Source organism: Microcaecilia unicolor, chromosome 8 (genome assembly GCF_901765095.1).
Source record: "Microcaecilia unicolor chromosome 8, aMicUni1.1, whole genome shotgun sequence".
NCBI classification, from domain to species: domain Eukaryota; kingdom Metazoa; phylum Chordata; class Amphibia; order Gymnophiona; family Siphonopidae; genus Microcaecilia; species Microcaecilia unicolor.
This window is the reverse complement of record NC_044038.1, coordinates 78,451,893-78,523,981: the sequence shown is the minus strand read 5'-3', so window position 1 is coordinate 78,523,981 and position 72,089 is coordinate 78,451,893. Positions and strand designations below refer to the sequence as shown.

The 72,089-nt window shown below is 44.2% G+C and overlaps 2 protein-coding genes and 1 pseudogene across 2 annotated transcripts; 2 read left to right on the top strand and 1 right to left on the bottom strand.

Annotated features, from left to right (window-relative positions):
- Positions 1-15,276: 15,276 nt before the first annotated feature.
- Positions 15,277-16,200, top strand: LOC115476787 (chemokine-like receptor 1). The gene has a single exon (XM_030213366.1). It carries the CDS (start codon positions 15,277-15,279, stop codon positions 16,198-16,200), a length of 924 nt encoding a protein of 307 aa, XP_030069226.1.
- A 23,715-nt stretch (positions 16,201-39,915) lies between these two features.
- Positions 39,916-41,385, bottom strand: LOC115476786 (chemokine-like receptor 1). Its single transcript, XM_030213365.1, has 2 exons — positions 41,330-41,385; positions 39,916-40,970 (listed from the first exon to the last, which is right to left on the bottom strand). The coding sequence occupies exon 2, from the start codon at positions 40,951-40,953 to the stop codon at positions 39,916-39,918; it is 1,038 nt and encodes a 345-aa protein (XP_030069225.1). The 5' UTR covers positions 40,954-40,970; positions 41,330-41,385.
- A 994-nt stretch (positions 41,386-42,379) lies between these two features.
- On the top strand, positions 42,380-51,712 carry LOC115476638 (annotated as a pseudogene).
- The last annotated feature ends 20,377 nt before the right edge of the window (positions 51,713-72,089 follow it).

Here is a 72,089-nt window from a genome sequence, read left to right as displayed (position 1 = left end):
TGTAGACCTCTATCATAGCCCTCCTCAACCATCTCTTTTCTAAGCTGAAGAGTCCTAATCTCTTAAGCCTTTCCTTATATGAGAGGAGTTCCATCCCCTTAATCATTTTGGTCACCTTTGTTTGAACCTTTTCTAATTCTGCTGTCTTTTTTTAGATATGGCAACCAGAATTGCACACAATATTCAAGGTGTGGTCACATCATGGAGCAATATAGTGGCATTATAATATTCTTTGTCTTATTTTATATCCCTTTCCTAATAATTGCTAGCATTTTGTTTGCTTTCTTGGCTGCTGCCACACACGGGGTAGAAGATTTCAGCGTATTATCCAAGATGACACCTAGATTTTTTTCTTGGGTATTCACTACTAGGGTTTAACCTAGTATCAAATAACTATGACTTGGATTATTCTTCCCAATGTGCATAACTTTTGCACTTGTCCACATTAAATCTCATCTGCTATTTGGATACCCAGTCTTCCAACTTCCTGCAATTTTTCACAATCTGTATATGTTTTAACAACTTTGAATAGTTTGTGTCATCTGCAAATGTAATCACCCACTTGTCGTTCCCATTTCCAGATAACTAATAAATATATTAAATAGCACTGGTCCCAGTACAGATCCCTGGAGCACTTCACCATTCATCATCCTCCATTGATAGAATTGGCCATTTAACCCTACCCTCTGTTTTCTATCCATCAACCAATTCCTAATCCACAATAGAGCATTGCCTCATATGTCATGGGTTTTTAATTTTCTCAGGAGCCTCGCATGAGGGACTGTGTCAAATGTGTTCTGAAAATCTAGATACACTACATCAACCGGCTCACCTTTATTCACTTGTTCATGCATTCAAAGAAATGAAGCAAATTGGTGAGGCAAGACTTCCCTTGGATAAACTCATGTTGATTCTGTCCCATTAAACTATGTTTGCTATGTGTTCGATGGTTTTATTCTTTATAATAGTTTCCACTATTTTGCTTGGCACTGAAGTCAGGTTTACTGGTCTGTAATTTGCTGGATCACCCTGGATCCCTTTTAAAAAATAGGCGTTAAATAGGCCACCCTCTAATCTTCAGGTACTATGGATGATTTTAATGACAGGTTACAGATCACTAACAGCAGATCTGAAATTTCATATTTCAGTTCTTTCAGTATTCCAGGTGAATACCATCTAGTCCAGATAATTTACTACTCTTTAATTTGTTGATTTGGCTCAGTACCTCTTCCAGGTTCACCAAGATTTCTTTCAGTTCCTCCATATAATCACCCTTCAAAACCATCTCTGGTACAGGTATATCGCTTACATCTTCTTCAGTAAAGACCAAGGCAAAGAATTAATTCAGCATTTCTGCTATGGCCTTGTCCTTCCTGATTACCCCTTTTATGCCTTGATGATCTAATGGTCCCATGGTCTTCCTCACAGGCTTTCTGCTAGTGCTTATGTTGCTTCTTGTTTTCTTCATTTGGATTTTTTCCCATATTCTGAAATATGTTCTTTTGGCTCTAATAGCCTCTTTTATTTCTCCCTTTAACCAAGCTGGCTGCCCTTTGCTCTTTTTTCCACCTTTATTATACATAGAATACACCTGGTCTGGGCTTCCAAAATGGTATTTTTAAACAACGTTCATGCGTGATTTAAAGTCCTAACCATTGCAGTGGAGCCTTTTAGCTTTCTTTTAACCATTTTCCTTATTTTATCAGTTACCCTTTTGAAAATTACAGTAGATTTCCTTAGTGACTGTCAAATTTGATCATGTTATTATCACTGTTTTCCAGCGAACCGGACCCAACACCTTTACCTCTTGTACTAAGTACTGCATTCCATTAAGGACTAGATCTAAAATAGCTCCCCCTCGTGTTGGTTCCTGGACCACTTGCTCCAAAAACAGTCATGTATTATATCTAGGAATTTTACCTCCCTAGCACTCCCTGATGTGGCATTTAACAAGTCTATATTGGAGAAACTGAAATCACAACCTAAATTCAATTATATTCTACTAGTATATCTGTAATGAAGGGACTGATTAATTAGTTTTTTAATTATGTGGGGGAAAAAAGACCTCAGTGAAAAAAAGAACACACCTCAATGACCACAAGGCAAGACCTTCAAAAGAGGTGGTTCATACTAATCATCAGTTATAAAAAACAAACAAACTCCACATTCAATTATGACTACTGAAAAACAACAGTCAATGAAAATACCCCAAACAGTACAGAATCTAAAGAACAGTTCTCAAACAGAAGAAGGTCCATTCATTTCAATATGAACCAATAATCAGCTTCATGAATACTTATCTTTAAAGTTCAACCATGTTCCCGACAGGGGTTCCCTGTTTCACTTAACCAGGTGCTTCAGTAGAAAAGATCCACCAGTGATGAAGAACACTGGACTGGAGCATCGAAAAAACCACTCTGAACTAAAATATCTTCTGTGAAGCCTCTGCAAAATGGCTGCGGGAAACACAAAAATGCCGTAATTTAAAATATTGGCTTATCTACATCATAACTAACATGATGAAAAGGTCACCCTAATGCATATGTACAAATGGAGAACATAGTGCCCCCTATATTATCTTATAAAAATGCCTTCCATTCTATGGCTACATTTAATTCCCCAGTTATAATTGACCATAGGGAAAATATCCAACTCTGCTCAAGTTAATGTGGCAGACATTGGATGTCTCCCTGGCACTCAGTAAGAATTAATTGTTCCAAAACTACACATTGTAAACTGGAAAACACATGTTGTTTTTCAACACAATGAGCAACTAATGGTTCCATCATTTTCTTTGAATGGATACAATGGCTACGTTCAATGAGACGTGTCTTTAGTTGTCTGGGGGCCCCTTTTACTAAGTCGCATAAGCGTCTATGCACACCAAAATGGATTTACAGCATGACTACCACGTGGCTGTTGCGGTAATTTCATTTTGGTGCACGTCCAATACACTCATCTGAAAAATATTTTTTATTTTCAGATGCGCGTAACGGACGCGCGCTAAGTGACATTTGACACGCGTAGGTCATTACCGCCCAGATTCTTTACTGCTAGGTCAATGGCTGGCAGTAAGGTCTGAGACTCAAAATGGATGCACAGCAATTTTGATTTTGCCGCACATCCATTTTCGACAAAAAAGGCCTTTTTTACAGGCACGTTGAAAAATGGATTGGCACACGCCCAAAACCCGCGCCTACACTACTGCAAGCCATTTTTCAGCGCCTTTGTAAAAGGACCCCTAGATGTTTGTCCCACGTAATACAAATTACAAGGACACCTATGAACGTAGATCGAGCATGGTATCGGAAGATTGGAGGATGGGGTTTGTGACAAAGCAAGCCCCAGAGATCACCCCATGAAGCAGTTGAGCCCAGAACTACGGATCCCAGAAGTCTTTGAAAAAGGAGAGAGGAGAGTAGCCCTGAAAAGAGGGAATGGTTTCCCAGCCCCAGCAGGAGGAGCCAGGGCTTGAGGCAGAGTGAGCCTGTTACTGTCTTCTCCACTAGGGGGAGAGGCAAGGTTGAAGCTCAGTTTCCCTGGCTTCGTCATCAGTATATAATTCCCCCCAGCTGTGGGAAGGGGGAAGCTGAGTTCCTGGAGGCTCTCAGTCCCTAGGAGAGAGGGGATACGAGGAGAGAGGGAGATTCCATGGAGTATGTGGAGGAAGGAAGGAACCTGCCACTAGAGCTGCCCAAGGGAGAGGAATCAGCTACCATGGAGTGGGAGGATTCAAAGGTTGCCCTGCCCAGTCCATGAAGGCAGTGGAGGAGGCCACAGCCCAAATAGACTACATTGCAATAGTTAAATTTTAAATGAATCAGAGATTGCACAAGTAGCCTAAATACATGGTTTTTAAAATGTATCCTATTCTTAGCTTCCTTAGTAGTGAAAAAGAGGTTCTTATTGCTTTATCTACATGATGTTTCATAGACAACTGGATATCCACATTCACGCCTAATATTCTCACTGTCAATTCCAATTTAAAATCAATAAAATTAATAGAGAATGACTGAATATCCCTATTTCCTCATAATTTCCTAATAAAAGAAATTTCTTCTTCTCCCTGTCCAATTTCAATTTATGAGATATTATCCAATCATCCATTACATCCAAACATTCTTTCATTTTCAATAACAATAAGCTATGATCATTAGGCTTTGGCAATATTATTGTGATGTCATTGGTATAGATATGTCCAATTCAGGGGGTTGGAGTAGATCTTTATGGCAGAGGCAACAATACTTAGCTATTAAACAACCCAGCACTGACAAACACTCAACTGGATACTTCTTTAAACATGCTTTTTGTATCACACTTTTATGTAGCAAACCACATAAGCCATCAGTGATGACTCATGACTCACCTTAATCTTCATTGGCTCGAACTACTTGGGTATGACCTAAGCTTTATTCTTCATTCTTCAACATCAATTTATCTTCCTAAAATGTATCAAAATTTCACTTATCTAAGAGATGTGAACCAACCGACATGGGCCATGTTTTGTTTCTGCATCAGAGGAGGTCCTGTATGTAACTCAGTGTTCACAGTCTGAGATTTTTACAGAAGAGTTGACCTTTCTGATCGATGAGTCATCTCACCCAGAGAGTTCTGGCTGAGGTGCCTTAAGTGATAGATACTATTTAGCCTGCTGGAGAAAGTGATGAGATCTACCAGGCCATGAAACAGCATATCTGGACAGGATGGTCAGGAGCTTAGCCTAGAATGGGTGGCAGAGCTGGTGGTTGGGAGGCGGGACTAGTGCTGGGCAGACTTATATGGTCTGTGCCAGAGCCGGTGGTGGGAGGCAGGGATAGTGCTGGGCAGAATTATACGGTCTGTGCCAGAGCTGGTAGTGGGAAGCGGGACTGGTAGTTGGGAGGCGAGGATAGTGCTGGGCAGACTTATACAGTCTGTGCCAGAGCTGGTGGTGGGAGGCGGGGTTGGGGGTTGGGAGGCGGGGATAGGGCTGGCCAGACTTATACGGTCTGTGCCCTGAAGAGGACAGTACAAATAAAAAAGTAGCACATATGAATTTATCTTTGCTTCGGTCTTCACCGAGGAGGATTTGGGGGGGACACTGGTGCCGGAAAGAATATTTGAAGCGGGGGAGTCGGAGAAACTAAACAAATTCTCTGTAACCTTGGAGGATGTAATGGGTCAGTTCAGCAAGCTGAAGAGTAGTAAATCACCGGGACCTGATGGTATTCATCCCAGAGTATTAATAGAACTAAAAAATGAACTTGCGGAGCTACTGTTAGAAATATGCAATCTGTCCCTAAAATCGAGTGTAGTACCGGAAGACTGGAGGGTAGCCAATGTTACTCCGATTTTTAAGAAGGGTTCCAGAGGAGATCCGGGAAATTATAGACCGGTGAGTCTGACGTCGGTGCCGGGCAAGATGGTGGAGGCTATTATTAAGAATAAAATTGCAGAGCATATACAAAAACATGGACTGATGAGACAAAGTCAGCACGGATTTAGTGAAGGGAAGTCTTGCCTCACCAATCTAATGCATTTTTTTGAGGGGGTAAGCAAACATGTGGACAATGGGGAGCCGGTTGATATTGTATATCTGGATTTTCAGAAGGCGTTTGACAAAGTGCCGCACGAAAGACTCCTGAAGAAATTGCAGAGTCATGGAATCGGAGGTAGGGTATTATTATGGATTAAGAACTGGTTGAAAGATAGGAAGCAGAGAGTAGGATTGCGTGGCCAGTATTCTCAGTGGAGGAGGGTAGTTAGTGGGGTCCCGCAGGGGTCTGTGCTGGGTCCGTTGCTTTTTAATGTATTTATAAATGACCTAGAGATGGGAATAACTAGTGAGGTAATTAAATTCGTCGATGACACAAAATTATTCAGGGTCGTCAAGTCGCAGGAGGAATGTGAACGATTACAGGAGGACCTTGCGAGACTGGGAGAATGGGCGTGCAAGTGGCAGATGAAGTTCAATGTTGACAAGTGCAAAGTGATGCATGTGGGTAAGAGGAACCCGAATTATAGCTACGTCTTGCAAGGTTCCACGTTAGGAGTTACGGATCAAGAAAGGGATCTGGGTGTCGTCGTCGATGATACGCTGAAACCTTCTGCTCAGTGTGCTGCTGCGGCTAGGAAAGCGAATAGAATGTTGGGTGTTATTAGGAAGGGTATGGAGTCCAGGTGTGCGGATGTTATAATGCCGTTGTATCGCTCCATGGTGCGACCGCACCTGGAGTATTGTGTTCAGTACTGGTCTCCGTATCTCAAAAAAGATATAGTAGAATTGGAAAAGGTACAGCGAAGGGCGACGAAAATGATAGTGGGGATGGGACGACTTTCCTATGAAGAGAGGCTGAGAAGGCTAGGGCTTTTCAGCTTGGAGAAGAGACGGCTGAGGGGAGATATGATAGAAGTGTATGAAATAATGAGTGGAATGGATCGGGTGGATGTGAAGCGACTGTTCACGCTATCCAAAAATACTAGGACTAGAGGGCATGAGTTGAAGCTACAGTGTGGTAAATTTAAAACGAATCGGAGAAAATTTTTCTTCACCCAACGTGTAATTAGACTCTGGAATTCGTTGCCGGAGAACGTGGTACGGGCGGTTAGCTTGACGGAGTTTAAAAAGGGGTTAGATAGATTCCTAAAGGACAAGTCCATAGACCGCTATTAAATGGACTTGGAAAAATTCCGCATTTTTAGGTATAACTTGTCTGGAATGTTTTTACGTTTGGGGAGCGTGCCAGGTGCCCTTGACCTGGATTGGCCACTGTCGGTGACAGGATGCTGGGCTAGATGGACCTTTGGTCTTTCCCAGTATGGCACTACTTATGTACTTATGTACTTATCTTCTTGGGCAGACTGGATGGACTATGCAGGTCTTTTTCTGCCGTCATCTACTATGTTACTATGTTACTATCCTGCTTATAATCGAAAGAGAAAAACGCCTATATTGTGACCCAAATCGGGAGATAGACGTTTATCTCCCAAAAACGAATAAAGCGGTATAATCAAAAGCCGAATTTGGACATTTTCAACTGCACTCCGTCGCGGATGCGGACAACGTTGATGGGGCGTGTCGAAGTCGTGGTGAAGGCAGAACTGGGGCGTGGTTATCTGCCAATCAGAGATGGGCGCCTTTCGCCGATAATGGAAAAAAAATATGCGTTTTTAGCGAGAATTTAGGGCACTTTTCCTGGACCCTGTTTTTCCACGAATAAGGCCCCAAAAAGTGCCCTAAATGACCAGATGACCACTGGAGGGAATCGGGGATGACCTCCCCTGACTCCCCCAGTGGTCACAAACCCCCTCCCACCACAAAATATGCCGTTTCACAACTTTTTATTTTCACCCTCAAATGTCATACCCACCTCCCTGGCAGCAGTATGCAGGTCACTGGAGCAGTGGACTTCAGGCAGGTGGACCCAGGCTCATCCCCCCCCCCCACCTGTTACACTTGTGCTGGTAAATGGGAGCCCTCCAAACCGCCCCCCAAACCCACTGTACCCACGTGTAGGTGCCCCCCTTCACCCCTTAGGGCTATAGTAATGGTGTAGACTTGTGGGCAGTGGGTTTTGAGGGGGATTTGGGGGGCTCAACACCCAAGGGAAGGGTGCTATGCACCTGGGAGCTGTTTTACCTTTTTTTTTTTTTTTGTAAAAGTGCCCCCTAGGGTGCCCGGTTGGTGTCCTGGCATGTGAGGTGGACCGGTGCAGTACGAATCCTGGCCCCTCCCACGAATAAATGTCTTGGAGTTATTCGTTTTTGAGCTGGGCGTTTTCGGTTTCCATTATCGCTGAAAAACAAAAACGTCCAGCTCAAAAAAAGATAAACGTCCATGTTTTTTCGAAAATACGATTCGGTCCGCCCCTTCACGGACCCGTTCTCGGAGATAAACGCCCATGGAGATAGGCGTTTCTGTTCAATTATGCCCCTCTATGAGATGTTGCCACCAGTGATTATTTATTTATTTATTGCATTTGTATCCCACATTTTCCCACCTATTTGCAGGCTCAATGTGGCTTATATAGTTTTGTTAACTTACGTGGAGGGGCATAATCGAACGTCGCCGGCCAAATAGATCGCCGGCCATCTTTTTTGTCGATAATATGGTTTAGCCCGGCCAAATGCCGTGGAGTTCGCCGGGTTTGAGATGGCTGGGTTTGTTTTTCAGCGATAATGGAAAGTTATGTCGGCCATCTCAAACCCCAGCCAAATTCAAGGCATTTGGCCGTGGGAGGAGCCAGCATTTTTTGTGCACTGGCCCCCCTGACATGCCAGGACACCAGCCAGCCACCCTAGGGGTCACTGCGGTGGACTTCAGAAAACCTCCCACGTGCATAGCTCCCTTACTTTGGGAGCTGAGCCCCAAACCCCCCCCAAACCCACTACCCACAAATGTACTGCACCCTCCAGGGACCTGCATACAGCCTCTAGGACTTATTGCTGCTGTATAACTTTGGCACACCAGTTCACACCTGAAGACTAATCTCTCTGAAAAAGTCCTTTCTTGAAATAACCAAGTTTACTCACAGTTAACTGCAGATCAGAGGTTGTGCCCCACTGACAAAGAGTCCCCTGGTACTAAGATTAGCAGTAGGTCACAGCTGGCACAATGGTGTACAATGCCCTCTTTCAGCACCATTCAAGGTAAGAACTACGTTCTCTAATGTGGGTAACACAGGAAAGGGAACTCAAACTGCCTTACAAAAATGGCCACTACCGCATGGACTACAACAGGAAACAAAACAGGGCACACTCTGACCCAGTTAGCAGGGGGGAAAAGCACCATGGGAGTAGAGCCCAGTACCGTACACCCACCACAATGCATTGCTAATGTGACTCTACAGGGCACCTAACAGAAAAGGTGTCACACTCACCCGAGAGCCACATCGCAACCAGGGAAAGGCTGTCAGAGGATACAACACATTCTGCTGTCATAGAGGTGGGTACGGCATTTGAGGCTGGCATACAGGCTGGCAAAAAGGGTTTTTAGTTTTATTGTTTTAGTGTGGGAGGGGGTTGGTGACCACTGGGGGAGTACGGGGAGGTCATCCCCGATTCCTTCCGGTGGTCATCTGGTCAGTTGGGGCACCCTTTTGAGGCTTGGTCGTGAAAATAAAAGGACCAAGTAAACCCGGCGAAATACTGCTTAACGCCGCTTTTTTTTTTTCCATTATCGGCGAAAGCCGGCCATCTGGTAGCCATGCCCATGCCCACCCATGTCCCGCCTTCGCTAATCTACCGACATGCCCCCTTGAACTTTTGCCGGCGAAGCGACGGGGAAAGCGGCGATGCTGTCAAAAATGCCACTTTTGATTATACCAATTTCGCCGCTTTTAAGAAATCGCCGGCCATCTCCCGATTTGTGTCGGAAGATGGCCGGCGATCACTTTCAATTATAAGCTGGATATTGGCTTACATAGTTTTGTTAACATTGACGTTTCAGTATGTCAAGTACAATTAGTGATGTGTGGCGATTAGGTAAAGGAAGAAAAAGGAAGGAAGGGAGTGATTGGGTAGTTATATAAGGTGGGGGTTCATGGTTGAGTGGATTGGTTAGGTGGTTCGGTGAGGTTATAGGTTCTCTTTGTAGGCCTTGTTGAAGAAAAATGTCTTCAGAGATTAGACATTTTCATAGCTTCTGTGATGAACTGACTGTTGAATAGGGCCTGATTTACAAATGACAACAACTATATGTTTTCATCTGCGTCAGGCCAAATATACTTGAAGAATTCATTTGTCACATTGGTATTAATGAATGCATTCGACATGCTAGAGAAGTACTTTTCTGGCCATCCATGAATTGTGAAATTGAGAACGTTCTACTAGGCCATGGCAAAAGGTTGGAATTATCAAAATAACATATCTGCAAATACCACTATGATGTGAAACAAAGGAGGCAAAGGCTCAGAATATACAAGTACTAAAAAGCACTTTAGGTATAAATGTCTATCATACACATAAAAACCTTTTTTTTAACAAGATAATAAAAAAATGACACATCTTAAAAATCATTATTTATCTTATTGATTGTGAAGTGCTTCCAAACTTGGTCTGATGTGTTTCGCAGTTCTGCTTCAGAGACCAGAAAATACACTCACAATGTGTCAACTGCCATTCTGCAAAGAACATAAAATAATAAAATTCACATCTCTATAAATCATTCAGAAACAATATTTTTTTATAATAAAACTCAATTCAGTTCAGTTTCACACGTGCTCCTTTCAAGCTATCCAGCTGCATAAACATGGCACCTAGGCTTTATGTCATACGCTGTGATTTCAAATGTCCAATAAGAATTCTTTGACAAATCTGCATGGTAACCAGACACTAAAGTATGTTCACTTGTTATGCGCCAATGAAAAGTTCTTAAACAAGTATGCATGGCTAGCTAACCAACAGAAAAGTGCTTACATCTAATGGGCCTATATGTAACACCTAATTAACCCCTTGTTTACTAAGAGGGGCATAATCGAACGTCGCCAGCAAAATAGTTCGTCGGCGATCTATTTTGGTGGTGGCACTACAGCTGGCCGGAACCATATTATCGAAAAAGATAGCCGGCCATCTTTTCTTTCGATAATACGGTTTAGCCCGGCCAAATGCCAGAGTTCGCCGGGTTTGAGATCACCAGGTTTGTTTTTCAGCGATAATGGAAAAAAATGCTCGCCATATCAAACCTGGTGAAATCCAAGGCATTTGGTCGTGGGAGGAGCCAGCATTTGTAGTGCACAGGTCCCCCTGACATGCCAGGACACCAACCGGGCACCTTAGGGGGCACTTCTAAAAAATTTTAAAAAATACAAAAAAAACCTCCCAGGTGCATAGCTCCCTTCCCTTGGGTGCTGAGCCCCCCAAACCCACTCCCCACAACTCTACACCATTACCATAGCCCTTGTGGGTGAAGGGGGGACCTACATGTGGGTACAGTGGGTTTTGGGGGGGGGAGTTGGAGGGCTCAACACTTAGCACCACAAGTGTAACAGGTAGGGGGGATGGGCCTGGGTCTGCCTGCCTGAAGTGCACTGCACCCATTAAAAACTGCTCCAGGGACTTGCATACTGCTGTCAGGGAGCTGGGTATGACATTTGAGGCTGGCATACAGGCTGGCAAAAAAGGTTTTTATTTTTTTAGTGTGGGAGGGGGTTGGTGACCACTGGGGGACAACGGGGAGGTCATCCCCCATTCCCTCCAGTGGTCATCTGGTCAGTTGGGGCACCTTTTTGAGGCTTGGTCATGAAAATAAAAGGACCAAGTAAACCCGGCGAAATATGCCGCTTTTTTTTTCCATTATCCGTGAAAGCCGGCCATCTGGTAGCCATGCCCATGCCCACCCATGTCCCGCCTTCGCTAAGCCACCGACACGCCCCCTTGAACTTTTGACGGTGAGGTGATGGGAAAGCGGCGATGCTGTCAAAAATGCCGCTTTTGATTATACTGATTTCGCCGTTTTTGAGAGATCGCCGGCCATCTCCCGATTTATGTCGGGAAATGGCCGGCGATCACTTTTGAAAATAAGCCTGTAAGCCGCACGACAATGCTGACACAGCCCATTCAAAGTGAACGGGCCATGCCGGCATTAGCGCACCAGCAGCCGCAAGCACGGCTTAGTAAACATAGGGTAAATTTCCGGTGGCTAAAAAATGCAGAAAAACAATTGTAATGTTTAAATCTTCACATATTACAATATTCACAGAAAAGAAATCCATTCCAGTTTTTCTTTTAAATTTTTAGGTTCCATGGAATTCAGCACCGTTCACAATGGAGTAGTTCACGCTGGCAATGACCACCTCTTGGACTAGGTAAAACTCAATTCAGTACAAAACAGCGAAGTAAGGAAAAATCATGAGATTCAGTGAAACAGTGTGACACTAAAGGAATATTTGTATGCTGATTGTTAATAATGCTATGATGTTTATTTATGCACAGTCTAAAGGCTGGATGCACAAAGCTTACCGTGCACAAAAGGGTTTTTCCATGGCTCTAATGTGTGCCATTAGCAGCCACTGAGAACCCCATGCAAATGTATTACAATGAGTGCATTAGTATTCTAATGAGCATTCCGGGCGATGCACAGCTCCAGAGTGCCTAGCTCTAACGAGCTAATTTTATGGCTGCTCTGGAGCTGTTGTAAAGCTGTAAAGGCTGCCTGCTTATGCTCACTACCTCTCCTGCTGACCCCCCCCGCCCCAGCGACCTCCCCCTCCCAAATCTTTACGATTCCCTGGTGGTCCAGTGAACCCATGATCCCCTCCCTGCATTTTCCCGCAGCAAGAATGGCTCTGATGGTCTAGTGAACCCCTCTTCCCCCTCCTGCACCCCTTTACCAAGAGTCGCCCTGATGGTCTAGTGACTCACTTTCCTCCCCATACCTTGAAAAATATGGAGGCAGCAGGGCAGGAGCAGGGTTGCCAGATTAACCAGTTCCAAACCCGCCCAAAACCACAGGCCCCCGCCGTCATCAACCCATCTGGCAACCTTGGGCAGGAGCAACACCTCCTCCCTCCTGCCTTCGGGCTTACCCTGCTCAAAATGGTGATGTGCAGCCCCTGCCCTGTGCATCACGGGATGCACTGGATGGGGCTAAGCACCATATAAGGAAGAAAACTCCTTATATGGTACTTAGCCCCACCCAATGTATCCCAGAATGCACCAGTCAGGGGTTGTGCGCTGCCATTTTTCGCAGGGTGGCCCAGAGGCAGGAGGGAAGAGGTGTCACAGGGGTCACCTCCATCTTTTTCTAGGTACTGGTGGGGAGGAGAGGAGAGGAGGGGCAGGGGTCACTAGATCACCAGGGCGATTCTTGCTGTGTGTGTAGAATCAGGAAATGGTGCGGGGGAGGGGTTTACTAGACTACCAAGGTGATTCTTGTTGTGGAGGGGGAATGGGGGTCATGGTCCACTGGGATCACCAGGAATTATGTAGTGAAAGGGTTTGATGGGGGAATCACTAGACCACCAGGGAGTTTTTTGAGTTGCATTGGGGGGGGGGGGGGCTCAAGAGGGGATCCAAGCAACGAAGTGTTGTATAGAAACCCAATTTTAGAGTTCTTGGTTGAGGAATAGGGTTTTCAGAAAAGGGCATGCTTAACTTTGGACACTTATTCATGGAGAAGGGTGGTGGTGGGGGAGGAGTGAAGGGAAACTTGTGCAGGGTCACTTGTAGGGCTTGGGGTTTCATACTATCCTTTTAACCAGCAAGGCCAAATGGCACAAACAACAGAAATTGACCATTTTTGTGGTATTTCATAAATGAATAGGATCTAAAAATATATAAGAATTGTTTCCATATGTTACCAGACATTTACAAGAGGAAATTTCAAGAAACAAATGGTGCCCACTGCCAAAACTTTGGGCTTTAGCTGTAGTAAAGCCTTTCACTTCACCTGAGTCTGTCTGGAAACATCATTATTGTTTGACCACAAAACAGCTCACTTTTGGGGGGGGGGGGGGGAAGCCTTCATTCCTAACATCTTTTGGTTCTCTGCTTGAAATGAGACCAGCAGAGTTGCTCTCTTTACTATATTATCTTAAGAAGATTTCAAAAACTTAGACAAATCTAAACTATCAGGTGAATTAAGTGAGTCTCACAGGGCCCCACCCGATTGGCTATTCTAGATGTCCTAGGCAAATAGCAGAAATTACTAATTACTACTACTACTACTAATTATGAAATTTTCCCAAGACAGCTTGAGCTCTTCCTTTATATACATCTTAAAAAGTTCAAATGGAGCTAGATAATGAGTCACTGGAAAATTCAAAAGTCTTAAATTATGGGCTCTTGATGCATTATCTAAAGACTCCATTTGCATATGAATAATCAAGCTATCTTTAGTAGCTGCTGCAATAGCCATTTGACAGAATGTAACTTGAGACTCCACTTCCTGTAAATGATACTCAATTTTTTGGAATCTATTTTCTTCCTGTTTAAATTTACTCAAACATCTTAAGTTTTTCTGAAGAGATTTTTCCATCCCTATAACTAGAGACATAAGATCTTTCAGTGTAACATCTTGCTGGTTATAAGAAGGGGCAGCGTCAACTAAAGGAGCTTGTACATAAGAAACAGCAAATGGTAATTTAACAAGATATAAGGGAGCTTCCCTTTCATTTGGAGGTCTGACCAACTTCCAACTCAAACCAGGCTGTGGGGGAAAGGTTGTATCTCCTGACAAAAGAGAAGCTTCAAAAGATGAAGCATTACTCACAGTAGCTGGTACAGGGCAATTGCCCTGGGACCCCATGTCACTGGGGGCATGCAAACCTGCCTGAAGTTTAAAGAGGGACAATCTGTAAGCAAGCTTTGTGGGCTTCCTCCCTAGCATCTGCCCTGGGTCCCATCATGTCTAACACCAGCCCTATACAGAAGGAGCCAATACTTGTAAGCAATGGTCCGTGGATCCGTTTACCATGATAGGATTCACAGCCTTTCTTCTTCCTGCCTTATGCTTCCCCATGTGAGAGGTGCAGAATAACACGCTCCTCAGTTGCTTCGATGGGGCTCCAAAGGGGTGGGACCTGCCCCTTCAGGCACATGCCCATGACCATGTTCTGCAGTAGGGATGCATTAAAATATCTGACAGTAAGGTGGCCTCTCACAAGATGACCCGGAGGCTTGAGGCATCTCCTTTACTGCCTGTACATCACCACTCTCCAACTCCAAAGTGGGAACTGATGTTCTGCAGCAGGGAGGCATTAATATGGCTGATACAAGAGGGCCTCTCACAAGCTGACCTGGAGACTTGGGGTGTCTCCTTCACTGCCTGCAAGTCACCATTCTACAACTCAAAAGTAGGCACCCTTTTTTGTGTTATTTCAAATAGGAAATGGTATACAAAAAAAAAAAACAATCTAAGAAATGTCTTTAGTGTTTTATTATTATTTTTAAACTGTATATTCTTATATAGAAAGTGATATTTGAGGGGTTTATATAATGAAATAAAATAAAATAAATGCCATGTATCCATACACCTGTCCATCTTTTCATGAACCATGTTATAAATCTACAGTGTATAAGCCATGCTAGAAGACACCTTCACCACTGTCTGTAAATTCTAGGCTGGGAAGCATATTATAATGCTACCATAGCTTACAAGCCTATAATCCCCAACAACTCTTTCCTCTATAGTTACCCAGAATTGTGTCATATCAAATCCTAGCCCCATAAAAATGCACACTAGTATCACTGCCTAATAGTATACCCAGAAGTTAGCTAGATTCATGCCTTTGAAGTCCCCAGACTGTGTATAAATATGTGTTATTTTTTGCTTGTTTTTGTTTATGCAGAACAGAAGCAATGGTGGAAGTATTTGTTTCACCAGTGTTCCTCAATGTAACATCAGCCCAGGACAGGGAGACTAGTACAGAAGAGCCAGTCAGTATATTAGGAGCCACCATCAATGCTTTCATCTTTGTGGCTGGCACAACAGGCAATGGTCTGGTCATCTGGTTGATGGCCTTCAGGACAAAGAAGAATGTCTTGTCTACTTGGATTCTCAACTTGGCTGTGGCAGACTTTGTCTTCTCTGCCTTCCGCATCTTGGCTGCTGTCCGAGATGCCCTAGGGGACCAGTGGCCCTTTGGCCTGGCCCTTTGCAAACTGAGTGTTTTTGTGAAGCACGTCAACCTCTACACTAGTGTCTTCATACTGGCCATCATCAGCATTGACCGTTGCCTCCTAGTGACCAGCCCAGTGTGGTCCAGGAACCATCGTACTGCTAGACTTTCTTCCACCATTAGCTTTGCCTCCTGGTGCTTGGCAGCCATCCTTAGCATGCCACACATGCTATTTCGTGGGACCTCCCTGAAAGGAACTAGGATAAAATGTACCTTTGAAGGTACTGAAGACCACATCAAGCTTGTGCTTTACCTCATCAGGTTTACCTTCAGCTTCTTTATTCCTTTCATGGTGATTACCACCTGCTATTTGGCCATTGCAGTGAAAATTAAAAAACGGCAGAGGACCCATTCCAGAAGATTCTTCCAAATAATAAGTGTCATTATTTTGACCTTCTTCCTTAGCTGGTTTCCCTACCATATAGTCAGTTTACTAAAGTTCACCCAGGTGTCCAGATCTTCCTTGAAGGTTGCGTACAGCTTGGCTGCTGGCTTGGCCTACCTCAACAGCTGCATCAATCCACTACTTTACTGCTTCATGGGGTATTTGACTAAGCAGTCCCTGTCCTCCCTTCTCAGGAATGTCCTTAGTGATGGACAATAAAGGAAGAACCTGAGATGTAACTCAAGATGGAAGAAACTATAACATTTTAGTACTAACATTAATTCCGTTGACTGTAATAAGTGATTCACTAGAACTCTTCCACAGAGTTTGTTGATATGGGGAACTATCCTGATGCGTGTGCTATTAGTACACATCTCTTACTATAAGCAGTATAACAGAAGGTTCCTGAAGAGACACTCCTGTTTCCTAAGCTTCAGGGTAACACAGAGGGGGGACAATGTCTCCAAATGGCTTAGTTATGAACATTCCTTGACAGTAATGAACCTCACTCCCAAGCCAGATTAGAGGAGCAGCCTAATGGCTAGTGCCGTGGGCTGAGACCCAGGAGAACTGAGTTCAGTTACCACTGCAGCTCCTTGTGACCCTGGGAAAATCACCTAACCCTCCATTGCCCCAGATACAAAAGCTAAGATTGTGAACCCACTAGCAACAGAGAAAGTACCTGTGTGTATTATGGAAACTGCTTTGGTTGTATGATTTCAAGCTCTCAAACTTACTGTATCAGAGGGAAAACTAATGAGTGGCAAGTATTAGTTGTGGCACCAAAGGCTTCTAAAAATTACATATGAGCATAGAGCCCCAAGATAACAAGATATGAGCCAGATCCAGTCTCAAAATGACTGTTGTGGCTTCTGGCAGCAGTCTTGTGAGATTTCTTTGCCCTTGATTGTCTTCTCTGTCTGTATTTTTAGATTGTAAGCTCTATTGAGCAGGGACTGTCTCTCTGTGTCAGGTGTTCAGCACTGCGTGCGTCTGGTAGCGCTATACAAATGTTAATAATAATAATAATAATTGCCGCTTGAAGTCACAACAGCCATTTTGACAAAAGTGCTGGCGGGGGCAGGAGCAAGTGGGGACTGCTCCTGTCCCAATGACACAACTGGACCACTAATGTTAGTAAGGTGGGCTCCGAGGGGTGGCGAGGGGAGCCTATAGGTATCAGGGCTCCAGGATGGAGGCTGCCTTGGAGGGGAGTTGCTCCTATAGAGAGGGAAGAGAGTGCAGCACATTGACGTACCAATTAGAGGCTGATGGTTTTGGTTTCAGCTGAAACCAAGCGATGAAATTCGGTCGTAAGTTCGGTTTCAGCTGAAACTGAAAAAAAATGGTTTTGGTTATCCTCTAACTGAGTTTCAGGGTGATACTTCAGAGGCCGTGAAGAATCACATGTGGCTCCTGAGCATTGGAGCAAGTGGAGCTAGAGGCAATATAGAGTAAAATTATGTTGATTAGGTGGTAACACAGTGCTTCTCAACTCAGTCCTTGAAGCACGCCTAGTCCCATCAGATCTTCAGGATATCCACAATGAATATGTATGAGATAGATTTGCCTTCTTCGTATGTAAGTCTGTCTCTTGCATATTCATTGTGCCTAACACGATATACCCTAATGCGTTCTGCATTAGTTTTGGGATGTGTGTGCGCTAACCATGCACTAAATATTTGTTTCTATTTTTTTTGAGGGGGCATGTCAGGACAAGTGTTCCTGCACTTACCAGTTAGGGCATATAAATTACAATGCGGTACCTGGTTAGTGCACAGATAACATAGGAGCCCTTACCACCTCCAAAATAAGGTGGTGGCAAGTGCTCCGGCAATAATTTTAAAAAATGACTGTGCACTAAAGGCAATATTAATGCACAATAAACAGCAACGAACAGACCAACTTGTAAAGGAAAATCTTTTAATGATACAACTGCCCAACGTGGCCACGTTTCACCAAATGGCTGCGTCAGGGGCTTATGACACACTCATAAGGGATTACAAAATACTCTGCCTTAGTTAGAATTGTGCATCCAAGACTTCAACAATCAGCTCTTGAATGACAAATTACAGCAAACTGCTGCTCTGTGAGAGAAAGTGAGGAGCTGCCTTAGAGCAGCAGTTTGCTGTTATTTGTCATTCAAGAGCTGATTGTAGAAGTCTTGGATGCACAATTCTAACTAAGGCAGAGTATTTTGTAATCCCTTATGAGTGTGTCATAAGCCCCTGACGCAGCCATTTGGTGAAACGTGGCCACGTCGGGCAGTTGTATCATTAAAAGATTTTCCTTTACAAGTTGGTCTGTTCGTTGCTGTTTATTGATCCACTTGGCTGCAGATCACTGCCTCTCCGGATGTCTTAATGCTAGTGCACAGCCATTAAGGAAATAAATAGAAAATCAGGGTTTTTATAGTCACAGCAAAAATGGTCTTAGCATGCGGGAAAGACCTGCCTAAGGGTGTACGACAGTGGTGTAGCTACAGGTGGGCCTGGGTGGGCAGACCCACCCATTCTTGGCTCAGGCCCACCCAACAGCGGCACCCCACATCAACATCTTTCTTTCTCTGCGTCCCGGTATCTGCCCGCCCGTTGCTGAACCCCGTCTCTCCCAGGTGTACCTTACAGGTGTCCCCGGTGCCTACAGTGATTCATTATTGCAGCCTGCGCTGGCCCTGCAGGCTTCCATCGGCCAGGCCACACCCTCGCTTTCATCATTTCCTGTCTGGCGGGACCTGGTCAATGGAAGCCTGAAGAGCCAGCGCAGGCAGCAATAATTGAATCACTGTAGGTGCCTGTGACGCCTATAAGGTACACCAAGGAGGGATGGGGTTTAGCAACGGGCGGATTGATGCTGGGACGCCACAGTTGAGGAGAAATGTTGATGTAGGATAGGTGTAACAAAAGAGAGGGAACAAAGTACAAACTAAAGTCCAAACAAAAAAACAGCACCACGGGCCTTTAAAATGGAACAAAGTTCTTTAATGAATGAGCCTTGGGTCAAGGCTCATTCATTAAAGAACTTTGTTCCATTTTAAAGGCCCGTGGTGATGTAGGATAGGTGAAAATATATAATTTTTTTAATATCTCGTGTGTGTGTGGGGGGGGGGGGGGGGGGGCTGTTGCATGCTGAGGAAGGGTAGTGGAAGGCCCTAGCTCTGGACCCATCCAAAATATTGGGTCTGGCTACGCCACTGCTGCACAAAGGCCGATTTTTACCGCAGCTTTCTAAAAAGACCCCTTTAGAGTTATGCTCCTAAATTGGCCTCTTTGAAAATTTACTAAGACCGAATTCTTACATTTGTAGGCAAAATATCACTAAGCTTCTAAATTTAGGAACATAACAAGTGGGTGGCAACAGGAACAGATTTAGGGGTCCTGTTACAGGCATAAAGTGGCCTTAGCACCCATATGCAGGTTTTTCTTTGCTCGAAGCCCATTCTTATCATAGCCAGAAAATGGCCAATTTTCCACTTTCCAAATTAATGGCCATGCACTAATATGACCATTAGTGTGTGGCCATTACCAAAAATTAGAGTGTCAGCCCTTACCAATACCTATTTTGTAGGCAGTAAGAGTGCACGTGCTAATCCCATGCTAATCAGTTACCATGCGGTAATGTTGCTGCGGTGATTCACACTGTCACGCCCACTTTCCGCACTACGCTCATAAATCTAGGCAAATGAATGGGGGACCTAAATTTATATGCATATTTTTAAAGCGCCTAAAATTAAGATGAATTTTCGACTAAGGTCCTAAATTTGTGCTCCACAGTTAGGTTCCTAAATCTGTGGCCTGTTTCAGAGAAATTTAGGAGCTTAAGTTTTCAACTGAAGATTTTCACCTCAGGTGAAGCTTTGTTTGTTCATACCATATACCCGTGTGGTTTCTTCTTATGAGATGTGGGAGCTTGTGCAGAAATTTCTTAAGGGGTAAGTTGTACCTGAGATGTGGTGATGTTGGTATATCTCTTGTGGTAGGCCCTTTTATTTGTTATGTTTATGTTCTGTTGATATTTATTGCTGTCTTTGTGTATATTTAATGCAAAAGTCAATAAAAATAATTCAACTTTAATAAAAAAAAAACAACTTGTGCCTCAACTTTTAAATACAAGAGAATGCTTTACATAACCTTTCTATGCCATTTCTCTTTCTTTTCTTTTTTCTTTTCTTTTCCTTTCAGTATTTTGCCACCTTTCATTTGTTTCTCTTTTGCTATCTTCTCATTCTCTTCCTTTCCTTTCTTCCCTCAACAATGTCTCTGTCTTCTTTCACTCCTTTAGTTTTCTTATCCTAACATCTTTCACCACCCTCACCACTAGCTAATCTCTCACAATGGTAACCTTGTAGAGGACCTACAGAAAAGAAAGAAATATGGGACTGGCACTTTAAAAAGTGAGTAAGCTAGAAAAAAAACTAACAGTACAGCACAACAATGTAAAATGATCCTGGCAGAAGGAAGCAAGAGCCCCAGACCCAAGCTGAAGTAAAAACAACACAGAATCAAAAAGATGAGTGGGGACTGTTGGAATCAAGGAGGTTTAACTGAGAGGAGGCAGAGCTTGCCACCATATTGAGTCACCCAAAACAATAGCAAACACTTATTAGAAACTAGTAAAAAAAAGGCCCGTTTCTGAAACCAATGAAACGGGCGCTAGCAAGGTAATGACTTTGTGGCATTAATGTTTAAACAGTTGTATTAGAGACCCCCCCCCCCCACACACACACACAGTTCTGAATATAATTGTGGTTAGAGAGATAATCTGTGTGTGTGTGACAGAGAGAGATCGTGTGTGTGTGTCTGTGAAAGTGAGAGAGGTGGATGTAACTGGGAGGGTGGGGGCGAGTGTCTGTGTATGTGTGTGTCAGAATGTCAGAGTGGGGAGGGGTGGAGTGTTGAATTGCTACGGTGTTGAGGGGTGATTGTAGTGGGGTTCAGACATGTTGTTCCTCAGTTTGAGATTGTGAAAGATGTGGTCAGGGCTGGCAAAGTCGGAGGCTACATCAGTATGTGTGTGTGTGTGACAGTAATTGTGTATGTGTGTGAGAGTGACAGGAGGGGGTGGTGGGGGTGGGGAACTGTGAGCGTGCATGACTGTGTCTATGTAACACAGAGAGGGTGTGTGTGTTGTGTCATTGAGATTGATTGTGTGTGTGTGTGTGGAAGTGACACAGTATGTCTGAGAGTGAGTGTAAGTGTGTATTTTTGAAAGAGTGAGAGAGTGTGGCAGGCAGCAACATATGGCTGAGAGTGAGGGTAAGTGACTATTTTTGAAAGAGTGAGAGAGCGGGGCAGGCAGCAACAGTGCATTTTTGTTAGGCTTCAATAGTGATTGTTCTGTTTTGACAGCCTTCCGCCATTTGCATGCATGTCAGTCTCCTCTTCCACTTCCCTGTGAGTCCGTTTGAAGGGGGGGGGGGGGTCGGTATGTGGCTTGGAGGGGGCTGCTCCTCGTGTGGTGTTCCGTTCCTCTGCCTCCTCTAGAGATTGATTTTGTGTGTGTGTGTGTATGGAAGTGACACAGTATGTCTGAGAGTGAGTGTAAGTGTGTATTTTTGAAAGCGTGAGAGAGTGTGGCAGGCAGCAACATGTGGGTGAGAGTGAGTGTAAGTGGCTATTTTTGAAAGAGTGAGAGAGCGGGGCAGGCAGCAACAGTGCATTTTTGTTAGGCTTCAATAGTAATTGTTCTGTTTTGACAGCCTTCCTCCATTTGCTTGCATGTTGGTCTCCCCTTCCACTTCCGTGTGAGTCCGTTTGCAGGGGGGCAGTGAGTGGGTTGGAGGGGGCTGCTCCTCGCATGGCGTTCTGTTCCTCTGCCTCCTCTCAGTTGGGTGAGCGATGCAATTCGATGGGATTTTGTGAGTCCGTTTGTAGGGGGGGTGTCGGAGGGGGCTGCTCCTGGTGTGGCGTTCCATTCCTCTGCCTCCTCTCAGTCGAGTGAGCGATGCAATTCGATGAGTGTCATTGCTCCGCCCTCGACGTCTTCACGTTGTGACGCGAGGGCGGGGCAGACACTCATGTGGGAACAGCAATCTACACAACTATGGAAGTCCGGCTTCATTAGAACGTTGGAGGTGCGTTTTATATAGAGAGATAAGACTCCATATAAGGCTTATTTTCGAAAGAGAAGGGCGCCCATCTTCCGACACAAATCGGGAGATGGGCGTCCTTCTCTCAGGGTCGCCCAAATCAGCATAATCGAAAGCCGATTTTGGGCGTACTCAACTGCTTCCCGTCACGGGGACGACCAAAGTTCATGGGGGCGTGTCAGCACTGTAGCTTAGGTGGGACTGGGGCGTGATTAAGAGATGGGCGTCCTTGGGCAATAATGGAAAAAAGAAGAGCGTCCCTGACTAGCACTTGGCCGACTTGGTCCATTTTGTCTTTTGACCAAGCCTCAAAAGGTGTCCTAACTAACCAGATGACCACCGGAGGGAATCGGGGATGACCTCCCCTTACTCCCCCAGTGGTCACCAACCCCCTCCCACCCTAAAAAAAAAAAATTTAATTTGTTTTTTTTGCCAGCCTCAAATGTCATACCTAGCTCCATGACAGCAGTATGCAGGTCCCTGGAGCAGTTTTAGTGGGTGCAGTGCACTTCAGCCAGGTGGACCCAGGCCCATCCCCCCCCTACCTGTTACACGTGGTGGTAAATGTGAGCCCTCCAAAACCCACCCGAAACCCACTGTACCCACATGTAGGTGCCCCCCTTCACCCCTTAGGGCTATGGTAGTGGTGTACAGTTGTGGGGAGTGGGTTTGGGGGGGGGGTTGGGGGGCTCAGCACCCAAGGTAAGGGGAGCTATGCACCTGGGAGCAATTTGTGAAGTCCACTGCAGTGCCCCCTAGGGTGCCCGGTTGGTGTCCTGGCATGTCAGGGGGACCAGTGCAATACGAATTCTGTCTCCTCCCACAACCAAAGGGCTTGGATTTGGTCGTTTTTGAGATGGGCATCCTCGGATTCCATTATGGCCGAAAACCGGGGACGACCATCTCTAAGGTCAACCATCTCAACATTTAGGTTGACTATTTCTAAGGTCGACCTAAATGTTGAGATTTGGGAATCCCCGACTGTATTATTGAAACAAAAGATGGACGCCCATTTTGTTTCGATAATATAGGTTTTCCCGCCCCTTTGCGGGACCATCCTGCGAGGACACCCTCATGAAAACTTGGGCGCCCTGTTCGATTATGCCCCTCCACATGTGGCTTGGCATGGACTAATAGTTTGTTTTGCTTTGAATGTATCAAGATGGAGACTACGGCTTCTGCCTTGTCACATGATGCTGTCTCCTGCCAGAGGGCTGGAGTGGTAGGCCGACTAGTGGATGGCAGATGCAAGTCTTGACACTTTCCAAAGAAGACTAGAAGTTACAGGAAACCTGTAAGACAAAAGGAGTGTCCAGTATAAACAGTGGTAAAAAGTAGCGTACTTACCTTGGTTGCCATCCGGGGCCCCTGCCCTGGAACATGAAGTTGATGTCAGGGGGGCAGGGGACTGGCAGAGCCAACAGCCATGTGACTACTCAGCGCACCCCATTGCTGTCTGCACACAGGATGGACCATCCCCACTGCCCTGCCCTTGGTACGCTAGAGATGGAAAGCTCTGATTTCATCAGAATCCTAAAACCCAGAGACTCCACAGCAGAAGTGTCTTAGGTTTTACACCTCATGGCCTTTGACTTTTCATCAGCTAGAGAGCCTTCCAGCCAGCCTTATTAATACAGTGAAACCTCGGTTTTCGTCGATAATCCATCCGCAAACAATCGGCGAAGTCCGGAATCGACGAAAACCAAGGCAATTAACGAGGACGCCCAAAATCGGGAGGACGTCCATCTTCCGATACAAATTGGGAGATAGACGTCCTTTTTCGACAAAATCCGAGGCAACCGACGAAAACCGAGACAAATTTCTAGTCGAAAAAATCAACGAAATCCGAAATCGACGAAAACTGACGTCAGTGAAAACCGAGGTTTCACTGTATAGGCTTCAGAAATATTGAGCCATTTATTGTGTCACACAGACCAGTACTATATAGGCATAAAGAGTGAGGTTGAAGCTACAAGAACCAGAAACTATAAAGTTTTTGACGAGTACTGATTGCCCAATGATCAGAAGCAAAGGCAGGTGCTAGAAGCTGTTAGAACCATACTAGCGCCTGCGTTTGCTAACGCCCCATGATCAGAGCCAAGCGCGTGAAACAACGCACTCTCGGGCTCTGAATGCCACTAGCATGCAAATGCATGCAAAACAGGGCTCTTAGCGCAAATAGCATGCATCCCCGATGATCAGCAACCAGCGTGCCAAAGATTGGCTCGCTGGCTGCGGCAAACCCTACGCCAGCTCGGAGCTGGTGTTAGGGTCTGCAGACCATTGGGGAGGAATAGTGAGCCCTGTCCAGCACATACTTGCATGCTAGCAGGCCCTCATTCCCTCCAATGAAGCAACCGCCCCCCCAGGAACCAACGACCCCCCAAGCGACAGGGGGTTGCAGATCTGGCGGACCTCCGGTCCCCCTGACACCTCCCCAATACAGGCTCAGGGAGGGCTGGAGATCCGGTGGGTCTCCAGCCCCGCCTAACTCCCCCCCCCCAGCATTTCTAACAAGTCCCTGGTGGCCCAGTGGGTGACCAACAATCCCCCCAGCGACAGGGGGCTGGAGGTCCGGTGGACCTCCGGCCCCCCGACATAGGTTCAAGGAGGGCTGGAGATCTGGTGGGTCTCCAGTCCCCCTAACCCCCCCCCCCCAGCATTAGCAAGAAGTAAGTCCCTGGTGGTCCAGTGGGCCACTGTCAATCCCCTACCCCTACCCTACCCCTACCTTCAGCTGGAGGAGGGAGGTGTCCTGCCTCCCTCTTCTTCCTTCGATGCCGCCTGCAAAATGTCGGCACCCAGCCCTGCCCAGTGTATCCTGGGATGCGCTGGGCAGGGCTTCACACCATATAAGGGAGTTTCTCCCTTATATGGTGTGAAGCCCCGTCCACCACATCCCAGGATACACTGGGCAGGGCTGGGCGCTGCCATTTTGAAGGCAGCGTCGAAGGAAGTGGAGGTAGGCAGGCCACCTCCCTCCTCCAGCTGAAGGTAGGGGTAGGGGATTGACAGCAGCCCACTGGACCACCAGGGACTTACTTCTTGCTAATTTGACAGCCCAGACCTGTCAAACAAGTGCAGGAGCATTGTGCCTGAGTACATGCTTGGCACAATCCTCCCGCACTTCTTCCCTATGATCGGAGAGAATTACGTACTTAAATTAGCAAGTCATTACCTCTGATCATAGGTCCAATAATGCCCCGCGCTGTTCCAGCGTTATTTTTAAAGCACTGTTTGTAACAGCATGGGCTTTTGATCATCTGCTTGTGAGTGTATGAGGGAGGGGGCCCCTTTGAATTCATGCTAATCTTGGATAGGAGAAGGGGAAGCTGAGCTACTGTGAATTACATTGAGGCATCCTGGCCATAGCTCTTGTAGTTCAGGAACATCTTAAGGCTGAAGGGTAACATCCTTCCTTATCACCTCAGCAGGAGCCATAAAGGGTCTTGGTATAGCTAACAGGATCCCAATTAAGAAGTCTACCTTTGAGCTCAGAGGGGCCGATGCAGAAAGGCTTGCGGTAGAGCTGGCTCAGTGTATTGATTCTACCGTGAAATTAAAGTGAAATAATTCTGCCAGCATGCTGTATGCAATTATGACGCAAATTTCTGTGGCAGTAATACACAGCTTATTGCAAAATGCCATCCTTCCTGTCAGTGTGTGAGTGGTGATTGGCTCAGGCACTGATAAGAAGGGTGACATTTTAATAAAAACCCAAGCTTCCAGCATCCCAACCCAGCTTTCTGCACTGGCCCTAATCCCTGGTAGTCTAGTGGCCCCCCTCCCTCCATCTCCCCAACCCAACCCAACCCAACCTGATCCAACCAGATCCTAACACACACATTAAAACACAAAAATCTCTGGTGGTCTAGTGTGCCTTCTCCTTTCCCCCACCCCATCCCACCTGTCCCAGACTGTAAAAATAATTCTCTGGTGTCTATTGGCACCCCCCTGACATGGCCAATCACCCTGCCTCCCTCCACACCCAAATTTTTAAAAAGCCCTGGTGTCTAGTGGCATCCCCCTCTCTCCAACTCAACTTGAATTAAAAAAAAATAATAAAAATAACAACCTCCCTGGTGTCTAGTGCTGTTCCCTAACCCTCTGACTCCTTTCCCAATCTCTCCATACCTGAATGAGGCAAGAGTGATGCCTACAGTGCTCCTGGCACTGTGATCTTCAAAATGACAATCAGGGTTGCCAGGTGGAAAATTTTTTGCCAGCCCAATCCAGCCCCAAAACCAGCCCAAAACCCGCCCAAACACAAACCCCGCCCCTAACACCCCCCCCCCCCGCGTCATCACCCCGCCCCCGCCGTCATCAACCCCGCCCCCGCCGTCACCGGCCCCGCCTCCCCGTCATCGGCCCCGCCTCCCACGTCACCGGCCCCGCCTCCCCGTCATCGGCCCCGCCTCCCACGTCACCGGCCCCGCCTCCCACGTCACTAACCCCGCCCAAAACGTCACTAACCCCGCCCAAAAAAACGTCACTAACCCCGCCCCCCCGCGGCCGAAAAAACCGCCCTGAAGCCCAAAAACAGCCCAAAAAACCGCAACCCGCCGCGGGCAAAAATTTCCCGCGGCGGGTCGCGGAAAACCGCCCAATTGGGCGGTAAAACCGCCCACCTGGCAACACTGATGACAATATCCTATCCTGTGCAGTGCATCCTAGGATTTACTAGGTGGAGCTAGTCTGCCACATAACGGAATGTTTCCCTTATATGTCACACTAGCTCCACCCAGTGCATCCTAGGATGAATTGCACAGGGCAGGGTACTGCCATTTTAAGTATGACTGTGCTGCCTCATTCAGGTACAGGGGTTTGGGGGGAACTTGAAAAAGGGGTTGGGAATTAGGGGTAGCAGTAGACACCAGGGCTTTTTATAATTCAGGCGGAGAGAGGCAGGGGGTCGATCATATCAGGGGAAGGGTTGGAAGAAATCAGTTATGTCAAGGAGGTGGGAAGGTGCCAGAGTGACTTTATTTCAAATTTTGGTCAAGCAGGGAATTGGGCAGAGGGGAGGTAGATAGGGCCAATGCAGATTATAAGGGCTTTACACCTCCTCAGTCTTGGCAGTAGAATTCTGGCATTTTGTCCCTGCAGTAGACATCAGCCCTGCATTGCTGCCGGGTAACTAATAGGCTCTTTATTTTACATTTTAATAGGTGCACTGATGCCTACTACAGGAGTAAACTTCAGGGCAGAAATCCTTCTCACATACAGCAGCCCTTATTGAGTAAATAAAGAGCTTGTTAATGGTTAACAGCAGGCTGCAGCCTGTGGTATCTTTCTGCATCAGCCCTGGAGTCTCTCTACTGCTGCCTGCAAACTGTAAATGTAATCAGCTTGAAAGCTGAACTGATAATCATGTAAAAAAGGAACTGATAATCTTATCTGCTCCTTGTTTCTACAGATGGGCAGTATTTTTATTGTAACAAGTTACATTTTTTAACCATACTTTGTACTTGTAACTCATTACAAGTAAGTTGTACTTTAGTACTTAGTAACAAAGTACAAATTTGGGAAGTAGCTTAAAAAAATGTATATATATATTTTCCATACCTCTGCTTCTTCCCCTCTACAGGCATTTCAAGTGATGCCAGACATGGCTTGCATCCAGGGGTGCTAACAAGGGAAAGGGAATTATACACCTTTCTGTGGTTTTCCCAACTACATTCAAAGCGGTTTACATATTATACACAGGTACTTATTTGTACCTGGGACAATGGAGGGTTAAATGACTTGCCCAGAGTCACAAGGAGCTGCAGTGGGAATTGAACCCAATTCCCCAGGATCAGAGTCTGCTGTACTAACCACTAGGCTATTCCTTCACAACCAGGATGGACCCCTTTATATGGGGTCCAGAGCTGGCATAACCTTACCTGGCAAATTAAAACAGTGGAGCTCTGCATGCTTTGCGATTCGTAAAGATTTCAACAACGCTACACTACAGTTGGCTGTGGCCTGCAGGCAACTCAGGACAGATTGTGCCAAGCCAGCAGTTGCCAGTGCAGCAGTGTGCAGAGCGTCATGGATTCACATAAGGGCCAGCATTGCACATTCTGGTTTCAGGACAGGTCTGGCTGCACTGCATGTGTTTTCACATTTTAAAAAATTATAGTCAGGCATGGTGGGTGTGCCCGCTGGGTCAGGACCCTTACACCCACAGAACCCGGGGTCACGATATGTCCCTGACTCCCCTGTCGTCAGGCCTGCTTGCATCTGATTGAGTTTGAACGTCTTGTCCTATAAACAGTGGAGTTAGAACAGGAAGTTTGGGCCCAATCAGATGCAAGTCAGCATCTGACATCACTTGGAAACCGTAGTCCCCGCCGCCCTCTACACCTCACTACTTCAATCTGTGCAGCCATACTCAGGGTTGCCAGGTGGAAAATATTTTTCCAGCCTAAAGGAGCCCAAAATCCAGCCCAAAACCCGCCCAAACTCAAACCCCGCCCCTGACACCCCCGCCCCCGCGTCATCACCCCCGCCCCCGCCGTCATCAACCCCGCCCCCGCCGTCATCGGCCCCGCCTTCCCCGTCACTAACCCCGCCTTCCCCGTCACTAACCCCGCCTCCCACGTCACTAACCCCGCCTCCCACGTCACTAACCCCGCCCAAAAATGTCACTAACCCCGCCCACCGCGGCCGAAAAAGCCACCTAAAAAAACCGCCCGAAGCACAAAAACCAGCCCAAAAAACCGCAACCCGCCGCGGGCAAAAATTTCCTGCGGCGGGTCGCGGAAAACCGCCCAATTGGGCAGTAAAACCGCCCACCTGGCAACACTGGCCATACTCACTGGAAGGGGCCAAGATGTGAATCTTCTAGAGTCCTACAGCCACATGCATCACTGTGCACTGCAGCCTGGAGGTTATTGTTGCTGACCTCGAAATGCTTGCTGCTCACTTGGTCACCTGCACACCAGAGAGTCCTATGTATAGCCCTGTGCTTTGCAGTGAGGAGTTGCTGCTGGCCTCAGAGTGCTTGCTGCTCGCTTGCTCACCAAAGAACCCCACCTGCAGCAAAGTGCACTGCAGCCAGGATGTTAGTGCTGAGATGAAGATGTGGATTCTGTTTCTTTTCCTTAGGTAAAAATAAACAAGGGATCACTCTGGTGTGAATGAAGATTAAAGGTAGAAACAGTGGTTTCTGGCTTTCCTCAGCACCTCAATATAAGTTTAAGGGAAGGGTCCTAGTCCACCAAAATAATTTAACAAAGGCTTACAAATAAATTTAACAAGCTTGTTAAAAAGATATTAATTTAAATTTGTAATTTCATTTATTAAGTTTCTGTTCCATTGTACCATCAGAGATCTAGACAGATTACAAGTTCATATGTATATATGATCCTGTCTCTCCACTGCATCAGGAGTACATAAACTCTAAAATTAAAAGACAAAACATTTATAAAAGTAAAATTAATCTATATTGAAAAATGCTATGCATATACCTATTAAAAAATTTTATAGTAGGAATTTATTTTATTTGTTGCATTTGTATCCCACATTTTCCCACCTATTTGCAGGCTCAATGTGGCTTACAATACATCATGAATGGTGGAAATATATTAGAAAATAGACATATAGTAACATGATAATGAAAAAGCATGATAGTAGTATAACAAGCAGATATTATAAAACAGTTCTGAATATATGTATGTTCACATTTGTTGATCTGTGTGGTATGCCTTATTAAAGAGATGGGTCTTCAGTAGTTTGCGGAAGTTGGTTAGTTCGTAGATCGTTTTTAAGTTGCGCGGCAATGTGTTCCATAACTGTGTGCTCAAGTAGGTAAAGTTTGACGCATGCATTAGTTTGTATTTTAGACCTTTGCAGTTGGGGAAGTGCAGATTAAGGAATGTGTGGGATGATCTTTTAGCATTTCTGGGTGGTAGGTCTATCAGGTCTGACATGTAGGCTGGTGCATCTCTGTGAATGATTTTGTGAACTAGGGAGTGTATTTTGAACGTGATGCGTTCTTTAAGTGGGAACCAGTGTAGCTTTTCTCGTAGGGGTTTAACACTTTCATATTTAGTTTTACCGAATATGAGTCTAGCTGCAGTGTTCTGGGCTGTCTGAAGTTTCTTGATTATTTGCTCTTTACAGCCGGCGTAGAGTGCGTTGCAGTAGTCTAGATGACTGAGCACCATTGATTGTACCAGGTTACGGAAAACAGTCCTTGGGAAGAAAGGTCTTATTCTTTTTAATTTCCACATTGAATGGAACATCTTCTTGGTTGTGTTTTTCGCGTGGCTCTCAAGTGTTAGGTGTCGATCGATGGTAACTCTAAGAATTTTTAGGGTGTCCGAAATTGGAAGGTTCAGATTTGGTGTGTTAATGGTGGTAAATTTGTTCATGTTGTGTTGAGAGGTAAGTATTAGGCATTGGGTTTTTTCTGCATTAAGTTTCAGCTGAAATGCATCCGTCCATGAATGCATGATATGGAGACTTTGGTTGATGTCATTGGAAATTTCCTTTAAATCTTGTTTAAATGGGATGTAGATCGTTACGTCGTCTGCGTATATGTATGGGTTGAGGTTTTGGTTTGATAATAGTTTGGCCAAGGATATCATCATTAAGTTGAATAGAGTTGGTGAGAGGGGGATCCCTGTGGGACTCCGCATTCAGGTATCCATGTGGCTGAAGTAGTCAAGTTAGATGTCACTTGGTATGATCGTGTGGTTAGGAATCCCTTGAACCAATTGAGAAAGTTACCTCCAATTCCGAAGTACTCAAGGATATGTAGTAGTATTCCATGATCAACCATGTTGAAAGTGCTTAACATGTCAAATTGTAGAAGTAGTATGTTTTTTCCAGTTGCAATCATTTGTTTGAATTTAGTCATGAGTGTAACTAGTATTGTTTCAGTACTGTGGTTAGACCGAAATCCTGACTGGGAGTCATGGAGTATTGAAAATTTATTTAAATAGTTTGTGAGTTATTTGGTCACCATCCCTTCTGTTAGTTTGGTTATTAATTGAATGGATGCTACTGGCCTGTAGTTGGTTAGTTCACTGGCACTTTTCTTTGCGTCTTTGGGTATAATCAGGTATAATCAGGGCTTTTTTTGAGGGGGTACTTGGGAGTACTGACTACCGGCACCTTTTCCATTGTCTGCTAAAATTGACCCATGGTCCCCAAGTTTTAATGAAAGAGCTCAGGCTGTACACACCAATTCTGCCTTGTCATAGTTTCTGTGACTGATTGCAGGGGGCCTGGTTATTGTGGGGTGGGTCCCTCAGTGATCACCCCACCCCTGAAGGGTGGCCTGGCATTTGAGTACTGGCACCTTTTTTTGCTAGAAAAAAAACGCACTGGATACAATAATCCACTATCCTGTTCTACCATCCTGAGCATAAACATCTGCAGCAAAAACAAGAGAGACAAGAGGGTGTTTTAAGCTTATGATCTCCTGTTTCTATTAGAAAGCCAATTTTTCAGTCAGTATTACCTCTGTGCTGTTTCCCCTCAGTTTCCTTTGCTGGAGTGTCTTCTGTCCTCTGAGTGTTTTCTGCAAGGAATGGGTGCTTTTGTCCTCTCCAGCCCTTATCTTCCATGTGTCCTGAAAGACCATGATCTCAACTGTCGCAGGTTTTTATTGGTCAACCAGAGACAGTGGGTGGATAAGGCTGATTGTTTTCCTAAGATATCAAGATGTGACCAAAAACGGTCTCTGGCTAGAGAACAAGGCCAATCTGATAGCCCAAGGACTGGGTAGATAGAGGAACTGTTAAGATCATGATGATGTGTTTGGCCTTAAAGGGAACAGTGTCCTGTGCAGAACGGGTGATTTGATGGAACACACAGAAGATGTGAATCTTAACACATTTCTTAGCTCTCACTTCACAGGAACTGTGAGAATGAATGACTATCTTGACATGAATGTTGTGTATCAGAGCATGTCAACTATTTAAAATTCTACCCTTAATGACCAATGACCAGATTCCTCTGGTTTGACAGATTCACTATGAATGCACAAGAAATAAGGTTTTGCTTTGTACTGTGCCTTCCCTCTGGAACTCTCTCCCCCAGTCAGGGGCGGACTGACAGTGATCAGGGCACCCAGGTAGTAAAGGTCATAGGGGCACCCTGGCCAAAGCCTACCACCCCATTGTTGCACCGCTGCCCCCTCCCACACCACTGCCGCCCTCCCCAGTCCTACCTTCAATGCCCTGGTGATCTAGTGGCATCTTCAGGGGCAGGAAAGAATCCCACTCTTTCCTGCATGCTGCTGCTACTCTGCATGGTGGCAGCAGTGCCGTAGTGCAGGGCCAGCCGAAGGCAAGATGCCCTCTGAGGCGGAGCTAACATGACAACCCCCCCCCTCCCCGGGCCAAGATGCCGCCCCCCCCTGGGTGTTTCACCTCATCATGGTGACGTTACAAACCCTGCAGCGGCAGTGATTTCCATACGCAGTAAAGGGAAGAGGCGGGTGCCGCCGGCAGCAGGGCTGCTGCCGCCACCAGGTTTGGAACGTCACCGTAACGAGGTAAAACACCATGAAGGGGGAGATGCCACTCCTGAAGAGTGCCACCTGAGGCCCCCATGTTAGGTGGCCTAATGGCCAGGCCGCCCATGCTGGCTGCCGAGACTTACTGCAGTAGTCTTGCATATCTCAGCAGTCTCGTGAGACTTCCACAGGACTACCAGATGTCTTTTCTTACCTCATCTCAAGGTTATAGTGCTGGGCCAGGGCGGGGCCTTGAGCATCTGCGCACACTTGGGTCCTAGGATAGCAAATTAATCAAAAATTCCAGATCCATGCATTTGAAACTTTCTTCAAAATATAACAACTAAATAGTAATAAATTTCTTTAAAAAATAAGTTTTTAAAATTTTCTTAAAGAGTGGCGAGGTAAAAAGAGAGATCCAGTCATTGTTAGGGGGGGGAGGAGGGAGGGGGGAGGATGGAAGAAGGAAGGAAACAATGCTGAGGGAGGGGGTGGAAGATTATTGGGGGAATCCTGAGGTTTTGTGGTTCTTAAACGGAGGGAGGGGCAACTATTGGAGGTGGGTATTTATTAGAGAAAATACAATATGCTGATTAAATTGTTAATATACTGTCCTGTTCCCTGCCTTCTCCCTTCTGCCGCATCTCTCCCTTCCCTTTCATCCCCCCTCCCCTGCTCCCCTCCCTCCCCAGTACCTTAAAATCGTCTCCAGTCTTCGTTTGGGCAGCACCAGCGGGACTTATAGACTGCCAGTGGCCTGCACCGGGGCTCTCGCTATGAACCGTCCTGCTCCTTCAGAAAACAGAAAGTTGTGTCGGAGAAAGCCTTGGTACAAGCTGTAGGCAGGCTATGAGTGCCACTCGCACTGTCCAGACGAACACTGGAGGTGATTTTATAGCACAGGGGGAGCAAGGGGATGGAGGGAATGACGAGAGCTTTGTGGGGCTAGGAAGGGAAGGGAGAGATGCAGCAGGAGGGACTGACAGGGTGGGACTGACAGGGGGTGCGTATGCAACACACACACCTTGAATGGATATGCCACTGCTGCCACCCACAGAGCTGTCTCCTATGATCCAGGTAACTATATAGATACCAGTCTGAACTTTGCCACTAACTGGATAGCACTTTTGGGTTGACACTGAAACCAGATACTCAGCTTGGCTTACCGCTGCTCTTGACATGGCAGTAAGGGGCCCTTTTACCATGCTGTGGGAATAAGGACCCTGTGCTGGCAGCGTGGGGCTGTTTTTCCCGAGCGCCAGGGCCTTTTTTACCACAGTGGGTAGAAAAGCCCACAGCACACATGGCCATGCAATAAGAGAACTCCTACTGCATGGGCATGCGACAGGGAGGCTTTACCGCCACCCATTGAGGTGGCATTAAGGGCTCCCATGCTAACCTGGTGGTAACTGGGCAGCATGCGTTGATGCCTGATTACCGCTGGGTTACCACTGCACAAGCCATTTTCATGGGGTTTTCTTTTTCCCACGGAAATGGCACATGCTCAGGGCGGGACTATGGCCTGCGGCCACGTTGGGCCAGCGGCAGTCCCGAAAGAGCAAGCGGTAAGTCCACATTGGGCTTACTTCCACTCTGTAACAGGGTTCCTAAATGCAGGTGCACAATCAGCAGTCATGACAGCTAGCAAGTGATGCCAACTCCCATGCTAGCTATCATAGCCAACCACACCTCCACCCACTCATGTTACAGTGAGATCCCACCCACTCCTGCATTATGCAGGTAACGTGGGATTTTTACCACAGTGGTTGTCTCTTTAATGCAGAAGACAGTAGTACAGGTCTGTGCTAGTGTCTACCACCTGATAAACCCCACATTAGCTGATTAATACAGCTGAATAAAAGAGCCCCTTAGACTGCACTTGCACTGAAAATCCAGCAAAGTCTGCCTATAGAAAATATGCACATACTTGTCATTAATGCAAACAGTTATAAAATTACGTCCACATTACTTATAATAATTCTGCCCTGCCTCCAGACAAACCCACATAACCTAAATTATCCAAGACAGAAACTCTCAAAAACTTCTAATGATGAAGATTCCACCATTTCTTGGTTACCATCACAGATAGTAAGATTTTCCCATGTTGCAATATAAGGGCTTGATTGACAAAGACCCACCCCACCCCATTTGGTGTACATGGGAACAACTATTCATTAAGAGCTACCTCTTCAATCAAGGTTTTAGTTAGCTTTATCAGATACTGGTGCTTTGGTGGTCCAGCTCCCAGCTCGCTTCTTCCTCCCCTCCTCCCCCTTTCTTTCCCTTTCGGCTTCTCCCCCCCTCTATACATTTTCTACTATCATTTTACTTTACGTTGTAGTTCCTTTCTATTTTCTACACTGATTTTATTAATGTTGAAAGTCAGTATATCAAGTTTTTTTTATATTATTATTTATTTTATTGCAATGGTCAGATGCAGTACAAATATGGATGATTATAATATAGATTATGTGAACAGTCACTTTAAGAACAAAACACCTGGGAGTATTGGAGTCTAATGAGAAGTAACACAAACATAAAGACCCTGTCTGATCAACTGAGAACGGAATTCTAGGTTAATGCAGTATCCACTTCTCCTTTTTACAGGCAGAGAGCAGCAATAAATGCCACCTGTGCAGTAGCCTCAGCCCAAGCCAACCCAAGAAGCTGGGAATTTAGGGGTCCTTTTACTGCATTAGTCCCTAACACACGCCTAACGCAGCTAAAAATGGAGTACCACAGGATGTGCACAAGCGTTCTGTGGTAACTTCCAAACGTGTAGGTGCTAACCATGTGCTAAAAAATATTTCTTTTTTTTTTTGAGAGGGCACGTCAGGGCTGGAAAGTGGGCATTCCTTCGCTAACCAGTTAACACATCTACATTTCCGTGTGCTAAGTGGTTAGCAGAGAGATACTGCATGAGATCTTACTGCCTACAAAATAGGTGGAGGTAAGAACTCACATGGTAATTTCCCAAAATGGCCACTCATTAATGGCAACATTAACGCATGCTACTTCCAAATATTAGAACTTCCACCTGATACAAAATTACAAAATTATAATGGTGTATGGGGAAAAAGCCTCAAAGAGCTCCCAGATCAAGTATCAATCTGTCGGAGCTAAAATAGACCATCCGGTCTTCTCTTCATCATAGGCAAAAAAAACCCTTTCAGGTGGCCCTCGATGAATTTCTATAGGCAAAAACCCCTTATAAGCAGCCCTACGTAAATTTCTACTGGGACCGCAATGATTTATTCAAAATTTTTGTTTCTCAAAAATAAGAATTTTGTTAAGGAAAAAAAAAACATATTATGCTGCAATGCATTTAGCTTTATTGCTTGAGATTCAATGCTACTCCTGCTTCATGCTGTGTTGTTCCTTGTTGAGTTACCCCGAGCCGACGTTGGCCAGCGTTTCGCTGCTTTTTCAAGGTCTCGGGTACTTATTGGAATTCATTGCACGGCGTTTCAAATGTAGCTAGTCTGACGTGCTACATTTGAAACGCTGTGCAATGAATTCCAATAAGTACCCGAGACCTTGAAAAAGCAGCGAAACGCTGGCCAACGTCGGCTCGGGGTAACTCAACAAGGAACAACACAGCATGAAGCAGGAGTAGCATTGAATCTCAAGCAATAAAGCTAAGTGCATTGCAGCATAATATGTTTTTTTTTTCCTTAACAAAATTCTTATTTTTGAGAAACAAAAATTTTGAATAAATCATTGCGGTCCCAGTAGAAATTTACGTAGGGCTACTTATAAGGGGTTTTTGCCTATAGAAATTCATCGAGGGCCACCTGAAAGGGTTTTTTTTGCCTATGATGAAGAGAAGACCGGATGGTCTATTTTAGCTCCGACAGATTGATACTTGATCTGGGAGCTCTTTGAGGCTTTTTCCCCATACACCATTATAATTTTGTAATTTTGTATCAGGTGGAAGTTCTAATATTTGGAAGTAGTATTCATCTCCATACCACCAAAACATTAACGCATGGCCATTAATAAAAAAAAAAAAAAAAAAAAAAAAAAAAAATATATATATATACATATATATATATATATATATATATATATATATATATATAGAGAGAGAGAGAGAGAGAGAGAGAGAGAGAGAGAGAGAGAGAGAGAGAAAATAAGTCATTTTACAGCCATGGTAAAAATGGCCTTAGCATTTGGGAAAGACCCATGTAAGGGCACATTAAAGCCATTTTCTACTGCACCTTTGTAAAAGGACTTCTTAGAGATTTCAACCTACTCTGCCCACTCCACCCCCACCTTCAGCTTCTCTGAATCATTTGGAACTATAAATGATCAAAAATACATTTTCCTTGAATATCTACTTACTAGTATAACAGCACTCTTTCAGCTGTTGGTTTCTCTTATGGTCTAATATGCAACACTTCATGCGTGTTTGTCTGCTCTTTTCTGGATATCCATTTGCTTCCTTCACTCTTCCTAGGTACATTTGTTATTACATTGATTGTCAGCACCACTATGCACTGACAGGTTTCATTTTATCATTGCAGTCTCTCTCCTTTTTTGATTTTCATACAGGCTTCTTTTTGCTACGCTTTGTGAGTTATTCACAACTTTGTACATATGACATGTACATTTGGCTATGTCTTCTCTTTTACATTCATATTTATTTATAACTTTTATATACATTTTGGGCCTTGTTTACAAAGGCGCATTAATAGTTTTAACACATGCTAAAAATTAGCATGCGCTATATAGACATCCATAAGAATATTATGGGCATCTATATGCCTAGTGTGTGCTAATTTTTAGTGAACACTAAAAACACTAGGGCGCCTTTGTAAAGAGGGCCCTTTATCTTCTGCTTCATGCAATATTCCAGTTTGGTATTTCATGTTTGTCCCATTTACAGGGCCGTGCCAATGCGGTAAGCCAGGTAAGCAATGCAGGGGGGCGCCTGCCTTCGAGGGGCGCTGCTGCCCTGCGGTCCCTGCCTTCCACTCACTTGCAAAATCTTTTAGCTGAAGTTGCGATCGCCCCTGCCCTAAAACCGGAAGTGAAAGCAACAGCATTATTCACTGAGGCAGGCAGGCTCTTCAAATTATTTTAAAGAATGCAACCAAATTGCTATATATGCTGTGGTTTGTGGCTAATTCCTCACTCAGGGTGAGCTTCAGAGCTTGAACCGCATTCAAATTAAAGACAACCTGAAATTTTAAAAGTGCTAAAAATAAGTTTTAAAAGTATTTGTATTAAATCTAATTGCAGAATTCAGGTGCTGGGACTCTGTACTTGGTTGTCATGTGCTCAGATTTGTTTAAATCGTATGCAAATTAGTCCGTTTTTGGGAGGTTCTCATTTGCATATTTATGAATAAAAAATGATGGAAGTGTTTACAGCCTTAATGTTAGGGCATGGCTCTGATCAAAAGTGTGAAGTTTGGTCCAAAAACGAAGGGTTTATCTAGTGTTTTTCACTAAAAATTCCCATTACAGTGTCTGTATGTTAATCTGCATTCAAATAGAGCTCTCTGATTGGATGATCAGCTTTTGTTAGAAATCTGCCCGGAAGGGAACAGAGTGAGACAGCAACTGACTGTCGGTTTGGCCAAGAGAGACATGCAGCTGTGAGTTCCTGTGTGTGTTGACTGAAATTATAAAAGACTGCCAGATTATGTGGTAAATGAGAAAATATGAATGAAAAGAGGTTGGTGGAGATTGAAGTTTGAGATTTCTCTAGTGAAAAAGGATCTGAATATTTCAGGATTACTTGAAGTTTATGAAGAATAGAAAAGGGTGAATTTCAGTTTAAGAGTGTTTAAATCCTATAAGCTATATAAAGGCTAGGTAGATTTAAGTGACTGTAAGCAAGGAAACCTTAATATTTAATCTGAAATAAATATTTGATCTGAGATAGTTGATCAGAGACAAATGTTTGATCTGAATTATATCCTTTGTTGCAAAGGAGATTAGAAAAAGAATCTTTGGAAACTAAGAGGACTTTGCTCACATTTTGAATTAGCATTCCTATTTTGAGTTGGAAATCTTTGAAGTGTTATGAAAATACATTTTGCTTTAATGAAATTGCTAAACTTTAGAGTCAGAGCCTTATCAATGAGGGATACATACAGTGCTATTTTTTTCCTGAGGTCCAGCTTACTTGCCTGCTCCCTTCTGTTCCTGCTTTGCTAGACGGAGGGGGTGGGGGCGCCAACTGATAGTCTGCAGGGGGGCACCAGAGACCCTAGGCACGGCCCTGCCCATTTACATCTATATACACTTAAATTCATCTTAATATATGTGTGTCAATCTTTCATATCCTTGCGATTTTTATTTAGCATTTCTGTTCTTGCTGTGCCTCTGGCCTCCCATTATCCCCCGGATTCTATATATCGTGCTGAGATTTCTGCTCAAAAATTGAAGCTCATTCTATAACAATCCACATAATCTAACTGGATAACAAGTTAATTGGTGCTGATAATTGGATGTTAACAACCAATTATCAACACTAATTAGTAATAATTAGAATTTACACACACTGCTTGCTGAGCGTATTCTGTAAAATGTTGCATGTAAGTTCTAATAAATGCTGCCAAAAGGAAGCATGGCCATTTAGCGTGGAATGGGCAGGCTGTGGGCGTTCTGAAAATCTACACGCAGGGCTATGGAATACACCTGTTCTGCACCTAACTTAGGTGCCGGTATTTACACCAAGTTTTCCTTAGCACAAATGGATGCACCTAGAATTAGGTGTTGGCATGGCCGCTAGTCGTATTCTATAAGCCATGCCTAAATCTAGGTGCGGTTTATAGACTACACCTCAGCAGAAGTTTTTTTGGCGACAATTTTCAGGCACCATAAATAGAATCTAGTCCTATATGACTTACATGAGCACCTCTGATATTGTGATTTTGCAGAGGTTCTTGTTTTAAAATCAGAATTATCTGTACATCTCGTCAAGAGCACAGATTGTTTGGATTCCTAAGGCAGGCCATCTGGCCAAAACACGGCCCAGGTTGGATCAGTTTATGTTCTAATAAAGGATTGTTTTGACCATTAGCTGCATGTCTGCTGTGTGTTTCATGCTCTCCACTTTTCATACTATTTCTGTGGCATCCCCGACTCTACCAGCATCCCCTGATCAGCACAAGCATAAGCTGGGAATTCAACCAATGTCCCTCTATGTTGCAGTGCACAGCACTGCCACTGGTCCTGTTCCCCTGGACTTGGGTTCCATTACCTTTCTAGAGCTTTTTGCTCACATTGTGGAGATATAATAATTGGATGAATTGCACATAGAGTCCTTTTTTGGCACTCTAATATAGACAAGATTTTTGGATGTGCATTTTCAAACTTTTCTCATCTTTTGATGGACTCTTAACAGTATCTATGTCATTCCCCTTTCAGATGAGAATTAATCACAAGATACACATTTCAGTCATATCTTTAAGCTGGTTTCTGGTTCCCTCAGTGAAGGCTCTTTCAAACACCCCCAGGAAGGATATTTTGACCTTCTTTTTGAAGTCCTGACCCATGAAGACATAGAGGATGGGGTTGATGCAGCTGTTGAAAAAGGCCAGAATGCATGTGAGGGGTTTCAGAATCAAGCGAACTTTCCATGGGATTAGATATGGGGTGACGACATCATCTAGAAAAGGATAGACATGGTACGGGAACCAACAGAAGAAAAAGCACACTAAGATGGCTATAATGACTTTGAAGGGCTTGCTGGACTTGACCAGGTTCCTCTTTCTTTTTAAAGTCAGCACAATGACAGCGTAGCAGACAACAATGATGAAAAAGGGAATTAGAAACATGCACAGGAATCGTGTGATAATCATGCTTGAATTTCTCAAATGCCATTTGAAATAGGCTTCTTCTGTGTAGTCTTCCTGAGAGATGCCATAGCTCATGTCGCAGTAAACGACGCTGTTATTCGGGTAATAGACTAAGTCATAGAAAGCGGGATAAGGGGAGCTGGTAATGAGAGCCATAAACCAGATGACTAGTGTAATGGCAGTAGCCAACCTGGGTGTCCTGTGATTGTTGGACCACACGGGGCAAACTGTTGAAATGCAACGATCAATGCTGATGATGGTCAGAAAGGCAATGCTGGCAAACATATTCAAATACAGCACTGCCGTATGCACTTTGCACATCACCTTGCCAAGGACCCAGTTGTTATCCATTGTTTCAACAATGGATATTGGGAGAAAAGCATCAAAGATGAAGTCTGCAATAGCCAGATTGAAGAACCACACGGTGTTCACTGTCTTTTTCATCCTAAAGACGGTAATCCAAATGACCAGTCCATTGCCAGCCAAGCCCAGCAGGCAGGTTATGCTATAGGACACCACCAATAGCATTTGCATTATATAATACAGTCTAAAATAGTCATCAGAATTATAGCTTGTGACGTTGGTTGAGAAGGAAGGAGTCTGGGTGAAGTTCTCCATTACCAACAAGTTCCTGCCTGATGGAACAGAAATTGAGAGCTTAATTCCTTTCAGGAAAAGGTTGGCATTAACAGCTGGGACTGACAGCATTAATACAAAGTTAAAACATAACCTCTAATTATCTACAAAGTCCATTTACTCCAAGCCAAAACATTGTACTAATAAGCTGAGACATACCCTATTTATTGGTACTAAATCTATTTCAGCATAGACACTGTGGGGAACAATTAGATCCTGCCTTTGATATAATAATCCACTATCCTGTTCTACCATCCTGAGCATAAACATCTGCAGCAAAAACAAGAGAGACAAGAGGGAGTTTTAAGCTTATGATCTCCTGTTTCTATTAGAAAGCCAATTTTTCAGTTGGTATTACCTCTGTGCTGTTTCCCCTCAGTTTCCTTTGCTGGAGTGTCTTCTGTTCTCTGTGAGTGTTTGCTGCAAGGAATGGGTGCTTTTGCCCTCTCCAGCCTTTATCTTCCATGTGTCCTGAAAGACCATGATCTTAACTGTCGCAGGTTTTTATTGGTCAACCAGAGACAGTGGGTGGTTAAGGCTGATTGTTTTCCTAAGATATCAAGATGTGACCAAAAACGGTCTCTGGCTAGAGAATAAGGCCAAGCTGATAGCCCAAGGACTGGATAGATAGAGGAACTGTTAAGATCGTAATGACGTGTTTGGCCTTAAAGGGAACAGTGTCCTGTGCAGAACGGGTGATTTGATGGAACACACAGAAGATGTGAATGTTAACACATTTCTTAGCTCTCACTTCACAGGAACTATGAGAATGAGTGACTAAAAGATTTCAATTACCTGCCTTTGAGCAATATTGTCTTACTAAAACTTGAAATAGATGATTTATTTTGACTGGTGCTTTTGAATGGAGCCAATGGGCACTGGAGGGTAGACTGATGGGTAACTTCTGTACTTTTAGCAAGTGTCTGAAGGTAGTTTTATTTAGCCAAGCTTTTACTGCTAGAACAGTAATTATATTATGATGGACATGCAACATTTTTATTAATGATGGAAATAAAGGCACACTAATTTTATTATTTATTTTCTATTTATTTATTTTCTAACTCCTCTTACTCTCTAACCTACCTATGGGCCCTGTTTACTAAGCCATGTTATAGACATGCTAACTTTTTAGCACGTGCTAAAGCTAAAGACACCCATATGGTGTTAATGCACCTACAGCGCGGCTTAGTAAACAAGGCCCTATATGTTCCATCTTTGTTTATACCCTACACTGTCAATTAAAATGTTCTATTATGTATTTTTTTTGTTATATTTGTACCCTGCGCTTTCCCACTCATGGCAGGCTCAATGTGGCTTACATGGGACAATGGAGGGTTAAGTGACTTGCCCAGAGTCACAAGGAGCTGCCTGTGCCAGGAATCAAACTCAGTTCCTCAGTTCCCCAGGACCAAAGTCCACCACCCTAACCACTAGGCCACTCCTCTACTGTAAGTAGCATACTATGCCATACTTCGTATTGTTATTTGAATATTTTTACTGCTGTAATTATCTATTGCTCATGTTTGACTTATTGTTGCTGTATACTGCCTTGAGTGAATTCCTTCAAAAAGGTGGTAAATAAATCCTAATAAATAAATAATGGTTGTATTGTTTTATTTTGGAAGCTATTATGTATGTGAACCTATACTCTGCCTAGAACTGTAGACAGATTATAAATGTTTTAAATAAAATAAATATACCTCCTGATCTTCCTAATCTATTTTCTTTCTGCAATAATGGAATATGTGAGCAGGCAGAAGCAGAAAGCAATGGAACATCACATAAACAGTCCTGTAATTTATTTATTTATTTATTGCATTTGTATCCCACATTTTCCCACCTTTTTGCGGGTTCAGTGTGGCTTACAATATATTATGAATCATGGAAATACAATTTGTTACAACTCGGTTATGGATTACATTGTGATGAATTATGCGAGACAAAGTCAAAAATAATGACTTCTAAATACCAGAATGCAATGTCTTTATTCACACAGGTCATGTCTAAGAGCTTCTTTTACCAAGCGGTGGTAAATGGGGCCCTGCAGTGGGGTCGGCACATGGGTTTACCAAGTGCTGAGACTGCCTTTTACCACCACCGGTAAAAGTCTTTTTTTCTGTGAAGGGGAAGGAAATGGCCGTGTGCTAAGCAAAGGCATTGGTGTGCGGCCATTTCCTGGGGGACCCCTTACTGGCTCCCATTTTGGATGCCTAAGGACTCTGGCGGTAGCCCGACGGTAACTGGGCAGCCCGCTGTGCTGCATGATTACCTCCGGGCATGCCCCAGACACTAGAAATTACAAAACTATTTTCTAGCACCAGAAATGGTGCAGTGGGAGCTGGAATTACCAACAGGCTCCCTGGGAAGCTCGGTGGTAGAGCCAAATCACCATGTGGCAAGCTGGCGGTAGGCCCACCGTGCATTTGTAAAAGGGCCCCTAGGAGTCCTAAACGGACTGAGTGCTATGACTGGGCAGGAATTTCCAGAATGGCAAAGCAGTTCTAGGAGATAAAATAAGGAGTCCTGTAGTGGACTGTAATTACAATTACTTCTTGTAATCTTGGGCAAGTCTCTTAGCGGCCCTTTTGCTAAGCTGTGGTAAAAAGTGGCCTGCGGTAGTGTGAGCACGTTATTTGGGCATGCACTGGGCCATTTTTTTATTGCATCTAGGAAAAAAGGCCTTTTTTTAAGGGGTCAGAAAATGGATGTGCTCTAAAATTGAAACCAGCGCACACCCATTTTCGCCCTGAGACCTTACCACCAACCATTGACCTAATGATAAGGTCTCACGCCCTACTCTGATGGTAAACATGCAGCGTATCAACTGCCATTTACTGCTGGGTAGGCGCCCCGCTATAGAAAATATTTTCTACTGCGTGTTTTTGGCACTCACCAAATTCAGAATTACTGCCCAGGGCACACAATTAGTGATGTTTTAAGGCGCAGAGACAGATCTGGGTTTGTGAAAATACAACAGAGATCTTTATTGCTAGTGAACAGGAATATGAAAAAAGTGTCCTCCCTATCAGGTGGCCATTGAATCCAGAGCTGTGATAAATGAATTATGCTGTAACGATCAGCATTTTACATCACCTTCTAAAGACCAGTCTAGTACAGACTTTTGAAATATAGGAGTAAATTTGTAAGGAGCTGCCTAGTTTTAGATGCCAGCTTGGAGAAAAGACGGCTGAGGGGAGATATGATAAAGGTCTATAAAATAATGAGTGGAGTGGAAAGGGTAGACTTGAAGTGTCTGTTTACTCTTTCTGAAAATACTAGGACTAGGGGGCATTCGATGAAGCTACAAAGTAGTAAATTTAAAACGAATTGGAAAAAATTTTTCTTCGCTCAACGTGTAATTAAACTGTGGAATTTGTTGCCAGAGAATGTGGTAGAGGTGGTTAGCTTAGCGGGGTTTTAAAAAGGTTTGGACGGCTTCCTAAAGGAAAAGTCCATAGACCATTAAAATGAACGTGGGGAAACTCCACTGCTTATTTCTAGGATAAGCAGCATCAGAGCTGGTCTTAGCAAGTGCGGGGCCCTGTGCAGACCATATGTAGATCCTTCAAGAGGTAGTGTGTCATGATTTAGGCTCTACACCCTTTCTGATGTTTTGGTGCCACCTCAGTTAGGCCAACACACAATCTCTCCGCTGCAAAACACTATACACAAACTTGTGCAAAAACACACTCATAACCTTACCAAACCATAACAGAACTAATTCCAAGCACAGGACGAGCTACAACCTTATGCGTGGAAAGGCAGCACTGTAATTATACCGGGCTCTAAAACACCAGTATACAACCTAGTGAAAAAAAAACAAAAAGGGCTGCAAATACTACACACTAGCAGAATACTGCACCTTGATCACACATGAAAAACACATGACACAACAGATACAAAGGCAAAATACTGAACTGTGGAAAGTTACCTCAAGAAGTCAGACTCAGCATGCAGCAATACTAGAAAAATTGAAACTTACATGCAAAATATCACAGATGCACATTTCCAAAAGCTGACATATTCCAATTAATAAATTCTGAATAAAATACGTTTTTCTACCTTTGTTGTCTGATCATTTAGTTTTTCTATTCGCTTTGGTCCCAGTGTCTTCTGTTTTATGCAGTGTCTTCTTTCCATTTGATATTTTTTCTCTCAACACGTCCCTATCCTCCTGTGTCCTTATGTGTCCTGTCTACCATCTGTAGCCCTGTCCCTATCCTTTCTCCAGTTTCAGCATCTGCCTTCAAAGTGTTCCGATCCAGCCCTTAAATTCAGCAATTTACCCTCCATCCATATCCAGCATTTCTCCTCATCCCCTCCATCCATTTGCATCTACTTTCCTCCCCTTCCCTACATCCATGTCCAGCATTTCTCCTCTCTCCCTTCCCCTCCATCCATGTGTATCTCCTTTGTCTTTCCTTCCCTCCATTCCTGCCCAACATTTCTCCTCTCTTCCCTGCCCTCCACTCCATCTATGTCCAGATTTCTCCTCTCTTCCCTCCCCTCCATCCATGTGCATCTCCTTCCAGTCTTCCCTCCCCTCCATCCATCCATGTCCAGCAACCCTCCTATCCCCCTGCCCTCCCCTCCATCCGCCCATGTCCAGCAACCCTTCTCTCCCCCCTGCCCTCCCCTTCATCCACCCATGTCCAGCAACCCTCCCCTCCCCTTCATCCTCCCATGTCAAGCAACCCTCCCCTCCCTTCCCCTTCATCCACCCATGTCCAGCAACCCTCCTCCCCTCCCCTCCATCCATGCCCAGCAACCCTCCTCTCCCCCCTGCCCGCCCCACCATCCATCTATACCCAGCAGCAACTCTCTTCTCCCCTGCCCATCCCCTCCAGCCAGCCATCCATACCCAGCTCTTGGGCAGCTTTCTCCCCCTCCCCCTCCGGGTCCTGTCTCTTCCGCCCGCTCTCGCCCATCCGCGTGGTCGTCGTTTTTAAAGTCCTGAGGCGTTCTCCCTCCGACACTGGCGATTCACACAGCCTGCCTTCTGCCAGCGTTGGAGCCTCTCCTCAGACGTGTCCCGCCTCCTCGATGCAACTTCCTGTCTTGCGCAGAGGTGGGATGCGTCTGAGGAAGAGGCCCTGCCCTGACGATGGCAGAAGGCAGGCTGTGTGAATCGCCGGTGTCGGACTCGGAGGGAGAATGCCTCAGGGCTTTAAAAACGAGCGACGACGCAGATGGGCACGAGCGGGGGAAGGTGCAAGACTCGCACGGGAGGGGAGGAGGCAGAGAAAGGCAGAGGCAGACTTGAGGCGCGCCGCGCGGGGCCCCCTTAAGCGCGAGGCCCTATGCGGCCGCCTCGGTCGCCTCTGCCTAAGACTGGCCCTGAGCAGCATAAACTGTTTTGTACTTTTTGGGATCTTGCCAGGTATTTGTGACCTGGATTGGCCACTGTTGGAAACAGAATGCTGGGCTTGATGGACCTTTGGTCTGTCCCAGTATGGCAATACTTATGTACTTATGTAAGGTTTTTTGTTATTTTTTAATTTTGACTAAGCATTAAACATGTTTACAAGCAAAACAACTACTTGTCCAGAAAACAGGATAACATCATAAAGCAAAATTCATAATAGTAAATACTCTCAAAACACAAAACAACAATTATCCTCTCTCAGTCCCCATATTATGGTGATCCTCATAAATTGAACAGAGAGTTAAAATAAATGAAATAATACCAATAAACCAAAAGCATCAGATGATAATAAGTACTAATGCTCAAATTACCTTACTCTATACAGAGGGTTCTCCAACCAACTGCAAGGGAAACTTATTATCCAGAAAAGTTTTTAAATGTATAGGGTCATAGAAAATATACCTAACATTTTGAAATTTAACCAAACATTTAACTGGAAAACATTTTAAAAAATCACTATTTTGTAATATTTGTGGGCGAAGAGCCAGAAAAGATTTATACCTCTGCAGAGTCTCTCTACACAAGTCAGGAAAACACCATAGTTTTTGGTCCATATACAATAATGCTCTATACTTGAAAAACAATTTAATAAGAAGATTCTTATCAGACTCAAATACGAAGGGCACCAGGAGTGTAGCACGAGATTCCACCACTTCCTGAGATGTTTCCAAAAACTCTGTCATATTTAAATTATCTGGTGAAAGTCTCCAAATTTTTATTTCTTGCTGCTTCCATCATTTGTTTTTTCTTAAATTGAAGATAATAGATCTTACTTATAGGAGGTAAAGATTAATTTGGTAACTGCAATTCTCTTGGTGACATCATTTGAACTTTAGGAAAGTTCAAAAACCTAAGATTGCAAGCACGTAAAGAGTTCTCAATTTGCTGCAACTTAAATTGAATATCAACAAAGTTTTTAAGCAACTTTGGGCCTCTTTTATAAAGTGGCGGTACCCGTATCGCTGCTTTGCCACTCATTATTTCAACACTATCACCGGGCTACCACAGGAGCCCAGCAGTAGTCCCGCCCCACTGTGCGCCATTTACAGCACAATGGCGCTGGGGGCTTATCTGACAGTAATCAGCGGTAAGTGCTCCCACCCAAAATGGGTGCACAGAAAGTGCTTCACTTGCTGAGCATCCATTTCTTTAAAAGAAACCCTGCCTTTTACCCACTGTGTAAAAGGGGGCCTCAGCGTGCATCAAAAACACACACCGATGCCAGAGCAGGCCCCCTTTTGCCACAGTTTCGTAAAAGGACCCCTTAACCTCTTCTTCCAGAGTCTTAACTTTTCCCACACTCTCTTCCATTGATGTTTCCACCTTCAAAACCCATGTAACTACAGTCTCAGGGCTTCTTTGACCAAGCTTCAGGAAAAGGGTCCTGCAGTAGTGGCGGGGGCCATTTTCCCCACATGCCAGGGCCCTTTTTACCGCAGTAGGTATAAATACCCCAGGCACACATGACCATGCAGTATGAGAACACTTACCGCATGGCTATGCGACGGGAAGTCCTTACGACCACCCATTGAAGTGGTGATAAGGGCTCCTGCACTAACCCGGCAGTAACCGGGCAGCGTGCGGTAATGCCCGATTACTACCAGGTTACCGCCAAGCAAGCCATTACCAAGGATTTTCTTTTTCCCCCAGAAATGGTGCGTGCTCATGGCAGGACTACTGCCGGTGGCTGCTTTGGGCCAGCGGTAGTCCCAGAAGAGCGAGCAGTAAGCCCATGTTGGGCTTACCACCGCTTTGTAAAAGGGCCCCTCAATGTCCTTTTCCATTGTCCATTTTCATACTCACAGTTACTGTCAATTTGGTGATTGTCTCCCATATTGACGTTAGGGTAATCTCGGCTGTTGCCTCCACCATTTCCACTAATTCAGTATCCAAAATGATCTTCCTTGCTTGAGTGTGGCCGGAAACCACAGCCTCCAGCTGTACTGAGCTCGCTGACTCTGCTCTATCCCCGGATACATTATGGAGGGAAATTAGCTCTCCAAACCTTGTCGGGTCTCCAAAGCTTCCTGAGTGACTTCCTGTGTTCAAACTCACAACTGCACCTCGGATTTTAGCCACTGCCTCAGAAGTCAGGGAGCTACTAGCCAGGAATTGAGCAGCAATTCGGGAAGGAGGGATGAGTGAAACATTCCCCTCAAGGCTTGCCAACTCTCTCTGCGCTGGTGAGACAGCAAGGGTACCTCCGTTTCTCTCCTGCAAAGTAACTCCATATTGGAGTATCGAGGCCTGTACCGAAACAGAAGCACCAGATAAGGTGTCCCTCACCTTAACCCTCCTTTTAGGCATCTTAAATTCAGAAAACGAAAAATACAGATAGGAAATAAGAAGAGAAAGCACAGAGCAGCCTGCTAACATTACACACCATCGACCGTCTTGGATCTCCCTAGAAGATAAAGGAAGTTTAAAGGATCAATGACCAGGGCAATTGCTACAGATCACAGGACTCTTGTCCCATGGACTTAAATTGACCATGGACCTTTAACATCAGAGTAACAATAAAACAAACAGTCCTCACTTTACTGCTGTGGAATGGACAGTGCATCTCAGTATACAGATCTTGACATTCATAAATATAACACTGCAACTGCTATTTGGTCCCAGTTACTGAACTTCTGTTAACCCCCCACCCCCCAAAAAAATGTTTTCAGTCATAGCTGCACTGCACGATAAACTGATGTAAAAAAACATCTATGAGCTAGCTTTAAGAACTATCTTTACTCATCAGAAAATCCAGAGTCATTTTAAAAAGCTTGCATGGCATTTACAGCTGTAAATAGCAGCATTTATTTATATAAATACCCTATGCATGGAAATTTTATCAAGCCGCTACTTAACAAGTGTAGATTTGAACCACACAAAGTTTTATAGGCAGGGTGTCATGGGCATGGTTTGGGTAAGTCTGAAAAGTATTCATATATGTATTGTTTATTTATTTCAAATTATACACACTTTACAAAATGTAGATGTCAGCATTTACACCTGCTCTGGGACAGAGGTAAACTGTCAGCTAATTACTTGTTTGGCGATGCGGTTTGCATCGGTAGTTGAGGAAGCAGTTTTGCACACCTGTCTGGTGCTTAAAACCAGAGAAGCATACTAGCAGGTATACACACATTTAAAGCATGGGGGGCATGGGGGGGGGCACATTACATGCTAAAGTGCCACATTTAGGCATGTGCATTCATGCCTATTGATTTGGCATGTGGCGTGCCTAATTGTAGGTGCATAGATAATCTATGCTAGTATTCTGCAATGGAGTCTTGATGCCCAGATACTATTATAGAATTTGTGCCCAGCGCACTGCATCTAGACACCCAACTTTGTGAAGGAACAGGTCCAGAAGTTCTTTAAAATAAATACTTATTTTCTATGCATCCCTTCTTGTCCAGCTGCATTATTTCACTGACCCACTCCCAACCCTCATTCGGAGGTCTCACACATGAGAAATTGAATGTGTTGGTTTTTTGGTTATATTGTATCATTTCTTCATTTGGGAACCGGCCCCATAGATCCCATCACTTGGAGAAGATATTTAGTGATTGTTTGTGCCTCCTTGTGCTTACTAGATGCAGAAGTACTCATCAGATAACACATTAGGCAGGTGAATTGGAGTGGTAGCTTTCTCTGTGAACTGCATAGGGACTCAGGAGTGATGCACAAAGATTGCCGTTAAATACAAAGGGGATGGCATGCAAATGAGATGCATGCAAATCCCTTTGTGTTGGTCGCTGTGTGCGACTCGGATGCATAGCACATGCATAGAACAGGATTGTAAATATCCTGGTGGTCCTCCTGCCTCCTACTACAGGTATGAGGGGGGATCAGAGAGGAAGAGATTACACTATACCATCACTACCCAGTGTTAAATTAGGAGGTGGGGTCTGTAGACCTGCTGGACCACCAGGGTATGTTTTAGAGGGGGGAGGTCAGGGGGTCCACCGTACCTCCCCAGGAAGTGTTCAAATTTGTGGGGGTCAGGGGGTCCTCCTGACTCCCTGGGAAGTTTTCAAGTTTGGGGACATCCACCAGCCCACCAAGGTTTTTGTAAGGGGACTCAGGAGTAGGGGGCTGCAGCAGCTCAAGCACTGACAGTAAAGTAACATGGGAACCCCAAGGACAGCTCTAGAGCTGTCGTTAGTTTTTTTGCCTCTTTCTCGTGGACCAGTTTTCTGTGCATTGCACAGAATAGCTAACGAGCTTGTTTTAATACATGCAAGCTTATTAGCATGGGACTTTCAGTCACTGTTTCTGTGCACGGTAAAGTAGTGGCCGAAAGCCTCTGTGCATTGCACGGAAAAAAAAAGTTTCTTTTAGACTGCGTAAAACCAGTCTAAATGAAATGTTGCAAGCCTGGTTTGCTTTGAGTATCGGGTCCTCAGTAATAAGTGAAGACAGCTAATTCAAGATGCTTTTCTGTGCTGTAAATCAGTTTAATTTGCTATTTAGAAAATCATTATCAGATGATAACTTCTTTTTAAGTTTGTCTTGTGTTTGGATTTTTCAGGAATAAAAATGGCTGATGTTTCCATAATGCCTGATAATACCACCATCTACTTAAACTTGTCAGAGGATTTCACCATGTCTCAATTAAAACCGAATTTGTTGTGAAGAAAGTGTGGCGACTTCTCAGTTGTAGAAGACTCCATGCGTATCTACAGTATCACCTTCATCTTCGAGGTGATAGGAAAAGGTCTTGTCATCTGGGTCATTGGGTTCAGGATGAAGAAGACTGTGAATACCATGTGGTTCTTGATCTTGACTGTCACTGACTTCCTATTCACCTTTTTTCTTCCCCTTCCAATGGCCCTTCGCTACATTCTTGTGCAAGATAAGCAGCGTGCTTGGAGGTCTCAATATGTATGCCAGTGTGTTTTTCCTGATGGTCATCAGCATGGACCATTTTGTGGCAGTGGCTACCCTGTGTGGTCCCAAAATCACAGGACACCAAGGCTGGCTTCTATTGTGGCCCTGGTCATGGATTTTGGCATTCATCATTTGTCCTTATCTCATGTTCCGCAACACTGGGTCTTTCCGGAATATCAAAATTTGCTATTCTACTTATGCAGTCTCAAACACACATTACCTGAAAGAGATCAGAAGCAAAATCATGGGTATCATCAGCTGTGTGTGTGGGTTTCTCATTCCTCTGGCTGTTATTATCATTTGCTACAGCTGTATTGTCCTGAGAATAAGGAAGAACCATTTGACCAAGTCCAGCAAGCCCTTTAGAATCATCATTTAGACTATTGCAATTCACTCTACGCAGGCTGCAAAGAACAAATACTGAAAAAACTCCAAACAGCCCAGAACACAGCAGCCAGACCTATATTCGGAAAACCAAAATACGAAAGTGCAAAACCCCTACGAGAAAAACTGCACTGGCTCCCACTCAAAGAACGTATCACTTTCAAAGTATGCACCTTGGTTCACAAGATCATTCTTGGTGAAGCCCCTGCCTACATGTCAGACTTGATAGAGCTACCACCCAGGAATGCTAAAAAAACATCCAGAACTTTCCTTAACCTCCACTTCCCTAACTGCAGAGACCTAAAATACAAATTAATGCATGCATCAACCTTTTCCTATATGAGTACACAGCTCTGGAACGCACTACCACGCAACCTGAAAACGATTCACGAATTAACCGACTTCCGCAGACTACTGAAGACCCATCTTTTTGACAAAATATATCACAAGGATCAAAACACATAAATTCCTTATATATAGTTAGAAATGTCTCATAATATTTCCTTTTGCACTCTCATCTTACGTACCTTCACCACATATGAAACCCCTCCCTCATAGCTAGAAATGTGTCATGTCACATGAAGTTATCTTCAAGTTGCTATCCTATAGCTCTTATTGCCTCATAATGTTATCTTACTTTGTCTTCTTATAATTCCTCACCATGTAACCCATAATCAAATTGTAACAAATTGTATTTCCATCATTCATGATGTATTGTAAGCCACACTGAGCCTGCAAAGAGGTGGGAAAATGTGGGATACAAATGCAATAAATAAATCTTCACCTTCATTGTATCTTTCTTCTTCTTCTGGTTCCCATTCTGTGCCTTCGTCCTCCTGGAAAAGTTCTTATTTAAAATGCGTAGCTGCCAATTGACTTGGGCAGTTACAATAGGTACAGCCCCAGCCAACAGCCTGGCTTTTCTCAACAGTTTTGTCAACCCCATCATCTCTGTCCTCATGGGCCAGGACGTCAAGGACAAGCTAAAAGCATCCAACCCTTCTGTGTTAGAAAGAGTGTTTACTGAAGGACCAGCTTATATGAATAGTATACCTCTATCAGCAAAATTCCTTTTGAGAAGAGTCTGGAGCAGAACAGAATGAATATTAGAGCTTCTGATTTTAGGTTTTAACTGATAAATACTAATAAAATATCCCAATGCAAACAATAAATAAATAGGTATTAATTGGCTAAACACTAGAAAATCGCCACTTCCCCTGGAACCCCTTCCCCTTCCTTGGCTTGGTTTGTATTCTCCATTAAGTTTTTGTACCTTGTCTCCAATGATGATTTCTAAGTGACACAAACTTGCATCTTTGATTCCACTAGAAAAGGTATTCAGCATTAGCACCTTTGGCACAAAAATGAAGATTTGTTGTACCTTCAAAGATTGTCTTAGTAGCTGGAAAATAGAAATCTAACTGGTCAATGTTCAGTCGGTGGTGGCAGCAGGTTTTTAAGCATTGACTATTGCTGGCTAAATTAGAACCAGATGTTCAATACCAGGCCCTGTTCAGGCACCAGCACTGAACATGTACTGGCCACTGGAATTTATGCATGTCCTGGCCAATATTAAGCTGGGATCCACATAAGACTTTCCAATCCTCCATCCCAGCCAATCTATAAGGGCATCATGCCAATTTCCTCCCCATCCCAAAGCCCTCTCTCCACAAGAATTTTCCCCCATAAGGACTGTTCCACTCCAGTAGGCCCCTCCCAAATCCCCTGTAGGCTTCCCAGGGCCTACCTTAAAAGTACTCGGTGGCCTAGAGTAGGAAAAGCAAGAGGAATCCCCACTTGCTCCTGCCCATGGTGGCTCCGGATTCAAAACTGCTGCTGTGACCTCTATCTGCAGTCTCACGGTACTAGTGGTAGCATTACAGACTACTGCTAGAGGTTGCAGCAGCCATTTTGAACCCAGAGCCGCCATGCACAAGAAAAAGAATGGGAATCATTCCTGCTTTTCCTAGATGAGACCACCAGGGACTGTTAATATAGGCCTGGGAGGACCTAAGGGGAGCTTCTAGAATGGGTATTGCTTATGTGTGTGTTGGGGGGGGGGGGTGGAGTTCTTGTGGGAGGGAGGTTCAGGAGGAGGCAATGTGTGTAGGGGGAGCTCTTGTGGGGAAGGGATCTGGGAGGGGAGCTGCTTGGAGGGTTCATGAGGGAAGTAGGCTCTTGTTAGAAAGGTTGAGAGGGATAACCTCTTTGGTTGAAGGGAGAAGGGTATGCTCTTGTTGAGGGGGCAGGAAGAGGCCAATGCTCTTGGGGTGGCATCGGAAGGAGGTGCATATGTTTAGAGGGAGAGAGAGGGGAGAACAGAGGAATAATCAGGCCACTACCCTGTTGTGGAGGAGTAGTCTAGTGGTTAGAACACCAGGCTGGCAACCAGCAAAGCCCAGTTCAAATCCTGCACTAGATTGTAAGCCCTCTGGGGGCAAGGAAATACCTACTGTACCTGAATGTAACTCACCTTGAGCTGAAAAAGGTGTGACATAATCTAAATAAGTTATGTTGGTGTCCACACAGCTAGGTGAAAAAAGCTAGGACAATCATTTGTGCAGTCCTGTCTCATTGCTTAGCTGTACAGGCACCAGCACTAAATTATTACCAGTACCCCATAACTCCCACTTCCTCCCCAACTCTGCCCTAGACCACTGTCTGGGACTACACCTGGGCAGTCACAGGCAACAGGGCCACTGCCTGGTTAAACCAGTGGCCTAGCCAGACCTTCAGTTTGGGAGAGTGGCCTGAACCCAAAATGAATGGGCACAAAATTTTGACCCATCCTCTGCCCCCCCCCCCCCCCCATCTTGGTTTATGCAGGGTTTACTCAATTTAATTTAAAGTGGCTGCAGACATTGCAGAATACCTCTATTAGACTGTTAGGCAATGTTTATTTATTTATTTGGATTTTGCTTACACCTTTTTCAGTAGTAGCTCAAGGTGAGTTACATTTAGTTACACTGGGTATTTAAGAAGCATGAACATATTACACCTGTGTTTAAATGTTTTCATTGGTTGTCTGTTATTCAGATTGTGGATTGTGAAAAATTACAAGAGGACCTTACGAAACTGGGAGACTGAGCGTCTAAATGACAGATGACGTTTAATGTGAGCAAGTGCAAAGTGATGCATGTGGGAAAGCGGAACCCGAATTATAGCTACGTCATGCAAGGTTCCATGTTTGGAGTCACGGACCAAGAAAGGGATCTAGGTGTCGTCGTTGATGATACGTTGAAACCTTCTGCTCAGTGTGCAGCTGCAGCTAAGAAAGCAAACAGAATGTTAGGTATTATTAGGAAAGGAATGGAAAACAAAAATGAGGATGTTATAATGCCTTTGTATCGCTCCATGGTGCGACCGCACCTCGAATATTGTGTTCAATTCTGGTCTCCGCATTTCAATAAAGATATAGTGGAATTAGAAAAGGTGCAGAGAAGGGCGACGAAAATGATAAAGGGGATGGGAAGACTTCCCTATAAAGAAAGGCTAAAGCGGCTAGGGCTCTTCAGCTTGGAGAAAATGCGGTTGAGGGGAGATATGATAGAGGTCTATAAAATAATGAGTGGAGTTGAATGGGTAGATGTGAAGCATCTGTTTACGCTTTCCAAAAATACTAGGACTAGGGGGCATGCGATGAAGCTACAATGTAGTACATTTAAAACGAATCGGAGAAAATTTTTCTTCACTCAACGTGTAATTAAACTCTGGAATTCGTTGCCAGAGAATGTGGTAAAGGTGGTTAGCTTAGCGGAGTTTAAAAAAGGTTTGGACGGCTTCCTAAAGGAAAAGTCCATAGACCGTTATTAAATGGACTTGGGGAAAATCCGCTATTTCTAGGATAAGCAGTATAAAATGTTTTGTACATTTTTGGGATCTTGCCGGGTATTTGTGACCTGGGTTGGCCACTTTTGGAAACAGGATACTGGGCTCGATGGACCTTTGGTCTTTCCCAGTATGGCAATACTTATGTACTTATGTACTTAAAGATACTGACATTAACTCATTGTGCTTATTATAATATACAGCCATCTTATTTAAGTTCTTTGGTGATACATTATTTGCCTAGTTGTGATTTATGGTCTGTACAAGATAACCACCTGGTATTGCCTTCTCTTGATCTATCTGGGCAGGAGTGTTTTAAAAAAAGAGCCATTTGTTGGTTGGCTCCAAGTTTGTGGAATGACTTGCCAAGAATTGTTCGGGAGGGAAGTAGAGGTAGATTTTAAAAAGTTCAAATTCCTTTTAAAGACACATTTGTTTACTCAGGTTTTTACAGGCTAATGTTCCTGGGAAGGACTGGATTTGGTGCTTTTATTAATTTTTATTAGTTGTAAGCCACTTTGAACCCAAAACCTAAATAGCACTTAACTGGCTATCTTTATCTAATTAGCCTAATTACTTATAATTACCAGAGGTACTGATGTTAGATTTTGTAAGTTTGTTATAACTTCAAACTCATGTCTGATGCTGTGATGGTGGGTGAGTAATTGAAAAGACTTTTAATTCTCTCTAATTCCTGTATAATGTTTTCTATGATATTTTGTGATATTTCATAAGTTTTTAGCGAATAGCAAACCAAATTGCACAGCCTAAAACAGATGCTATTAACAAAATTGTAAGTTTTATCTTAAACTGTACCTGCTGTACACCGCCTTGGGTGAATCTCTTCATAAATGCAGTTAATAAATCCCAATAAATAAATAAATAAAATTTGAATATTGACCTTGTTATTTCTATATAAAGTCAGTTCTGTAGCTCATCACAAAGCCCTTCTATGAAAACCTGATTTTTGCAGGATACGGTCAGTTGAAGGGAGGGAGAGAGAGAAAGAGAGAGGGACAGAGATAGAGAGAGAAAGACAGAGAGAGACAGACAGAGAAAAAGAGAGACAGACAGACAGATAGACAGATGGAGAGAGAGAGAGAGAGAGAGAGAGAGAGAGAGAGAGAGAGAGAGACCTATGGAAGATACAATTGTCCCATGTTAGCCAACCACATTAATTTTGCACAGAGAGAATGCAGAAACTACTACATAAAAATCTGTAAATAAATCCCTTTGGTTTGAGATACTCCACAATTCGGCATGCTGGCTTCTCAAAGAACAATAGAATTATCTGTAAACCTTAAGAAATCCATAAGAGATACACGCTAATTTACACCTTTACAGTTGGAATTGTGCAAGAAAGTTTGCTACTTTTTGCAAAAGGTGACTGCATAGTCATATCACTTCCTCTCTGCTCTTTTTGGTTTTTGTTCCCGTTTTCTATTCTTCTTCCTCTTCCTCCAGTTTTTATGTAATGTACTTTTAAAGATTGTGCTCTGCTGACTCATGCTCATTTCAGGGTTTTTAAATGTTGGCTGTATGTTTTCTTTAAGCAGATTTTTAATATAGTGCCTCATGTTTTACCTATTCCCCTCCCCCTCCCCATTTTCCTCTCTTTAAGCATTTTGGGTTCTATTCAGAAAGCCTCAGATATTATAAGAACCCTTTATACCTAAGGAAGGAGCTGATGGGCTGGGAGGACGTACGAGAAGTGGAAGGACAGTGGTCTAGGCTGAAAGAAGCTATAAATAGGGCCACAAACCTTTATGTAAGGAAAGTAAATAAAAGCAAGAGAAAAAGGAAACCGCTATGATTCTCCAAGCAAGTGGCTGAGAAAATAAAGGCTAAAGAGTTTGCATTCCAGAAATAAAAAAAAACTCAAGACGAGGAATACGGGGAGGAATACCGGAGGAAACTGAAAGAAGCCAAAAGAGAGGTACGTCTGGCGAAAGCGCAAGCGGAAGAACAAATGGCTAGAAAGGTAAGGAAGGGTGACAAAAATTTCTTCAGGTATATTAGTGAAAGGAGAATGACTAAAAAGGGAATTCCCGTTGGAGGTGGTGGAAATGAAAACGGTAACGAAATTCAAACATGCGTGGGATAAACATAAAGGAATCCTGTTCAGAAGGAATGGATCCTCAGGAGCGTAGCCGAGATTGGGTGGCAGAGCTGGTGTTGGGAGGCGGGGCTGGTGGTTGGGAGGCGGGGATAGTGCTGGGCAGACTTATATGGTCTGTTCCCTGAAGAGGACAGGTACAAATCAAGGTTAGGGTATACACAAAAAGAAGCACATATGAGTTTATCTTGTTGGGCAGACTGGATGGACCATGCAGGTCTTTTTCTGCCGTCATCTACTATGTTACTATGTCTCATACTCTCGTCCCCCCCATCACAAAATAACCGATACAACGCTTCCCGTTAAGGATTATGTTCTTCCGATTTCCAACAGTCTGCGGCTTTTAGGAGTGAATCTGGACATGCACCTACAGTTCGAGAATCATGTGCATCTGGTCTCCAAAAGAATGTTTAATGCTATGTGGAGGCTCCGGCGCATAAGGTATTTCCTTACCAGAGAGCTGTTCCGTACCCTTGTGCAATGATTAGTCCTATCCCACCTAGATTATTGCAGCGGGATTTATGCGGGCTGCAAGGTCTCTTCATTGAAAAAGTTCCAGACAGTCCAGAACAGTGCTGCGAGACTGATTCTGGGAAAACGACGATTTGCACATGCTGAGCCTCTGCGCTACAACCCTGTAAAGGAACGTATTATTTTAAAAATCTGCTCCTTAACCCACAAAATCATCTATGGTCTTGCTCCGGACTATATGCTCAACCTGATTGATCTTCCACCTAGGAATGCCACGCCTGCAGTACGGTCATATCTCCAACTACACTTCCCAAACTGCAAGGGCGTCAAATATAAGATGATTTTCACCTCTTCTTTCCGCTACTGGTGTCCTAAATACTGGAATGCTCTTCCGCAACACCTCAAAACGCAATTGGACCACACCCTTTTCAAAAAATTGCTGAAAACTTATTTCTTTGTTAAAACGTACTCCCCTAGTTGCTCTGCTGATTAGTATTCCCATCACACTCTCCTACCCTGCTTAGTTCCCCATTGTTAGCTACTGCTCCCCCTGACTATCCTTAGTCACCTTTAACTGTATTATCTCAATTTGTAATTTTTTCTTAAATTAACTGTAAGCCACATTGTGCCTGCATGTGTGGGAAAATGTGGGATACAAATGAACTATAAATAAATTGTGAGACTAAAAGATACTGTAAACCGCTATGTAGATAATGATGAAGAAAAGGCAAATTTGCTAAATAGATACTTTTGTTCTGTTTTTACTGAAGAAAATCCGGGAGAAGGACCACGATGGACTGGCAAAGGTTCATTTGAGAATGGAGTGGATATAGCACCGTTCACAGAAGAGAGTGTGTATCAACAACTAGAAAAACTAAAGGTGGACAAAGCCATGGGACCGGATGGGATCCACCCCAGGATATTGAGGGAGCTCAGAGAAGTTCTGGCGGGTCCTCTTAAAGATTTGTTTAATAAATCCTTAGAAATGGGAGAGGTTCCGAGGGATTGGAGAACAGCGGAGGTGGTCCCTCTTCACAAAAGTGGTGATAGGGAAGAAGCTGGAAACTACAGGCCGGTAAGCCTCACTTCGATTATTGGAAAAGTAATGGAAGCGATGCTGAAGGAAAGGATAGTGAATTTCCTGGAAGAAAATGAGTTGCAAGATCCGAGACAACATGGTTTTACCAAAGGGAAATTGTGCAAACGAATCTCATTGAATTCTTTGATTGGATGACTGGAGAATTGAACCGTGGACGTGCTATAGACGTAATCTACTTAGATTTCAGCAAGGCTTTTGACACGGTTCCCCACAGGAGGCTCTTAAATAAACTGGATGGGCTGAAGATAGGACCCAAAGTGGTGAACTGGATTAGGAACTGGTTGACGGACAGGCGCCAGAGGGTGGTGGTGAATGGAGTTCGCTCAGAGGAGGGAAAGGTGAGTAGTTGAGTGCCTCAGGGATCGGTGCCGGGGCCGATTCTGTTCAATATATTTGTGACATTGCCAAAGGGTTAGAAGGTAAAGTTTGCCTATTTGCGGATGATACTAAGATTTGTAACACAGTGGACACCCCGGAGGGAGTGGAAAACATAAAAAAGGATCTGAAAAAGCTAGAAGAATGGTCTAAGGTTTGGCAATTAAAATTCAATGCGAAAAAATGCAAAGTGATGCACTTAGGGAGTAGAAATCCAAGAGAGGCGTATGTGTTAGGCGATGAGAGTCTGCTAGGTACGGATGGGGAGAGGGATCTTGGGGTGATAGTATCTGAGGATCTGAAGGTGACGAAACAGTGTGACAAGGCGGTGGCCGTAGCTAGAAGGTTACTAGGCTGTATAGAGAGAGGTGTGACCAGCAGAAGAAAAGAGGTGTTGATGGCCCTGTACAAGTCGTTGGTGAGGCTGTATTGTGTTCAGTTTTGGAGGCCATATCTTGTTAAGGATGTAAAAAGAATTGAAGCGGTGCAAAGAAAAGCTACGAGGATGGTATGGGATTTGCGTTACAAGACGTATGAGGAGAGACTTGCGGACCTGAACATGTATACCCTGGAGGAAAGGAGAAACAGGGGTGATATGATACAGATGTTCAAATATTTGAAAGGTATTAATCCACAAACAAACCTTTTCCGGAGATGGGAAAGCGGTAGAACGAGAGGGCATGAAATGAGATTGAAGGGGGGCAGACTCAAGAAGAATGTCAGGAAGTATTTTTTCACGGAGAGGGTGGTGGATGCTTGGAATGCTCTCCCGCGGGAGGTGGTGGAGATGAAAACGGTAACGGAATTCAAACATGCGTGGGATAAACATAAAGGAATCCTGTGCAGAAGGAAGGGATCCTCAGGAGCTTAGCCTAGAATGGGTGGCAGAGCTGGTGGTTGAGAGGCGGGGCTAGTGCTGGGCAGACTTATACGGTCTGTGCTGGGGCTGGTGGTTGGGAGGCGGGACTAGTGCTGGGCAGACTTATACAGTCTGTACTGGGGCTGGTGGTTGGGAGGCGGGACTAGTGCTGGGCAGACTTATACGGTCTGTGCCAGAGCTGGTGGTGGGAGGCGGGACTGGTAGTTGGGAGGCGGGGATAGTGCTGGGGGCTGGGCAGACTTATACGGTCTGTGCACTGAAGAGGACAGTACAAATAAAAAAGTAGCACATATGAATTTATCTTCTTGGGCAGACTGGATGGACCGTGCAGGTCTTTTTCTGCCGTCATCTACTATGTTTACTATATGTTTACTATGTATTTATTATTATTATCAGATATGCTGTACATAGTACCATTTATCATCACTACTGAATTTATTTTATATCTAATAACACTATTACTAGTTACTTTTTCTTTCTTTAAGCTTTTTGATTTGCAGCTGGTTGGATCTTTTGTTTTTCAGAAAAAACATTTTCTCATAGGAGTGTAACTTTATTTTTCCTTGTGAGGCATTTTTTTTGTGTGTGTGTCTGTGAATATTTATTTTTAGATGTACCTGCTGACTCCTTTCACAATAGTAACATACCTCCAACATAAGGGAGATCTTTCACCTGCCTATAGGGCATCTATCTGGAGCCTATTTTATAGAGATAAGAAGGTGTCTACCTTCCGTTTTAGAATACTAATGTAACAGGTGAAATATGCATGTATAAATTAGGTACAAACACTTACATCAGCCATGGAGCTTGGGTAAATGCTTATGTCTAGATTGTTTAAAAAAATTATAAATTCTAGAATTTACACACATGACTCTGCACCTTGCCCTCTAGCTCCCAGACTCCACTCATGTGTACGCCCACCTTCAAACTACATGCCATCGCAAATAATATATATCTGTAACGTTGGTGTTTAGGTGTGTATGTGTACACCTACATTTATTTATTTATTTCCATAATTTCGAGACTGCTCTATCCAAAGTACTAGGTGGTTTACAATCCAGTGTTCATAGTAATACATATCAAGCAGGTAACATAAAAATAATAATCAGAATATCCTAGCTAAACATGAATCTTAATATAAAAATGAGGACTGCCACAAAGTTTTCTAAAAGCCTCCTGAAATAAAAATGCCTTAAGCAGTTTCCGGAGTTTCAAATAATCCCTCATAGTATGTAACATCTGTAGCTTATGAACTGCTTAGATCTGCAAGTTAGCCCAGGTGATTTGGAGGGGCATAATCGAACGGCGCCATTTGGCCGGAGCCACAAAGAGCAGTCCCGAACCGTATTATCGAAAAAGATGGCCGGCCATCTTTCATTTCGATAATACGGTTGGGGCTGGCCAAATGTCAGAGATGGCCGGGTTTGAGATGGCCGGCATCGGTTTTCGCCGATAATGGAAATTAATGCCGGTGATCTCAAACCCGGCCAAATCCAAGGCATTTGGTCGTGGAAGCAGCCAGCATTTGTAGTGCACTGGTCCCCCTCACATGCCAGGACACAAACCGGGCACCCTAGGGGGCACTGCAGTGGACTTCAAAAATTGCTCCCAGGTGCATAGCTCCCTTACCTTGGGTGCTGAGCCCCCCAAATCCCACTCCCCACAACTGTACACCACTACCATAGCCCTTAGGGATGAAGGGGGGCACCTACATTCCATCCTATAAGACACTGCAGTTCAGCGCTCTCTATCTCTACCTGCTGGTAGATGGTCACAACCCACAAGTCTCTGGATTCATCTGCTGCTCACGCTAAGGAATTCTGATTAACTGGTACAAATTTCACAGACGTAGAACATGTAATGGCAGAGTTATTAAGACCTAAAAGATGCCCAAATTTTCAGTCAACAGTTTTGTTCGGTTTCATGGGGGGGGGGGGGGGGGGGGGGGGGTATCAGTACCTGAAGTACTTATAGACCACAGAATATAAAAACTGATGACATGTTGTGGATTGCGGATGCTGGGTATATGTACTCTATCTGCTATTATGTATTCTCTTTGTTATTTTTGCCTGTTTTGTGCGTTTTGTCATCAATAAAAATTGTTGAACTATAAAGTATATTGTATTGAATTTGTGATGTATTTGATATTGTTGCAACATGCACTGAACTGTAAGAACAAACACGTAATTCAATTATTTTTTTGTTCTGAGGTTTACAAGCGACGTACTTACTCTTAGAAAACAGCAAAATATTACTCTTCTATTCAAACTTTACTTTTAATGCAGATTTCACTTGAGACAAACACTATAGCTTAGCACGTGCTAATGGACATCAGCACATGCTAAATGCTGCGCATATATATATATATCTATGGACCACGTGGCAGTTAGCACATGCTAATATCTATTAGCATACGCTAAGCTTTAGTAAAAGGTTCCCATGTTATTAAAACATACAAATCCAGCAGGGAAGTCCAATTATTGACCAATGTCCTTTCTTTAGATGGAGTCATGATAAGTCTGGTACAATAAGAATTCTGCCAAATATTTCTTAAAAGTGGACAAACAGCTTTCACTTTTCAGCTGCAAAGGCAGTTTATTCCATTTGATGGGTCCATAAATGGAAAAATGTACCAGACTGCGTAACCTCCAAACGTATTTGTTGGAGTGCAGGAGTAAGAAGTTCACATTTGTGTTGAGATATTAAGGATCGAGCCAGAAAATACCATTTTACAGCATGCCTAAAATAATACAAAGAATCATAGTGGAGTACTTGATGAATCATTACTAACGTGTACAAAATCTTGCTATACACTGGTAACATAATGAAAGGTACTCCCAACAATAATTTGTCCTCTGATCATAATGAACGAGGGGGACAGTAAATCCTCAAGGTAGTGGCTAGGATTAAAGGTAGTTCATTTCTCAAGGTTTTAAAGATGAGGGTCAGTAATTTATAATTGAGTATGTCATTTGGAAGCTAATGCTTTCTACTCAAGATCAGTGAAATGTGTTCATATCTGGAGATCCTACATGCATATATGCTATTCTGTTCATTTATGTATGTTCTTGGTGACTAAATATTGACACCTTTTTAAATAGAATTATCTCCCATGTATGCATATAAAAAGCAATACCTAAAACTGCAATGTAATAACCAGATCATCATTTCCATCCTACTCTTGCTTAGTGTGCACTAAATGCTATGAAGCCCATAGGTAAAAAATGGGCTTCTTAGCATGTAATGAACTTCTTAGCATTTAATTCTATTAGCGCAGACTAAGCTTTAGTAAAAGGGCCCCTGAATGAGCTATTTGCCAGATAGCAGGCCGGTCAGACTCATTGAGTGACCTGCAATTCAATATTCCATTTGTCTACCAGTTTTTGCATTCAATCAGGATACAGATCAGGATCTGAAATTATTGTATAAAAGTAAACATTAGTTTGTCCTTAGTTCAACCAACACAACCATAGGATTCAAGTTGCATAACTACTACTACTATTACTTATCATTTCTATAGCACTACTAGATGTATACAAGAAGTGTCAGCCCCAGCTTGAAAGACCTTACAATCTAATCAGGACAGAGAAACAGGACAAATAAGGGAATTACTAAGGTGGGAATAATAAAACATACATGGGTCCTGAATAAGTGAATAGGGGTTAGGAGTTAAAAGTAGCATCAAAAAGGTGGGCTTTAACTTAGATTTGAAGATGACCAGAGATGGAGCTTGATGTACTGGCTCAGGAAGTCTATTCCAGGCATATGGTGCAGAAAGATAAAAGGAACGGAGTCTGGAGTGGGCAGTGGAGGAGAAGGGTATAGATAAGAGAGATTTACCTGAAGAACAGAGTTCCCGGGGAGAACTGTAGGGAGAGATAAAGTGGAGAGGTACTGAGGAGCTGCAGAGTGAATGTTCTTGTAAGTCAATAAGAGGAGTTTGAACTGTATGCAGAAATGGATAGGGAGCCAATGAAGTGACTTGAGCAGAGGGCTAACATAAGCATAAGGGTTTTGGTAGTGTGCTCAGAAAGGAAAGGATGAATTTTGTTGATATTATAGAGAAAGAAACGACAGGTTTTAGCAGTCTATTGGATATGTGCAGAGAAAGAGAGAGAGGAAAAGATAACCCAAAGGTTACGAGCTGATAAGATAAGTAGGATGTGAGTGTTGTCTACAGAGATAGAAAATGAGGGAAGTGGAGAGGTGGGTTTAGAGGGAAAGATAAGAAGATCAGTCTTGGTCATGTTTAGTTTCCAATGGCCCCCTTCATTTCCATCTATGAGCCTGAAACTTCTCCAAGACAGTCATCAGCTGAAGATATAAATATTGCTCAATCCCAAACCCTTCAAGGAACCAAACTCTGCTAGCTCCCTCTCTATCCCCAGTTGACATAAAAACCAGACCCCACATTATTGCTATTGACTCATACCTGGGAAAAAATTGCAATAGGAAATGTTTAGATTCTTGGCCAGCGGACCTATTGGGGACAGAGCCTCCAACTTTATTCTCAGATACTGACAGAGGTGTCTCCACATTCCCAATGTATAAGCAAGGATAGAAAACTGCCTAGAAAGCCACTATATTGCCAATGCTATAAATGAAACCACAAACAATGGCAAGATAAACCTCTCTACCTGCACTTTTCCTAGCTGCACCCAGCTTGCCTCCCTATCCTTCCAAACCATGTCTTCAAATTCACTTGTCTTGCAACCCAGTTATACTCTCCCCACTGGGCAACCCTATCCTCCTCTAGCTACCTTTGGCCTGCAAAGCATATCAAAACTGATGTAAGGTTCCTCCTCCACATCTATCCCGTTAACAGTCAGTGTACCCCAAGGATCTGTCCTAGGACCTCTCCTCTTCTCCATCTATACCTCTTCCCTTGGTGCTCTGATCTCATCCCATGGCTTTCAATACCACCTTTACGCTGATGATACCCAGATCTACCTCTTCGCACCGGATATCTCAGCTGAAATCCAGACCAAAGTATCGGCCTGCCTGTCTGACATCGCTGCCTGGATGTCTCGCCGCCACCTGAAACGAAACATGACCAAAACCAAGCTTCTCCTCTTTCCCCCTAAACCTGCCTCTCCTCTCCCCCCGTTCTCTATTTCGGTAGATAACACTCTCATCCTCCCTGTCCCGTCTGCGCGCAACCTTGGAGTCATCTTTGACTCCGTTCTCTCCTTCTCTGCTCATATTCAGCAGATTGCCAAAACCTGTCGTTTCTTTCTCTATAATATTAACAAAATTCGCCCTTTCCTCTCCGAGGACGCTACCAAAACCCTTACCCACACCCTTATCACCTCTCGCCTAGACTACTGCAATTTGCTTCTCGCTGGTCTCCCGCTCAGCCATCTATCTCCCCTTCAATCTGTCCAAAACTCTGCTGCGCATCTTATATTCCGCCAGAGTCGTTATACTCACGTTAGCCCTCTCCTCAAGTCGCTTCACTGGCTCCCTATCCGCTTCCGCATATGGTTCAAACTTCTCCTTTTGACCTACAAGTGCATCCACTCTGCAGCTCCTCAGTACCTTTCCGCTCTCATCTCTCCCTACACTCCTCCCCATGAACTCTGGGTAAATGTCTCCTGTCTTCCCCCTTCTCCCCCACTGCTAACTCCCGGCTCCGTTCCTTCTATCTCGCTGCTCCCTATGCCTGGAATAGACTCCCTGAGCCAGTACGTCAGGCTCAGTCTCTGGCTGGCTTCAAGTCTAGGCTTAAAGCCCACCTCTTTGCTACTGCTTTTGACTCCTAACCATGACTCTCTTACTCAACATCCTCATTTATCACCCCTACCACTGCAATTTCCCTACCCCTAGCTGTCTGTTCGTCTGTCCAATTTAGATTGTAAGCTCTGTTGAGCAGGGACTGTCTTTTCATGTTCATTTGTACAGCGCTGCGTAAGTCTAGTAGCGCTACAGAAATGTTTAATAGTAGTAGTAGTAGTAGTAAGGGGTCTTATTATGTCACATGAAAGTTGACATCCTCCTGTTAATCATACAGAAGACAGACTAGAGAACTGAGCATTGGGAGGTGCTGGAAAAAATAAAGCTACCAAGAGAGAATGTTCATGTTTTTCATATTGATCCTGCCTCTCCCCTCCCCCCCCACATGAAATAAGCAGATCATTCTAGTCTCATAAATTGGCATTTATTTGGGCAAGGACTAGAGCATAATTGAGCTTAAGTACATTCTGATACTTAGGAGAGACAGACAACTATCCCCAGATAAGTTAACTTTGGAATCCAACAGAAATGTCACCGGGCATATGCAGGGCCGTGCCTAGGGTCTCTGGTGCCCCCCTGCAGACTATCAGTTGGCGCCCCCACCCCCTCCGTCTAGCAAAGCAGGAACAGAAGGGAGCAGGCAAGTAAGCTGGACCTCAGGAAAAAAATAGCACTGTATGTATCCCTCATTGATAAGGCTCTGACTCTAAAGTTTAGCAATTTCATTAAAGCAAAATGTATTTTCATAACACTTCAAAGATTTCCAACTCAAAATAGGAATGCTAATTCAAAATGTGAGCAAAGTCCTCTTAGTTTCCAAAGATTCTTTTTCTAATCTCCTTTGCAACAAAGGATATAATTCAGATCAAACATTTGTCTCTGATCAACTATCTCAGATCAAATATTTATTTCAGATTAAATATTAAGGTTTCCTTGCTTACAGTCACTTAAATCTACCTAGCCTTTATATAGCTTATAGGATTTAAACACTCTTAAACTGAAATTCACCCTTTTCTATTCTTCATAAACTTCAAGTAATCCTGAAATATTCAGATCCTTTTTCACTAGAGAAATCTCAAACTTCAATCTCCACCAACCTCTTTTCATTCATATTTTCTCATTTACCACATAATCTGGCAGTCTTTTATAATTTCAGTCAACACACACAGGAACTCACAGCTGCATGTCTCTCTTGGCCAAACCGACAGTCAGTTGCTGTCTCACTCTGTTCCCTTCCGGGCAGATTTCTAACAAAAGCTGATCATCCAATCAGAGAGCTCTATTTGAATGCAGATTAACATACAGACACTGTAATGGGAATTTTTAGTGAAAAACACTAGATAAACCCTTCGTTTTTGGACCAAACTTCACACTTTTGATCAGAGCCATGCCCTAACATTAAGGCTGTAAACACTTCCATCATTTTTTATTCATAAATATGCAAATGAGAACCTCCCAAAAACGGACTAATTTGCATACAATTTAAACAAATCTGAGCACATGACAACCAAGTACAGAGTCCCAGCACCTGAATTCTGCAATTAGATTTAATACAAATACTTTTAAAACTTATTTTTAGCACTTTTAAAATTTCAGGTTGTCTTTAATTTGAATGCGGTTCAAGCTCTGAAGCTCACCCTGAGTGAGGAATTAGCCACAAACCACAGCATATATAGCAATTTGGTTGCATTCTTTAAAATAACTTGAAGAGCCTGCCTGCCTCAGTGAATAATGCTGTTGCTTTCACTTCCGGTTTTAGGGCAGGGGCGATCGCAACTTCAGCTAAAAGATTTTGCAAGTGAGTGGAAGGCAGGGACCGCAGGGCAGCAGCGCCCCTCGAAGGCAGGCGCCCCCCTGCATTGCTTACCTGGCTTACCGCATTGGCACGGCCCTGGGCATATGGAGCCCTGTGCCCAGAACCCATTTTACTTATCTCAGACTTCTTGAAATTCACTTGATACCCCGAAATACTCTTGAAAAACCTGCATCAAAACTGGTTCTGTCATATCTGGAAGCCTCAGACACAAAAATATACCAACTGCATAGATGAAAATTTTATGCTGAACACCCTCCATTCTGAAACTAGCTATTCCCAATGAATCCTGAATGTTATCAGTCAAATCAAAACAAAAGAAATGAGAGAGGTTGCTTTGCTTTGTGCCAACCGAGAAAGGAAGGAAACCCTCATACTTGAAGAAGAGTACAATGCCTCAATTTTACCCATAAACTCCTCCAGTAGACCCATCTCCTATTAAGACTGCAAAAATAAATGGCCACCTCAAGTGGTCAAATATTGGCATCCTGCCCAGAAGAGAGTTATTCAGTCTCCATTGTGTTAGTTCTTTGTAGCCTCCTACCCAAAGAAACAGGATGATAGTCAGAAAGTGGGAAGGTTAATATCTTACAGTCCAATGTGTGCAACATAGAGTTAAGGAAAAAGTCAAGGTGACTGCTTATTTTCGAAGGAGAAGGCGGCCATCTTCTGACATAAATCGGGAGATGGCCAGCCTTCTCCTAAGGCCGCCCAAATCGGTATAATCGAAAGCCGATTTTGGCTGGCTTCAACTGCTTTCCGTCACAGGGCCGGCCAAAGTTCAAGGGGGCATGTCGGCAGTGTACTGAAGGCGGGACGGGGGCGTGGTTAAGAGATGGTTGGCCTTGGCCGATAATGGAAAAAAGAAAGCCGGCCCTGACGAGCATTTGGCCGACTTTACTTGGTCCCTTTTTGTTCACAACCAAGCCTTGAAAAGGTGCCCGAACTGACCAGATGACCATCGGAGGGAATCGGGGATCACCTCCCCTTACTCCTGTAGTGGCCACCAACCCCCTCCCACCCCCCCAAAAAATTAAAAAACATTTTTTTGCCAGCCTCTATGCCAGCCTCTATGCACCTGGGAGCAATTTGTGAAGTCCAATGCAGTGCCCCCTAGGGTTCCTGGTTGGTGTCCTGGCATGTGAGGGGGACCAGTGCACTACAAATGCTGGCTCCTCCCATGACCAAATGGCTTGGATTTGGCCGGGTTTGAGATGGCCGCCATTAGTTTCCATTATCGGCGAAAACCAATGGCGGCCATCTCTAATGCCGGCAATCTCTAAGGGCGGCCCAAATGTTGAGATTTGGCCGGCCCCGACCGTATTATTGAAACAAAAGATGGCCGGCCATCTTGTTTTGATAATACAGTCGGGTATGCCGCTTAATGGGGCCGTCATTAGAGATGGCTGCCCTTATAGATGTCTATTATAAAAAGTAGACCAATACACATATATAAAAGCAAAGAAATAATTTATTCAAACCAAGATAAAAGGGTACTGCTTTTATCTTAGTTTGAATAAATTATTTCTTTGTTTTTATATATGTGTATCGGTCTACTTTTTATAATAGACTTTTATGTAGCAAGTAGACTGTTGCCTTTTTTGTTTTTCTTTTTTTCGCCCTTATAGATGGCCAGCCCCATTCGATTATGCTCCTCATTGTGAATTGTGCCTGGGAGAAAAGAAAGGTGCAGGCCCTGCACTCAGGATGAAGCACTCTCCACACATCATCTACACCTAGCCCTCTCACCATTGACCAAAGAACCTGTGATTCTCCCCACTTCATGGACCAATGTGGTACATCCTCCTCTCTATGCACACATTCCAGTCTTTCTATTCTATTCTGTAATTTATATTCCACCTTATTTCCCTATGGATTCAAGGTGGACTACATTACAAGAGATCTTCCACAAAAAGAAGAGATGATACAATAATAATCCAGACAATGAAATAGTAATCAAGAGTTACAGACATCTAAAGTTGAAAAAAAAGATAGCTCTTTCAAGTTTTCCAACAAGGGAAATAAAGCAGAATTATCCTAATCAGTAAAGGAATAATATTCCAAATTCGTGCACCTTGAAAAGGGAATGAATATTCCAACATCGATTTTGATTAGATATTTTTAACTGTAGGCTAGCCTGGAACCCTTTTAAAAATTGGCGCTACATTGGCCACCTCCAATCTTAGGTACTACGGATGATTTTAATGACAAGTTACAGATCACTAACAGCAGATCAGCAATTTCATGCTTGAGTTCTTTGAGTACCCTTGGACGTATGCCATCCAGTCCAAGTAATTTACTACTCTTTAATTTGTTGATTTGGCTCAATACATCTTCCAGGTTCTTTCAGCTCCTCCACACCATCACCCTTGAAAACCATTTCTGGTACATGTCTCTTACATCTTCTTTCGTAAAGACCGAAGCAAAGAATTCATTCAGTCTCTCCACTATGGTCTTGTCCTCCGTGAGTGCCCTTTTTTGGAGTAGCCTAGTGGTTAGTGCAGCGGACTTTGATCCTGGGGAACTGGGTTCAATTCCCAATGCAGCTCCTTGTGACCCTGGGCAAGTCACTTAACCCTCCATTGTCCCAGGTACAAATAAGTACCTGTATATAATATGTAAACCACTTTGATGAATGTAGTTGTAAAAACCACAGAAAGGCGGTATATTAAGTCCCATTCCCTTTCCCTTTCCCCTTTCCTTCATGATCTAACAGTTCCAGGGATTCCCTCACAGGGCTTTCTGCTTCTGATGTACCTGAAAAAGTTGATCCTGTGAGTTTTAGTCTCTGCGGCAAGTTTCTCCTCATATTCTCTTTTAGCCTTCTTTATCAATTCTTTCCATTAAAATTGCCCATGTTTTTGTTGCTTTTTATTTTCTTCATTTGAGTCCTTTTTCCATTTTTGAAGGATGTTCTTTTGGCTCTAACTTCATCTTCGTCCCCACCACCTCTAGTGGGAGAGTATTGCAAACACACCCTTTCAGTGAAGAAACATTGCTTTTAAATTTACCTTCTGCAGCTTCATAACATACCCTCTTGTTCTACATCTTCCCTATCTTTGGGAAAAAGTATGTTTGATGTTTAAAACCGATCAAGTATTAACAGTGGCGTTCCGAGGGGCGTTGACACCCGGGGCAGATCGCTGATGCGCCCCGCCCCCCTGGGTGCAGCGCCCCCCCCCCCCCCGTGCAGCACGACCCCCCCACCCCGGCGAAAGAACCCCCTCCCGGGTGCACGCCGCTGGGGGGTACCTGTATATAATACTTCCTGTTCCGGGGCAGAGGGAGCATGGAAACCAACGACGCTGACCGGTGCGCGGCACCCCCCCCCCAGCGGCTTGCACCAGGGGCGGACCGCCCCCACCCCCCCCTTGGTACGCCACTGAGTATTAAAAATGCCTGTATCATATCTCCCCATCCTTCCTTTCCTCTAGGGTTAGCATATTCAGTTCTTCAAGTTTCTTCTGACACACACTCCACAGTCACTTTTCTCAAAACTGCTTCAAGTCTTTTTGTAGTGAAATATAGCCTCCAAAATCAAACATAGTACTCCATGTGAGACCTCACCAGTAACCTGTATAGGGGAAATATCACCTCCTCATTTCTACTGGTTATGCCCCTCCCTATGCAATGTAGCATTTTTATGGCCTTGGCCACTGCCTTATCACACTGTTTTTACCACTTTATTTATTTTAATTTCTTATACACCTCCTGAAAGCCATCAAAGCAGTGTACATACAGATACAGTAGGTATTTTTCTGTCCCTAAAGGGCTCACAGTCTAGGATTGTACCTGAGGCAATGGAGGCTTAAGTGCAGGGGCGTATCTGAACTGCGGCGGTAGGGGGGGCCAGGGCCAGAGTGAGGGGGCACATTATAGCCCCCCCCCCGCCGCCGCCGCCGCCGCCACCGCCATTGCCGATCCCCCTCCCCCCAGCCGCTGCCATTGCCAACCCTCCCCCTCCGTTGCTCGCCTACCTTCGCTGGCGGGGACCCCAACCCCCACCAGCCGAGGTCCGCGTCCTCCTGCCCCTGCCGGCTGCCTTTAAAGAATTCCGTCAGCTGGCGGGGGACCCCCAACCCCCGCCAGCCAAGCCGAGGTCCTTTCATT

Bases quoted from the DNA above. Each gene is read 5' to 3' on its own strand.
- LOC115476787 (XM_030213366.1), top strand. From the start codon at position 15,277: ATGGTGGAAGTATTTGTTTCACCAGTGTTCCTCAATGTAACATCAGCC.
- LOC115476786 (XM_030213365.1), bottom strand. From the start codon at position 40,953: ATGGAGAACTTCACCCAGACTCCTTCCTTCTCAACCAACGTCACAAGC.